The sequence below is a fragment of the Amblyraja radiata genome, unplaced genomic scaffold, assembly GCF_010909765.2.
Source record: "Amblyraja radiata isolate CabotCenter1 unplaced genomic scaffold, sAmbRad1.1.pri scaffold_424_ctg1, whole genome shotgun sequence".
In the NCBI taxonomy this organism is placed as follows: domain Eukaryota; kingdom Metazoa; phylum Chordata; class Chondrichthyes; order Rajiformes; family Rajidae; genus Amblyraja; species Amblyraja radiata.
The window spans coordinates 91,571-163,659 of NW_022630530.1; positions in this window are offsets into that span (position 1 = coordinate 91,571).

The following is a 72,089-nucleotide window of genomic DNA, read 5'->3' on the forward strand; positions in this document are numbered from 1 at the left end:
CAGTGGTATGAACATTGACTTATCTAACTTGAAGTAGCCCAAGTATTCTCTCTCTCTCCATCCCTCCCCCACCCAAGCCGCACCAGCTTCTCATTTTCAACCAACAAACCACTAACAGTGGCCTGTTTCCTGTTTACATATCTTTCATTCATTGTTCTTTATCTCTCCACATCATCGTCTATTTAGAGTCATAGAGTGATACAACGTGCAAACAAGTCTTTTGGCCCAACTTGCCCACACCGGCCAACATGTCCCAGCTGCACTGGTCCCTCCTGCCTGCGTTTGGTCCAGATCCCTCCAAACCTGTCCTATCCATGTACCTCCAGAGATACTGCTTGTCCCGCTGAGTTACTCCAGATTTTAGTGTCCACTTTTGTATCATCTGTAGTTGAGATTAAATGCAGAGACCCACTACCTGATTGGTGGAAGAGTGTGGGCAGTAGATCACATTGGTGTCTTGGTTTCCTGAAGCCTTCTCCATTGTCACATCTTCCCTCCTGGAGCAACAGAAGATCACAGCAAGTTTACAGCACATCTGCACATCAACAGAGTCCAAGTCAAAGTTGCAATTGTATTAGAAGTTGGTCATAAGATTATGAGGTGATTAATGATAGGAGCAGAATTAGGCCATTCGGCCCATCAAGTCTATTCCACCATTCAATCATGGCCGATCTAGCTCTCCCTCCTAACCCCATTCTCCTGCCTTCTCCCCATAACCCCTGACACCTGTACTAATCAACAATCTATCTATCTCTGCCTTAAAAATATCCACCGGCTTGTGTTCTCCACAGCCGTCTGTGGCAAAGAATTCCGCAGATTCACCACCCTCTGACTAAAGACATTCCTCTCATCTGCTTCCAAAAAGAACGATCTTTAATTCTGAGACTGTGCCCGCTTGTCATAGACTCTCCCACTAGTGGAAACATCCTCTCCACATCAACTATATCCAGGCCTTTCACTATTCTTTAAATGTCAACGAGGTACCCCCTCATCCTTCTAAACTCCAGCGAGTACAGGCCCAGTGCTGTCGAACGCACATTATATGTTAACCCACTCATTCCCGGGATCATTCTCGTAAATCACATCTGGACCCTCTCCACAGCCAGCACATCCTTCCTCAGATATGTGTCCAAAAGGACTCACAATAATCCAAAGGTCATTTGTTGCCGGCTGTTTTGTTCAGGCTCTCTCAACCTTTCAGTTTGAAGAAGGTCCCGACGCGAAATATCATTTATTCCTTAATCTCCAGAGATGCTGCCTGACACGCTGAGTTACTCCAGCACTTTGTACCTGTCCACGTTCTCCACAGAGATGCTGCCTGACCCGTTGAGTTACTCCAACACTTTATACCTGTCCACGTTCTCCATAGAGATGCTGCCTGGCCCGCTGAGTTACTCCAACACTTTATACCTGTCCACGTTCTCCACAAAGATGCTGCCAGCCTGACCCGCTGAGTTACTCCAGCACTTTGTACCTGTCCACGTTCTCCACAGAGATGCTGCCTGACCCGCTGAGTTACTCCAGCACTTTGTACCTGTCCACGTTCTCCACAGAGATGCTGCCTGACCCGCTGAGTTACTCCAGCACTTTGTACCTGTCCATGTTCTCCACAGAGCTGCTGGCTGACCCGTTAGCATGACAGAAGCAGTTATAAAAAGCAGATAATAAAGGGATAGATTTGGAAATAAAAATGTGGATTTATTTACACTTACCGCTGTATATACTTGTAGATGAGGATTCCAGCTAGCTCAGCGATCAGTATTATCCCTGCTGTAAGCAAAACTGCGATCCAAATATTGAAACTCTTTCCTGTAAGAACAACCAGATGTGTTTTCAGTTTTTACAGTTTAGTTTATTGTCCCGTGTACCAAGGTACAGTGAAAAGCTTTTGTTGCGTGCTATCCAGTCAGCGGAAAGACAATACATGATTACAATCGAGCCGTCCACAGTGTACAGATACATGATAAAGGGAATTACATTTAGATCAAGGTAAAGCCAGCAGAGTGCAATCAAGGATAGCCCGAGGGTCACCAATGAGGAAGATAGTGGTTCAGGACTGCTCTCTGGTTGTGGTAGGATGGTTCAGTTACCTGATAGCAGCCGGGAAGAAACTGTCCCTGCATCTGGAGGTGTGTGTGTGTGCGTTCGTTTTCACACTCCTGTACCTCTTGCCCGATGGGAGAGGGGAGAAGAGGGAGTGACCGGGGGTGTGACTTGTCCTTGATTTTGCTGCTGGCCTTGCCGAGGCAGCGTGAGGTGTAGATGGAGTCGATGGAAGGGTGATTGGTCTGTGTGATGGTCTGGGCTGCGTCCGCTACTTTCTGCAATTTTGTGCGGATAGCATTTGACAAATGCTTTTCACTGTACCTCGGTATACGTGACAATAATCTAAACCGTAGCATGGTCTTATAGAGGTGTATACAATCATGATAGGAATAGATCGGGTAGATGCACAGAGTCTCTTGCCCAGAGTAGGGGAATCGGACACCAGAGGATATAGGTTTAAGGTGAGCGGGAAAATATTTAATAGGAATCTGAGTGGTGACTTTTTCACAGGTGGGTGTATGGAACGAGCTGCCAGAGGAGGTAGTTGAGGCTGGGACTATTCCAACATATACGAAACAGTTAGACAGGTACATGGATAGGTCAGGTTTGGAGGGATTTGGACCAAGTGCAGGCAGATGGGACACGTGTAGATGGGGCACGTTGGCTGGTGTGGGCAAGTTGGGCCGAAGGGCCTGTTTCCACACTGAATGATTCTGACACTATGACTATGACTATGTCAGACACAAAATGCTGGAGTAACTCAGCAGGGACAGGCAGCACCTCTGGAGAGATGGAATGGGTGATGTTTCAGGACGAGACCCTTCTTCAGACCAACCCAGAAACGTCACCCATTCCTTCTCTCCAGAGATGCTGCCTGTCCCTGCTGAGTTACTCCAGCATTTTGTGTCTACCTTCGATTTAAACCGAGGCATCTGCAGTTCTTTCCTACACATTACGGCCATGACTATGGCTCGATGACTTCCCTCCCCCAGAGATGTCCTCACCTTCCATCGACAGATACACCTTGAACAAGGCTTCTCCGTGTCGGTTACGGACTGAGCACAAGGCCATCACGTCCTCCCCTCCATCACCCCCTCTCAGGGTGAGGGAACCATTCACCATATGCTCGCTTGCCACCTGCCAGGTGTGGAGACGTCCGCGGGGTTGGTTTCCGCTGATGTTGGCGAGGGGGAGGAGCCAGGTGAGCTCTCCTGGTGGGTTGCACCTGGCCGCACACACACAGGTGACACTCACAGGTGTGCGAATGCATCCCGAATCCCAGGAAATCTCCGGCGCATCTGGAGAGGGAGGAAGAAGACAAGAGAGAGTTATGAATCTGTGGAATTCTCTGCCACAGAAGGCAGTGGAGGCCAATTATCTGGATTTTTTTCAAGACCGGGATAGATTTAGAACTTAGGGCTAAAGGAATCAAGGGATATGTGGAATGAGCAGGAACGGGGGTACTGATTTTTGTAGATCAGCCATGATCTACTACATGGATATGTGGAATGAGGAGGAATGGCGGTGCTGGCTTGAGGCCGAATGGCCAACTTTTTCTATGTTTCTAGGAGATCAAACTCAAAATGCTGGAGTAAAATCAGCGGGACAGGCAGCATCTCTGGAGAGAAGGAACTGTCCTATCTGCCTCCATCACCGCCCTTGGCAGCGTGTTGTAGATACTATCCATGGTCTGTTCAACAGTTTACCAGGGAGAACAAATACCATCAGTCTGAAGAAGGGTCTCAACCCGAAACGTCATCCATTCCCTCTCTCCAGAGATACTGCCTGTCCCGCTGAGTTACTCCAGCATTTAGTGTCTATCTTCAGTAAACGGGACGGACCCAAGAACGCTGAGGCCCTGTACATGAAGGGACAGAGTTTTCTGAGAAGGCTCCACTCCTTCAACATTCAGCAAGATTCTGCAGATGTTCTACCAATCGGTGGTGGCCAGTGCCATCTTCTTTGCTGCCGTGTGCCGGGGCAACAGGGCGAAGGATGCGGATGTCAACGGGATCAACAAACTCATCAGGAAGGCCGTCTCTGTCCTGGGGGGCTGTTGGATTCACGGGAGGTTGGTCTTGGAGGGGAGGATGCTCCTTAAACTGTGGAGCATCCTGGACAATACAGCTCACCCCCTCCGTGACACATTGATCAACCTGAGGAGCACCTTCAGCAACAGACTGGTTCCACCAAGATGCAGCACAGAACGCCACAGGAGATCCTTCTTCCCTGTGGCTATCAAACTGTCCAACTCCTCCCCCTTCTGTCGTGGGGTAGACTGAGACAGACTCCCCTCCCCACCCCCCTCCCACGTAAGCTTTGCACATCTCCCAATCCTTTCCACTCGTCGCTTTCATTTCATGTTTCATGTGTGTTGGCAAATCAATTTCTCTCCTGGGATCAATAAAGTTATATCATGTCGTATTGTATTGTAAAACTTGCCCCGCACATCTCTTTTACAATTTTCGCCTCTCACATTAAAGCTCTGCCATCTCAACCTTGACATTGGCACCATGGGAAAAGGATTCTGACTGTCTACATTCTCTATGCATCACACAGATTTATATATTTCTATCAGGCCTTCCCACAGCCTTTGAGCTGGGTGGTTCATTGCCACAGACGGCAGTAGAGGCCAAGTCAGTGGATATATTTAAGACAGAGATAGATAGATTGTTGATTAGTGCGGGTGTCAGGGGTTATGGGGATAAGGCAGGAGAATGGGGTTAGGAGGGAGAGATAGATCAGCCATGGTTGAATGGCAAAATAGACTCGATGGGCCGAATGGCCTAATTCTGCTCCTTTCACTTATGATCTTGTCAACTCGATAGAAAACAATACAATTCTTTCCACCATCTTTAGTTTTATTTAGTTTAGAGATAAAGCAAAGAAATATGCCATTCGGCCCACCATGACCGCACCAGCCAGCGATCCCCGCACACTTACACTATCCTACACACACTAGGGACAATTTACACTGATACCAAGCCAATTAACCTAGAAACCTGTACAACTTGAGTGTGGGAGGAAACCGGAGCACCCGGCGAAAACCCACGTAGATCATGAGGTGCAGACCTGTACATGGTACTAACACCATCATCAAGTATGCAGATGATACAACGATGATTGGCCTCTTCAGCAACAACGATGAGTCAGCCTATAGGGAGGAGGTCCAGCTCCTAGCAGAACTGTGCGCTGACAACAACGTGGCCCGTAACTCCAAGAAGGCCAAGGAGCTCATTGTGGACTACAGGAAGTCTAGGGGTGGCACGCACACCCCCATCCATATTAACGGGCCGGAGGTGGAACGTGTTTCCAGCTTCAGCTTTCTGGGGGTCAACATCTCCGATGACCTCTCTTGGACCCACAATACCTCAACTCTGGTCAATAAGGCTCACCAGCGTATCTTCTTCCTGAGGAGACTAAAGAAGGTCCATCTGTCTCCTCAGATTCTGGTGATCTTCTACCGCTGCACAATCGAGAGCATCCTTAGCAAATGTATCACAGTATGGTATGGCAACTGCTCTGTCTCCGACTGGAAATCACTGCGGAGGGTGGTGAAAACTGCCCAACTCATCACCGGTTACTCCCTCCCCTCCATTGAGTCTGTCCAAAGCAAGCGATGTCTGCGGAGGGCGCTCAGCATCGCCAAGGACTGCTCTCACCCCAGACACAGTCTGTTTATCATCCTACCATCCGGGAGGCGCTACAGGTCTCTCCGTTGCCGGACCAGCAGGTCCAGGAACAGCTTCTTCCCTGCGGCTGTTACATTACTCAACTCTGTACCTCGGTGATTGCCCGGCTCTCTGGTGCTGTGAGGCAGCAACTCTACCGTTGGACCACTGTGTGCCATCCTTAAAACTCCTTACTGCTAATTCTCTGTAATCCATTCTGCACCCCCACCACATCCTTCCTGTAATGTGGTGACCAGAACTGCACACAATGCTTCAAATAATTTTATCTAAGCTTCCTCATCGTAGAAGAGGAGAGGAAATAAAGGAAAGGTGTTGTCAAGCAGGAAAGAGTACAGAGAAGATGTATGAGGATGTGGCCAGGACGCGAGGCCCTGAGCTATGGGGAGAAGTTGAGCAGGCTGGGACTCGATTCTGCATAGAGCGCAGGAGGATGAGGGGTGATCTTATAGAGGTGGATAATATCATGAGAGGAATAGATCGGGTAGACGCACAGAGTCTCTTGCCCAGAGTAGGGGAATCGAGGACCAGAGGACATAGGCTTAATGTGAAGGGGAAAATATTTAATAGGAATCTAGATGGTGACGTTTTCAAACAGCGGGTAGTTGGTATATGGAAAGAGCTGCCAGAGGTGTTAGTTGAGGCAGGGACTATCCCAGTGTTTAAGAAACAGACAGGTACCTGGATAGGACAGGTTTGGAGGGATATGGGCCGAACGTGGGCCGGTGGGACTAATATAGCTGAGACGTGTAGGCTGTTGATAGTAAGTTAAGCCGAAGGGCCTGTTTCCACACTGGATCACTCTCTGTGACTATGACTTTAAGGCTCTATAACTGTATGAGAAGGCAGGAGAATGGGGATAGGAGGAAGAGATGGATCAGCAATGATTGAATGGTGGAATAGACTTGGCCATTCTGCCATCTAATTCTGCTCCTATCACTTATGCCCTTATGATGTTTCGAGGGACATGTCAGTGTGTATCTACTTACATTCTACAGTGAGGGTCACATCCCTCTCTGCTGTCCCGTGTTCATTCTCCGCCACACACTGATAGACCCCAGCATCCTGCCGTGTCAGCTGTGGGAACTCCATCCACAGCTCGTTGCTGGAACGTGTTGTGTTCAGCGTGACACCGAGATGTCTCCACGTCAGGTTAGATGTTGGGAAACTCTGGACGGAGCAGAGGATCGCTGCAGAGTTTCCTTCCTTTACAATGACCCGGGAACTGTTCACGTTGTCGTGGGAAGTTATTGAGAGATTCCGCGGAGCATCTAAAGACAAACAAAGGTTTAAACATGTTCACACGGCAGAATTCCACATGTCAAACAGGACAATACGGAGAGAAACTATGCAGTGTGGATTTGACCAGTCTGCAGAAGGGTCTCGACCCAAAACGTCACCCATTCCTTCTCTCTAGAGATGCTGCCTGACCATCTGAGTATCTCCAATTCTTTGTGTTTAACCTTGGTTTAAACCAGCACCTGCAGTTCCTTCCTACACATTTTGTCTGCTCCACTGCGTAATCTCCTCAAGATATGTCTACTTTGAAGAGGTTCTCCTCCTCTTTCCGACGAGAGTTTGAGCCATAGGGTGATAGTGTGGAAACAGGCCTGTCGGCCTAATTTACCCACACCGGCCAACATGTGCCAGATACACTAGTGCCACCTGCCCGCGTATGGCCCATATCCCTCCAAACATAGACAATAGGTGCAGGAGTAGGCCATTCGGCCTTTCGAGCCTGCACCGCCATTCAATATGATCATGGCTGATCATCCAACTCAGTATCCCGTACCTGCCTTCTCTCCATACCCTCTGATCCCCTTAGCCACAAGGGCCACATCTAACTCCCTCTTAAATATAGCCAATGAACTGGCCTCGACTACCCTCTGTGGCAGGGAGTTCCAGAGATTCACCACTTTCTGTGTGAAACAAGTTCTTCTCATCTCGGTTTTAAAGGATTTCCCCCTTATCCTTAAGCTGTGACCCCTTGTCCTGGACTTCCCCAACATCGGGAGCAATCTTCCTGCATCTAGCCTGTCCAACCCCTTAAGAATTTTGTAAGTTTCTATAAGATCCCCTCTCAATCTCCTAAATTCTAGAGAGTATAAACCAAGTCTATCCAGTCTTTCTTCATAAGGCAGTCCTGACATCCCAGGAATCAGTCTGGTGAACCTTCTCTGCACTCCCTCTATGGCAATAATGTCCTTCCTCAGATTTGGAGACCAAAACTGTACGCAATACTCCAGGTGTGGTCTCACCAAGACCCTGTACAACTGCAGTAGAACCTCCCTGCTCCTATACTCAAATCCTTTTGCTATGAAAGCTAACATACCATTCGCTTTCTTCACTGCCTGCTGCACCTGCATGCCCACTTTCAATGACTGGTGTACCATGACACCCAGGTCTCGCTGCATCTCCCCTTTTCCTAGTCGGCCACCATTTAGATAATAGTCTGCTTTCCTGTTTTTGCCACCAAAATGGATAACCTCACATTTATCCACATTATACTGCATCTGCCAAACATTTGCCCACCCACCCAGCCTATCCAAGTCACCTTGCAGTCTCCTAGCATCCTCCTCACAGCTAACACTGCCCCCCAGCTTAGTGTCATCCGCAAACTTGGAGATATTGCCTTCAATTCCCTCATCCAGATCATTAATATATAGTGTAAATAGCTGGGGTCCCAGCACTGAGCCTTGCGGTACCCCACTAGTCACTGCCTGCCATTGTGAAAAGGACCCGTTTACTCCTACTCTTTGCTTCCTGTTTGCCAGCCAGTTCTCTATCCACATCAATACTGAACCCCCAATGCCGTGTGCTTTAAGTTTGTAAACTAATCTCTTATGTGGGACCTTGTCGAAAGCCTTCTGGAAGTCCAGTTACACCACATCCACTGGTTCTCCCCTATCCACGCTACTAGTTACATCCTCGAAAAATTCTATAAGATTCGTCAGACATGATTTACCTTTTGTAAATCCATGCTGACTTTGTCCAATGATGTTGGATAATCAATTTCCCTCCTGGGATCAATAAAGTTATATCATGTCGTATTGTATTGTAAAACTTGCCCCGCACATCTCCTTTTCAATTTTCCCCTCTCACCTTAAAGCTCTGCCCTCTCAACCTTGACATTAGCACCATGGGAAAAAGATTCTGAGTGTCTACCTTCTCTATGCATCTCATAATTTAATATATTTCTCTCAGGTCTCCCCTCAGCCTTTGAACTGCGAGGCTATGGAATTCATTGCCACAGACGGCGGTGGATGACAAGTCAGTGGTTATTTTTAAGACAGAGATAGATAGATTATTGATTAGTACGGGTGTCAGGGGTTATGGGAAGACAGGAGAATGGGGTTGGGAGGGAGAGATAGATCAGCCATGATTGAATGGCAGAGTAGACATGATGGGCCGAATGGCCTAATTCTGCTCCTTTCACTTATGAACTTATCAACTCGGTAGAAAACAATACAAATCTTTCCACCATCTTTAGTTTAGTTTAGTATAGAGATAAAGCAAAGAAATATGCCCTTCGGCCCACCATGTCCGCACCAACCAGCGATCCCCGCACACTCACACGATCCCACACACACTAATAATAATAATAATGGATGGGATTTATATAGCGCCTTTCTAATACTCAAGGCGCTTACTAGGGACAATTTACAATTTACCAAGTCAATTAACCTACAAACCTGTACGACTTGAGTGTGGGAGGAACCCGGAGCACCCGGAGAAAACCCACGTAGATCATGAGGTGCACACATGTACATGGTACTAACACCATCATCAAGTATGCAGATGATACAACGATGATTGGCCTCATCAGCACCAACGATGAGTCAGCCAATAGGGAGGAGGTCCAGCTCCTAGCAGCATTGTGCGCTGACAACAACCTGGCCCGTAACGCCAAGAAGACCAAGGAGCTCATTGTGGACTTCAGAAAGTCTAGGGGTGGCACGCACACCCCCATCCATATTAACGGGACGGAGGTGGAACGTGTTTCCAGCTTCAGGTTTCTGGGGGTCAACATCTCCGATTACCTCTCTTGGACCCACAATACCTCAACTCTGGTCAAGAAGGCTCACCATCGTCTCTTCTTCCTGGGGAGACTGAAGATGCTCCATCTGTCTCCACAGATTCTGGTGAACTTCTACCGCTGCACCATCGAGAGCATCCTTACCAACTGTATCACAGTATGGTATGGCAACTGCTCTGTCTCCGACCAGAAAGCACTGCGGAGGGTGGTGAAAATTGACCAACGCATCACCGGTTCCTCACTCCCCTCCATTGAGTATGTCCAAAGCAAGCGATGTCTGCGAAGGGCGCTCAGCTTCGCCAAGGACTGCTCTCACTCCAGACACAGTCTGCTTATCCTCCTACCATCCGGGAGGCGCTACAGGTCTCTCCGTTGCCGGACCAGCAGGTCCAGGAACAGCTTCTTCCCTGCTGCTGTTTCATTACTCAACTCTGTTCCTCGGTGATTGCCAGTGCCCCCCCCCCCCCCACCCCCCCCCCTCCCCGGATACTCCTTCCACCAGAAAAAATTGCACTACTATGATGTATGTACATATATATATTTATTGCTCAGATTCTATGTCGCTCTTCCAGGGAGATGTTAACTAACTGCATTTCGGTGTCTCTGTACTGTACACTGAACAATGACAATAAAGTTTGAATCTGAATCTGAATCTGAATCTGAGGTGAACTTACAAACTGCCGACAGACAAGTACCCGTAGTCAGGATCGAACCCGGCTCTCTGGTGCTGTGAGGCAGCAACTCTACCGTTGGACCACTGTGTGCCCTCCTTAAAACTCCTTATTGCTAATACTCAGTAATCCAGGCAGCATTCTGCACCCTCACCACATCCTTCCTGCAATGAGGTCACCAGAACTGCACACAATGCTTCAAATAATGTTATCTAATCTTCCTCGTCTTAGAACAGGAGAGAGGAAATAAAGGAAAGGTGTTGTCAAGCAGGAAAGGGTACAGAGAAGATTTATGAGGATGTGGCCAGGACGCGAGGCCCTGAGCTATAGGGAGAGGTTGAGCAGGCTGGGACTCTATTCTGCATAGAGCGCAGGGGGATGAGGGGTGAACTTATAGAGGTGTATAATATCATGAGAGGAATAGATCGAGTAGACGCACAGAGTCTCTTGCCCAGAGTAGGGGAATCGAGGACCAGAGGACATTGGCTTAATGTGAAGGGGAAACGATTTAATAGGAATCTAGGTGGTGACGTTTTCATACAGCGGGATAGTTGGTATAGGGAACGAGCTGTCAGAGGAGGTAGTTGAGGCAGGGACTATCCCAGTGTTTAAGACACAGACAGGTACGTATATAGGACAGGTTTGGAGGGATATGGGCCAAACGTGGGCCGGTGGGATAATATAGCTGAGACTAATATAGTAAGTTGAGCCGAAGTCCTGTTTCCACACTGGATCGCTCTCTGTGACTATGACTTTGAGGCTCTATAACTCTATGAGAAGGCAGGAGAATGGGGTTAGGAGGGAGAGATGGATCGGCAATTATTGAATGGTGGAGTAGACTTGGTCAATCGGCCATCTAATTCTGCTCCTATCACTTATGACCTTATGATGTTTCGAGGGACATGTCAGTGTGTATCTACTCACATTCTACAGTGAGGGTGACATCCCTCTCTGCTGTCCCGTGTTCATTCTCCGCCACACACTGATAGACCCCAGTATTCTGCCGTGTCAGCTGAGGGAACTCCATCCACAGCTCGTTGCTGGAACGTGTTGTGTTCAGCGTGACACCGATATGTCTCCACGTCAGGTTAGATGTTGGGAAACTCTGGACGGAGCAGAGGATCGCTGCAGAGTGTCCTTCCTTTACAATGACCCGGGAACTGTTCACGTTGTCGTGGGAAGTTATTGAGAGATTCCGCGGAGCATCTAAAGACAAACAAAGGTTTAAACATGTTCACACGGCAGAATTCCACATGTCAAACAGGACAATACGGAGAGAAACTATGCAGTGTGGATTTGACCAGTCTGCAGAAGGGTCTCGACCCAAAACGTCACCCATTCCTTCTCTCTAGAGATGCTGCCTGACCATCTGAGTATCTCCAATTCTTTGTGTTTAACCTTGGTTTAAACCAGCACCTGCAGTTCCTTCCGACACATTTCGTCTGCTCCTCTGCAAAATCTCCTCAAGATATGTCTACTTTGAAGAGGTTCTCCTCCTCTTTCCGACGAGAGTTGGAGTCATCGGGTGACAGTGTAGAAACAGGCCTTTCGGCCTAATTTGCCCACACCGGCCAACATGTCCCAGATACACCAGTGCCATCTGCCGTATATGGCCCATATCCCTCCAAACATAGACAATAGGTGCAGGAGTAAAGGCTATTCAGCCTCTCTAGCCTGCACCGCCATTCAATATGACCATGGCTGATCATCCAACTCAGTATCCTGTACCTGCCTTCACTCCATACCCCCTGATCCATTTAGCCACAAGGGCGACGTCTAACTCACTCTTAAATATAGCCAATTAACTGGCCTCAACTATCTTCTGTGGCAGAGAATTCCACAGATTCACCACTCTTTGTGTGAAAAATGTTTTTTTCATCTCGGTTCTAAAAGATTTCCCTCTTATCCTTAAACTGTGTGACCCCTTGTTCTGGACTTCCTCAACATCGGGAATAATCTTCCTGCATCTAGCCTGGCCAACCCCTTAAGAATTTTGTAGGTTGTTATAAGATCCCCTATATAGATGGGACACGTTGGCCGGTTGACTCCATCTACACCTCACGCTGACTCGGCAAGGCTAGCAGCATAATCAAGGACGAGTCGCTCCACTTCCTCTTCTCCACTCTCCCATCGGGCAAGAGGTACAGAAGTGTGAAAACGCATAACTCCAGATTTAGAGACAGTTTCTTTCCGGCTGTTATCAGGCAACTGAACCATCCTACCACATCCAGAGCGCAGTCCTGAATTACTATTGTGCTATCTTTAAAAAAATGTTATTAGAAGTTAATACAATACAAAACAATACAGTGGAACCTAATTTTAGGTGCCAACTATGTCATAACGTAATACATTCTATGTACAACCTCTAGTTTTATGTTTGAAAAAAGGAAGTAAGAAAGACAGGAAAAAAACAATAGAGAGAAGGAAAAGAGGAATAATAGATAGTAGAAAATAGAAAAACGCGAAGTGTGTATATAAGAAAAGAAAGAGTAGAAAGTAGAAATAGGAGACCCATAAAAAAGAAATTTTCAAATCTTTATTCGGAGATGTAAATCTATCCACGACCTGACCTGAAATCAGTAATCTTTACGGTACCGCTGCATCACATGATTCCAAAAAGTCGATGAAAGGGGACCAACTCCTTAAGAATTGGTCATATTTATCTATTAGTCGGAGTGTCATTTCTTCAAGGTGTGCTATGTCCATCATATTCCTAATCCATATTTTAACAGTTGGTATAGCTGTAATTTTTCCAAAATTTCAGTATGAATTTCTTTCCAATTATTAACCCATAATGAAAAAAACGTTTTGGTCTTTATTTAAATTGATATCTTCTACTATTATTCCAAATATAGTTCATTCCGTATTAGGTTCTATTCTTGTCTTGAAAAGCTTTGTAAATTTATCGAATATATCGCTCCAAAATGTATTCAACTTTGTACATCCTACAAATGAATGTGTTATATTAGCATTTTGAAACAAACATTTCTCGCATCTGGGAGAGACGTTTGGGTAGAATTTATTCAACCTCGTTTTTGAATAATATAGTCTATTTAATAATTTAAATTGAATTAAATTATGTCTTGCATTAATGGAACAATTATGTGTGTTCATCAGATACTTTTCCCTTCTATCTTTCGGCATCTTTATCATTAGTTCCTGTTCCCAATCTTATCTTAGTGACTCTGTTGAGGGTAATTCTCTATTTAATATATTATTATAAAAGTATGATACAAGTTTTTTTGAATCAGCCTTAATATTCATTGCTTCTTCTAAAGGGTCTAAAATATAGTTTGAAATCTATGTGTATATTTCTTCATAAAGTCACATACCTGTATATATTTAAAATATTGATTATCATTCAGTTTTTATTTTGATTTTAATTGTTGAAATGATAACAATTTGCTCAATTCATACATATCTCCTACTTTCCTAATCTCCAGTCTATCCCATTGTTTATATGTGTTGTCGATAAGAGATGGTTTGAATGCAGGGTTGTTCAATAGTGGGGTTAGTACTGATAGATTATTTAATTTCAAGGATAATTTTATTTGTTTCCAAATTCTTATTGTATTGTGAATAATTGGGTTCTTCTTAGGCCAGCAGCATAATCAAGGACGAGTCGCTCCCCTTCCTCTTCTCTCCTCTCCCATCGGGCAAGAGGTACAGCAGTGTGAAAACGCACACCTCCAGTTTCAGGGACAGTTTCTTTCCGGCTGATATCAGAACTGAATCATCCTACCACAACCAGAGCGCAGTCCTGAATTACTATTGTGCTATCATTGGTAGGACTGTACTGGCTTTTTCTTGCACTAAACGTTATTCCCTTATCTTGTATGTGTACACAGTGGATGGTACAACTGTATTCGCGTAGACACAAAAAGCTGGAGTAACTCAGCGGGACAGGCAGCATCTCTGGAGATAAGGAATCGGTGACGTTTCGGGTCGAGACCCTTCTTCAGACTATAGGGAGAGATTGAGTACGCTAGGTTTAAGATGAGAGGGGAGAAGATTTAACGGGTCCTGAGGGGTAACTGTTTTTCATGCAGAGGATGGTGCGTGTATGGAACGAGCTGCCTGAGGAGGTAGATGAGGCTGGGACCTTTGCAACGTTTAAAAAACAGTTGGACATGTAACATGGATTGGACTTGTTTGGAGGGATATGGGTTGAAGTAGGGCAGGTAGGACTAGTGTAGATGGGGTTCATTGGCCGGTGTGGGCAAGTTGGGCCAAAGGTTTCCACGCTGTAAGACTCTATGACTCCAAAGATGTTGCCTGACCCACTGAGTTGCTCCAGCATTTTGTGTTTTAAGCAACATGAGGAGTGACGATACATAGAGGGAGGCATTGAGGGTTTCTGGGTCGAGAGACCAATATGATCCAACAATGTCAGGCAGAGGTCAGACAGGCTACATACAGGTGGGGAACACAAAATACTGTAGATGTGGGCGGCACGGTGGCGCAGTGGGTAGAGCTGCTGCCTCACAGTGCCAGAGACACGTGATCGTTCCTGACCACCGGTGCCTGTCTGTACGGAGTTTGCACGTTCTCCCCGTGACTTGCGTGGGTTTTCTCCGAGATCTTGAGGATGTGTGTGTGTATGTGCATGTGAGAGAGAATGTGTGTGTGTTTGAGTGAGTGTGTGTGTGTGGGTGAGGGTGAGTTTGTGAGAGAGGGTGAGTGTGTGTATATGTGTTTGAGAGAATGTGTTTGAGTGATGGCGTTCATGTGTGGGACGGAGATAATGTGAGTGCGTGTGTGAGGGAGAGGGAGACTGTGTGTAGGTGTGCGTGAGTGAGTGTGTGTTGTGTGTGTGAGTGAGTGTTGTGTGTGAGAGTGGGTGTTGTGTGTGAGTGTGTGTGTTGTGTGTGAGTGAGTGTGTGTTGTGCGTGAGTGAGTGTGCGTTGTGTGTGAGAGTGTGTGTTGTGTTTGACAGAGTGTGTGTGTGTGAGAGTGTGTGTTGTGTTTGAGAGTGTGTGTTGTGTGTGAGAGAGTGTGTGTTGTGTGTGAGTGAGTGTGTGTTGTGTTTGAGAGACTGTGTGTAGGTGTGAGTGAGCCCGTGTGCGCGGTGAATGTCAGCATTTTTCATGGGCCCATAATCCATCTGCCTTTTTAGACGTGACAGTTTGTAACAACTCACATTCTACAGTGACGGTCACACCCCTCTCTACTGTCCCGTGTTCATTCTCCGCCACACACCGATAGACCCCAGCGTCCTGCCGTGTCAGCTGAGGGGATTCCATCCACAGCTCATTGCTCGAACGTGTTGTGTTCAGCGTGAAACCGAGATGTCTCCACGTCAGGTTAGATGTTGGGAAACTGTGGACGGAGCAGAGGATCGCTGCAGAGTTTCCTTCCTTTATACTGACCCAGGAATTGTTCACGTTGTCGGGGGAAGTGATTGAGAGGTTCTGGGGGGCGTCTGCAAACAGATACAACTCAGCAATCCGTTTTGTGACACTTTCGGTGAACCTTGGATTGTAAAATACTTTAGTCTTCAGGCTTTAGAGATACAGTGTGGAAAACTGGCTCTTCAGCCCACCCCGTCTGTGCCGACCATCGATCACCCGTTCACACGCTAATTCTAAGGTTAGTTTAGAGATTCAGTGCGAAAATAGGCCCTTCAGCCCGCGCCGACCCTCGATCACCCGTTCACACGCTAGTTCTATGTTTAGGGAAATGAGAGATATAGGCAATGGTGTACAGAGATATAGAACAATGACTGAAAAATACGCAAAACATTAACGATGATAAAGGAAACAGGCCGTTGTTAGCTGTTTGTAGGGTGAGAACGAGAAGCTGGTGTGACTTGGGTGGGGGAGGGATGGAGAGAGAGGGAATGCCAGGGCTACCTGAAGTTACCACTGGGCTGTAAGCTGCCCAAGTGAAATATGAGATGCTGTTCCTCCAATTTGCGTTTAGCCTCACTCTAACAGTGGAGGAGTCCTAGGACATAAAGGTCAGTGTGGGAATGGGAAGGTGAATTAGAGTCTGAAGAAGGGTTTCAACACAAAACATTGCCTATTTACTTCGCCCCATAGATGCTGCTGCACCCGCTGAGTTTCGCCAGCTTTTTTGTTTACCAGGTGAATTAAAGTGTTTAGCAACTGGAGATCAGGTAGGTCCTACATCTCTCTACATCACCTGCTATATCTCTCGTTTCCCTTTCCCATGGCTTTCACTCTGAATAAGGCTCTCGACCCGAAACATCACCAATTCCTTCTCTCCAGAGATGCTGCCTGTCCCGCTGAGTTACTCCAGCTTTTGGTGTTGATTTGATTTGTACGGGTGTCAGAGGTTATGGCAGAAGGCAGAAGAAAGGGGTTAGGAGGGAGATAGATCAGCCATGGTTGAATGGCGGAGTAGACATGATGGGCCAGATGGCCAAATTCTGCTCCTATCGCCTATGACCTTATGTACCAGCACTGCTAATGGATTATTCCTGTTCCTGCACAATAAACGATGTCCGTACTTACATTGCACATTCAGTGTGAGGATCTGCTCGGATATCTGACTCTACAGGTGAGGTTTTGTCCGTGATGTTTGAGCGCTGGTGTCAGGGACAGAACAGAAGTATATGTCCAAGTGTCTCCCCACTGATTTACGCTGTGTGGGGCTGACGGTGGTTTATCAGCGGGGGTGACCCAGGTTAGGGTGGGTGTCGTTCCATTACATGTGGTGTTGAAGGAGCAGGTCACGTTCACAGGCTGACCTGCCACCATTTCAGCAGAGAATATCGTGGGTTTATCTGTGAAATCTAATACATACAGAAACAGGTACTGTTAGTTAAATATCACTGGATACATCGGTTCACATGGTAATCCCAGTCCCACACGAGGAAGAATGTTTTTACAAGGTACATAAGTGTGAAAACACACGCCTACAGATTATGAAGGACCAGTCTCACCCCCTTAACGCCCTCTTCTCCCCTCTCCTATCGGGGAAAAGGTACAGAAGTGTGAAAACACACACCTCCAGATTACCAAGTACAGATCTCACCCCCGGTCACTCCCTCTTCTCCCCTCTCCTATCGGGGAAAGGTATGGAAGTGTGAAACCGCACACCTCCAGATTCAGGGACAGTCTCTTCCCGGCTGTTATCAGGCAACTGAACCATGCTACCATAACCAGAGAGCGGTCCGGATTAATGAGGGGTTCGCCTCATTAGTGACCCTCGGACTATCCTTGATCGGACTTTGCAGGTTTACATTGCACTAAACGTTATTCCCTTATCATGTAGCTATACACTGTGGGCAGCTCAATTGTAAACATGTATTGTCTTTCCGCTGACTGGCTAGCACGCAGCAAAAGCTTTTCACTGTACGGTACACGTGACAATAAACTCAACTAAACACGGATGATCCCTGAAAAAGGAGGTACAATGGTCAGGGGAGGTTGGAAAGGTCGGGGATCAGGAATCTTGTGATGACCTGTGATTGGGAAGATGGGGACAGAGTTCTCCACTAAGGGCAGTAAGGATAAGGCAGTCATTGTTTAGTTTAGTTCAGGCTGCGTGAAGTGTAGATGGAGTCGATATTAGGAGCATATATAGGCAATGAAAACCTGGTAATAACAGTGTAAAGACTGGAGGTGTCACGATGACCCAGAAATGAACCAGGAGGATCCTGATGCTATGGTGCGTGCGTGTGTGTGTGTGTGTGTGTGTGTGTGTGTGTGTGTGTGTGTGTGTGTGTGTGTGTGTGTGTGTGTGTGTGTGTGTGTGTGTGTGTGTGTGTGTGTGTGTGTGTGTGTGTGTGTGTGTTGTGTGTGTGTGTGTGTTGTGTGTGTGTGTGTGTGTGTGTGTGTGTGTGTGTGTGTGTGTGTGTGTGTGTGTGTGTGTGTGTGTGTGTTTGTGTGTAACGTGTGCAGTCCATGTTTCTCCCCACTCACTGCTGAACATCTATTGTTTTATTCTAGTTTATTGTCAGCTGTACCAAGGTACAGTGAAAAGCTTTTGTTGCCTGCTATGTGCTACGTCTCCTCCATTGTTAGAGTGAGTCTAAATGCAAATTGGAGGAATAGCATCTCATATTTCGCTTGGGAAGTGGAATCAATTTTGATTTCTCTAACTTGTGGAAGCCCCGGCATTCCCTCTCTCTCCATCCCTCCCCATGCAAGTCGCACCAGCTTCTCGTTCTCACCCAACAAACAGCTAACAATGGCCTGTTTCCTTTATCATCAGTACTTTTTTGCACATCTTTCATTCATTGTTCTTTATCTCTCCACATCATAGTCAATATCTCTCGTTTCCCTTATCGCTAACTAGTCTGAAGAAGGGTCTCGACTAGAAACGTCATCCATTATCTCTCCAGCGATGCTGCTTGTCCCGCTGAGTTACTCCAGCTGTTTGTGTCTATCAGTGAACAGATTACAATTGAGCCATTTGCAGTGTATAGTTCCACGATAAGGGAATGACATTTAGTAAAGGTAAAGCCAGCAAAGATAAGATGCAATAGAACTTTATTTATCCTGGAGGACAAGGCATTGAAAGTGCCATGTGCAATTAATGAAATTAACGTGACCAGTTATTACACAGTATGTAATATTGCACAAACATTAAATAAAACATTGAGTGGAAATTTGGAAAATATAAATGTCCAGGATATGGGACGTGCAAAGATTGGAGGGGGGGGGGGGGTAAATCAATCTACCCCACGAAAGACGAGGCAGTAGTTGTACAGTCCGATCACGGACTGTCCAAGGGTCATCAAAGAGGTCGCCAGTAGTTCAGCACTGTTCTCTGGTTGTGGTAGGATGGTTCAGTTGCCTGATAACATCTGGGAAGAAACTGTGGAGTGAATGAATGAATTATACTGAGCACTTACCAGTAACATGGAGCTGTGTTACAGGGTGGTAGTTGAAACGATCTCTCCCTCTAAAATTAACACTAAAAAAATAAGGACCTGCATCTTGCAGCGTGACGTTGTCTATAACCAGGGAACAGTCGTTGTCTCCCAGATCTCCTGACAGCCGGGTCCGATGGCGAAACTTTGTTGATTCTTTCCTGTAATTCTTAGAGTGTAAAGCTACATTTATGTGGTTGTTTGTCTCACTGTTATACCAGATTCCAGCCCGTGATTTATTGTTCAGATTCAACGGGTATCTGTAGTGACACGGAATCTGTGCACACAAACCATTCGGCGCTGTCACATCTAGTGGAGTGAATGAACTCCACTCTCCCGACATCACGGCTGAGGAGAGAAGGAACAATCTTTAGCAGTGAACACCCTGTCAGTTCACTGGATTCACTTTCCACACCTTTTATCCTGCGCTGTGGGCCTGGTGTGCACAGAGCGGAGAAGAGCAGCATGGTGGTGTAGTTGTGGAGCCGCACTCCTCACCCCCCACTCCCACAGTGTGTCACTCCCCATAACCATCCACTCCCACAGTGTGTCACTCCCTCCTCACCACACCTCCCACAGTGCGTCACTCCCTCCCAGTGTCACTCCCTCCTCATTGCCCCCCAGAGTGTGTCACTACCTCCTCACCCCCCTCCCGCAATGTGTCACTCTCTCCTCACTCCCCACCCAGTGCGTCACTCCCTGCCACAATGCGTTACTTCCTCCCAGTGTGTCACTCCCTCCCACAGTGTATCACTCCCTCCCACAGTGCGTCACTCCCTCCCACAGTGCGTCACTCTTCCCACAGTGCGTCACTCCCTCCCACAGTGTGTCATTCCCTCCTCACCGCCCCTCCAACAGTGCATCACTCCCAGTGTGTCACACCCTCCCACAGTGCGTCACTCCCTCCCAAAGTGCGTCACTCCCTCCCAGTGTGTCACTCCCTCCCACAGTGTGTCACTCCCTCCTCACCGCCCCTACCACAGTGCGTCACTCCCAATGTGTCACTCCCTCCCACAGTGCGTCACTCCCTCCCACAGTGCGTCACTCCCAGTGTGTCACTCCCTCCCACAGTGCGTCACTCCTTCCCACAGTGTGTCACTCCCAGTCACTCCCACAATGTGTCACTCCCTCCCACAGTGTGTCATTCCCTCCCACAGTGTGTCACTCCCTCCTCATTGCCCCTCCCACAGTGTGTCACTCCTTGTGACCAGCAGAGTGTCCCTTATTACCAGAGTCCGGAGCCACTCCACCTAGGGTCCATAGGGGGAGGTGACTCTGCTGTCAGCGACTGAAGGACTGGTGATGGGATCTAGGGAGTGGGCAAGGCTGAAGATGGCCTGGTTGGGTTGCTCGTAGGCCTGGCCAAGCTGGCCCTCCGCGAGTCACGGTGCCAGGCAGAAGAGGGCTTTGCCTGAGCCGGTTGGTTGCAACATTACCGGGGTTATGTCTGTGCCCGGGTGGTGTTAGAGGGGGACATGGTTATATACTGGTTTATTTGTAGCATAGTTGTTTGGAAATGTAGTGTCTGAATAATTTGGTGATATTGTAATACGGTGGAGAGTGAGTCACCACAGTTTGGGGGTTTTTTGTTTTTTGTATCGTGATCGTAATCAAATAAATTAGTTTTGATTTTTAAAATAAACAGTGGGTCGCTCCCTCCTTTGCTACACTATATTCCATCCGCCACATCCCTGCCCACTCTCCCAACCTGTCCTAGTCCTTCTGCAGAGTCCTGCTCTCTCTACACTCCCTGCCCCTCCACCTATTTCCATATCATCTGCAAACTTGGCCACAATGCCTTCAATCCCCTCGTCCCAATCATTAATGTACAACGTGAAGAGTAGTGGTGTACAGGAAGGAACTGAGGAGTTTAAGAAGAAACTGCAGGTGCTGGAAAATCGAAGGTAGACAAAAAGGCTGGAGAAACTCAGCGGGTGCAGCAGCAACTATGGAGCGAAGGAAATAGGCAACGTTTATGGACGAACCCCTTCTTCAGACTGATGGGGGTGGGGGGGCGGGGAGAAGAAAGGAAAAAGGAGGAGGTGCCCGAAGGCTGGGGGGTGGGAGGAGACAGCAGGACGGCTGAGGAAGGGGAGGAGACAGCAAGGACTAACAAAATTGGGAGAATTCAATGTTCATGCCCCCAGGATGCAGACTCCCCAAGCGGAATATGAGGTGCTGTTCCTCCAATTTCCGGTGTTGCTCGCTCTGGCCATGGAGACCCAGGACAGAGAGGCCGGATACGTAGTGGGACCTGTGAGGAGCTGAGCCACCGGGAGGTCAGGTTGGTTAATGCGGACTGAGCGGAAGTGTTGGGCGAAACAATCGCCAAGCCTCCGCTTGGTCTCACCGATATAGATCTGCTGACAAGGAACTGAGGATATTGGTTTAACATAGAAACATAGAAAATAGGTGCAGGAGTAGGCCATTCGACCCTTCGAGCCTGCACCGCCATTCAATATGATCATGGCTGATTATCCAACAGTATCCTGTACCTGCCCTCTCTCCATACCCCCTGATCCCTTTAGCCACAAGGGCCACATCTAACTACCTCTTAAATATAGCCAATGAAATTGCCTCAACTACCTTCTGTGGCAGCGAATTCCAGAGATTCGCCACTCTCTGTGTGAAAAATGTTTTCCTCATCTCGGTGCTAAAAGATTTCCCCCTTATCCTTAAACTGTGACCCCTTGTTCTAGACTTCCCCAACATCGGGAACAATCTTCCTGCATCTAGCCTGTCCGACCCCTTAAGAATTTTGTAAGTTTCTATACGATCACCACTCAATCTTCTAAATTCTAGCGAGTACAAGCCGAGTCTATCCAGTCTTTCTTCATATGAAAATCCTGACATCCCAGGAATCAGTCTGGTGAACCTTCTCTGTACTCCCTCTATTGCAAGAATGTCTTGCCTTAAACTGAAGATTGGCACAGAAATTTGGAGTAACTCAGTGGGACAGGCAGCATCTCTGGAGAGAAGGAATGGGTGACGTTTTGGGTCGAGACCCTTCTTCAGACTGAAAGTCACGGGAGAGGGAAACGAGAGATATAGACGATGATGTAGAGAGACGCAGAACAATGAATGAAAGGTATGCAAAAAAAGTAATGATGATAAAGAAATCAAGATATTATTAGCTGTTTGTTGGGTGAGAACGAGAAGCTGGTGCGACATGTGTGGGGGGGGGGGTATGGAGAGAGAGGGAATGCAGGATTTACTTTAAGTGAGATAAATAAATATTCATACCACTGGGGTGTAAGCTCCCCAGCAAAATATGAGATGCTGTTCCTCTTATTTGCATTTAGCCTTACTCTGACAGTGGAGGAGGCCCAGGACAGAACGTTTAGTGTGGGAATGGGAGGGGGAATTAAAGTGTTTGGAAATCGGGAGATTAGGTAGGTCCAGGCGGACTGAGCAAATGTGTTCAGCAAAATGATCGTAGTGGCCCTAGCACCGACCCCTGCGGAACGCTGTTAGTCACTGGCAGCCAACCAGTTAAAGCCCCCTCGCCCAAAAAAACTTCCGAGTTGCTGCTGATGGTACCTTGGAGAAGGGAGAGGAGGTAGAACGATCGCCCAATCATTATCCGATCTCAGATATCCCGTCAGTCACCGATCTCCCGGTCTGGAAGAGAAAGTGATTGCAGTAAAACTCCAGTGACCATTATACATGAAGCGACATGGATTCTGCACACTGCTCCCTCTCACCTTGGCAGCCAGAAGGGGGGCTACGTGAGGATGCTGTTCATAGACTTCACTTCAGCCTTCAACACCATAGTCCCCACCAGACTGGCCGAGAAGCTACTGGAATTGGGACCCAACACCCCCCTGTGTGCCTGGGCCCTGGACTTTCTCACCGCCAGGCCCCAGGTGGTCAAGATGGAGAGACATACCTCCAACACCCTCACCCTGAACACAGGATCCCACCAGGGTTGCGTCCTTAGCCCCCTACTGTAATCCCTGTACACACATGACTGTGTGGGCAGGTTCAGCTCCAACTCCATTTGCTGATGACACGGTGGTGGTGGGCCTGATCTCCGATAACGATGAAAAGGCCTACCGAGAGGAGGTGGCTGATCTGGCACTCTGGTGTCAGGACAACAGCCTCCTCTTGAATGTCACAAAAACAAAGGAGCTGAATGTGGACTTTAGAAGGGCACAACATCCGAGGACGTACCTCAGGCAGCTCATGAAATTCAGAGGCACTCTGAGGATCCTTCAATGCTTCTACTCTGGGGCTGTAGCAGACATCCTGTCCGGCAACATCACAAACTGGTTTGGGAACTGCTCTGCCGAGGACAGGAAGGCCCTGCAGAGAGTAGTGCGTTCGGCCGAACACACTATGGGAACTACACTCACCCCGCTGCAGGACCTATACACCAGGAGGTGCAGATCCAGAGCCAGCAACATTATGGGGGACCCCTACCACCCCAGCAAAGGAATGTTCCAGCTGCTACGGTCAGGCAAACGCCTCCGCTGTCTCGCTGTGAGAACGGAGAGGATGAGACGGAGTTTCTTCCCACAGGCCGTCAGGACTGTAAACTCCTATCTCACCAGGGACTAACTTTACTGTTGTGTTGTGTCTTTTTATTTGTTTTCTAAAATGTAGATACTGGTTCTGTTCTGTTATTTTTACACAATCCGCAGGCATTGCCACTTTCATTTCACTGCATATCTTGTATGCGTATGTGACAAATAAGGTTGACTTGACTTGACTTGACTTGATGGATGTAATGCTGAGACTCTATAAGGCGCTGGTCAGGCTGCATTTGGAATATTGTGAGCAATTTTCAGCCCCGTATCTGATGAAGGATGTGCCGGCTCTGCAGAGGGTCCAGAGGAGGTTTACGTGAATGGTCCCAGGAATGAGTGGGTTTACATAGGATGAGCGTTTGACGCCACTGGGCCTGTACTCGCTGGAGTTTAGAAGAATGAGATGGGGCCTCAATGAAACTTACCGAATAGTGAAAGGCCTGGATAGAGTGCATGTGGAGAGGATATTTCCACTAGTGGGAGAGTCTAGGGCCAGAGGGCACAGCCTCAGAATTAAATTAGGAAGGAGATGATGAGGCATTTCTTTAGCCAGAGGGTGGTGAATTTGTGGGATTCATTGCCACAGACGGCTGTGGAGGCCAAGTCAATGTGTTTTCAAGGCGTGGATTGACAGATTCTTGATTAATACAGGGGTCGGTGGTTATGGGGAGAAGGCAGGAGTATGGGGTCGAGAGGGAAAGATAGATCAGCCATGATTGAATGGCAGAGTGGACTTGTGGGCCGATTGGCCTAAATCTGTTACTGTACCTTACAAACGCATGAAATGCTGCCTGACTCGCTGAGTTCCATCAGCAGGTGTGATGTCGCTACAGATTCCAGCATCTGCATCTTTGTGTCTCAGTGGGAGAAAGTATAATTTGCAAATTTTCTGGTGATATGAAAATGTGTGATGTTGTGGTTGGCAAGGAAGGTGGTATAATGTTGCAGCAGGATAAAGGACATGGGGTATCAATTTGCAGGTAGACTGGGATATTAATGTTGGTACTGGATACCAACAGAAGGAATGTGTAGAGTGTCTTTGAGATGGCTTCTAAGAGCAGCTTGTAATCGAGCATACTGGGCAATTTGGTTTGGCATTGGTATATGGGGGGCATAGTGGCACAGCGGTAGAGTTGCTGCCTCACAGCGCCAGACCCCGGGTTCGATCCTGACTGTAGGTGCTGTCTTTACAGAGTTTGTATGTTCTCCCCATGCTCCGGTTTCCTCCTACGCTCCAATGATCTTACAGGTTTGTAGGTTAATTGGCTTGTATAAATTAGCAAATTGTCCCTTGTGTGTGTAGGATGGTATTAGTGTGCGGGGATCGCTGGTCAGCGCGGACTCGGTGGGCTGAAGGGCCTGTTTCCACTCTATATCTCTAAAAATAAAACTATTGTATAACAAACCAGATTTAATCAGGGTGATTATGGTAAAAGAACCGTTCAGAGGTAGTGTCCATAAAATGAGAAAATGCTGAGGCTTTATAACATGCTGGTCAGACCGCACATGGAGTATTGGGAGCAGTTTAGGGCCCTATATATGAGGAGGTATGTACTGGCGTTGGAGAGGATCCAGAGAAGGTTTATGATCATGATGGCTTCAACATACGATGAGCATTTGTCGGCATTGGGCCTGTACTCGCTGGAGTTTAGAAGGATGAAGGGGCACCTCATTGAAACTTACCGAACAGTGAAAGGCTTGGATAGAGTGGATGTAGAGAGAATGTTTCCACTAGTGGGAGAGTCCAGGACTAGAGGTCACAGCCTCATAATTAAAAGACATTCCGTTACGAAGGAAATGAGGAGGAATTTCCTTAATCAGAGGTTGGCGAATCTGTGGGATTCGTTGCCACAGACGGCTGTGGAGGACACAAGTCAGTGGATATGTTTAAGGCAGAGATAGATAGATTCTTGATTAGTGCGGTGGTCGGGTTATGAGGAGAAGGCAGGAGAATGGGGTTAGGATGGAGAGATAGATCAGCCATGATTGAATGATGGAGTAGACTTGATGGGCTGAATGGCCTAATTGTGCTCCTATACGTATGACCTTAGGACTATAAATATCACCAACAACATACCCTGCATCAACTACATTGAAGCTGTGGTCAATAAGGCACACTGATGTCTCATCTTGCTCAAAAGATGAAGGAAGTTCGTCATTTCTCCACTGACTCACACCAACATCTGCACATGAATTGTGAAAGAATACTGTTAGGTTGCTTCACACCATGGTTTGCAACAGCTCTGCTCAAGACCACAAGAAATTGCTGAGAGCTTAGTTTAGTTTAGAGATTTAGCATGGAAACAGGCCCTTCGGCCCACCGAGTCCACGCCGTCATCGATCACCCGTCCACACACTAGTACTGTGTTTTGTTTAGATATACAGCGTGGAAACAGGCCGTTCGTCGGCGCCGACCATCGATCACCCGTCCACACACTAGTTCTGTGTTTAGTTTAGATATACAGCACAGAAACAGGTCCTTAGGCCCACCGAATCCATGCTGACCATCGATCACTCATTCACACACTAGTTCTGAGTTTAGTTTAGCGATACAGCACAGACACAGATCCTTCGGCCCACCGAGACCATGCTGACCAGTGATCCCCGCACACTAGCACTATCCGAAACACACTCGGAACAATTAATAATCTTGGTCAAGAGTCCAGATTGAAGAATGTATTATTGTCACATGTCCCAGATAGTACCATTATATTCTTTAGCAGGGCAACATAGAAAACATAGAAAATAAGTGCAGGAGTAGGCCATTTGGCCCTTCGACCCTGCACCGCCATTCAATATGATCATGGCTGATCATCCAACTCAGTATCCTGTACCTGACATCTCTCCGTATCCCCTGATCCCTTTACCACAAGGGCCACATCTAACTCCCTCTTAAATATAGCCAATGAACTGGCCTCAACTACCTTATGTGGCAGAGAATTCCACAGATTCACCACTCTCTGTGTGTAAAAAATGATTTTCTCATCTCGGTCCTAAAATGTTTCCCCTTTATCCTTAAACTGTGACCCCTTGTTCTGGACTTCCCCAACATCGGTAATCAATCTTCCTGCATCTAGCCTGCCCAACCCCTTAAGAATGTTGTAAGTTTCTGTAAGATACCCCCACAATCTTCTAAATTCTAGCGAGTACAACCCGAGTCTATCCAGTCTTTCTTCATATGAAAGTCCTGCCATCCCAGGAATCAGTCTGGTGAACCTTCTCTGTACTCCCTCTATCGCAAGAATGTGTTTCCTCAGATTAGGAGACCAAAACTGTACGCAATACTCCGCAATACTCCAGGTACGCAATACTCCTTTTGCTATGAATTCTAACAGAGTATCTCCCCATTCCACCCCCTGAAGGGCCTGTTAGAAAGCATTTTATCAGCTTGGTTTTGGAACAGCTCCAACAACACAACCTTTCTTCGGCCCATCTATTGGTATAGTTGGAAATTGCCATGTGTACCAGAATTCAGTGTTTGCCTGCAAACCAGGCAAGTCGTACTATATAAGGTCATGATGATAGGAGGAGAATTAGGAGATCGGCCCACCAAGGCTACTCCGCTATTCAATAATGGCCAATCTATCTCGCCCTCCTAACCCCATTCTCCTGCCTTCTCCCCATAACCTCTGACACCCGTACTAATCAAGATTCTATCTATCTCTGTCTTAAATATATCCACTGACTTGGCCTCCACATCATCTATGGCAAAGAATTCCACAGATTCATCACCTTCTGACTAAAGATATTCCTCCACATCTCCTTCCTAAAAGAACATCCCTTAATTCTGAGGCTGTGACCTCTGGTCCGATACTCTCCCACAAGGGGAAATATGTAGAAGAGAAATGGTGGACATTTAAAGGGGACATTTTAAGAGTACAGCATCTTTATGTTCCTGTTCGGTTGAAAGGAAACAGTAAAAATTGGAAAGAGCCCTGGTTTTCAAGGGAAATTGGACATCTTGTTCGGAAAAAGAGGGAGATCTACAATAATTATAGGCAGCATGAAGTAAATGAGGTGCTTGTGGAGTATAAGGAATGTAAAAAGAATCTTAAGAAAGAAATTAGAAAGGCTAAAAGAAGATATGGGGTTGCTTTGACAAGTAAGGTGAAAGTAAATCCAAAGGGTTTCTACAGCTATATTAATAGCAAAAGGATAACGAGGGATAAAATTGGTCCATTGGAGAAACAGAGTGGGCAGCTATCTGCAGAGCCAAAAGAGATGGGGGAGATATTGAACAATTTCTTTTCTTCGGTATTCACCAAGGAGAAGGATATTGAATTATGTGAGGTAAGGGAAGCGAGTAGAGTAGTTATGGATACTATGAGTTTCAAAGTAAAAGAAGTACTGACACTTTTGAAAAATATAAAAGTGGATAAGTCTCCAGGTCCTGACAGGATATTCCCTAGGACATTGAGGGAAGTTAGTGTAGAAATAGCCGGGGCTATGACAGAAATATTTCAAATGTCATTAGAAACGGGAATAGTCCCCGAGGATTGGCGTACTGCGCATGTTGTTCATTATTTAAAAAGGGTTCTAAGAGTAAACCTAGCAATTATAGACCAGTTAGTTTGAATTCAGTGGTGGGCAAATTAATGGAAAAGATACTTAGAGATAATATATATAAGCATCTGGATAAACAGGGTCTGATTAGGAACAGTCAACATGGATTTGTGCCTGGAAGGTCATGTTTGACTAATCTTCTTGAATTTTTTGAAGAGGTTACTAGGGAAATTGACGAGGGTAAAGCAGTGGATGTTGTCTATATGGACTTTAGTAAGGCCTTTGACAAGGTTCCTCATGGAAGGTTGGTTAGAAGGTTAAACTGTTGGGTATAAATGCAGGAATAGCAAGATGGATTCAGCAGTGGCTGAATGGGAGAAGCCAGAGGGTAATGTGGATGGCTGTTTGTCAGGTTGGAGGCAGGTGACTAGTGGGGTGCCTCAGGGATCTGTGTTGGGTTCTTTGTTGTTTGTCATGTACATCAATGATCTGGATGAAGGGGTGGTAAATTGGATTAGTAAGTATGCAGATGATACCAAGATAGGGGGTGTTGTGGATAATGAAGAGGATTTCCAAAGTCTACGGAGTGATTTAGGCCATTTGGAAAAATGGGCTGAAAGATGGCAGATGGAGTTTAATGCTGATAAATGTGAGGTGTTACACCTTGGCAGGACAAATCAAAATAGGACGTACATGATAAATGGTAGGGAATTGAAGAATACAGTTGAACAGAGGGATCTGGGAATAACCGTGCATAGTTCCTTGAAGGTGGAATCTCATATAGATAGGGTGGTAAAGAAAGCTTTTGGTATGCTAGCCTTTATAAATCAGAGCATTGAGTATAGAAGCTGGGATGTAATGTTAAAATTGTACAAGGCATTGGTGAGACCAAATCTGGAGTATGGTGTACAATTTTGGTCGCCCAATTATAGGAAGGATGTCAACAAAATAGAGAGAGTACAGAGGAGATTTACTAGAATGTTGCCTGGGTTTCAACAACTAAGTTACAGAGATAGGTTGAATAAGTTAGGTCTTTATTCGCTGGAGCGCAGAAGGTTAAGGGGGGACTTGATAGAGGTCTTTAAAATGATGAGAGGGATAGACAGAGTTGATGTGATCAAGCTTTTCCCTTTGAGAATAGGGAAAATTCAAACAAGAGGACATGACTTCAGAATTAAGGGACAGGAGTTTAGGGGTAACATGAGGGGGAACTTCTTTACTCAGAGAGTGGTAGGGGTGTGGAATGAGCTTCCAGTGGAAGTGGCGGCTGCAGGTTCGTAGGTATCATTTAAAAATAAATTGGATAGGCATATGGATGAGAAGGGAATGGAGGGTTATGGTATGAGTGCAGGCAGGTGGGACTAAGGGAAACAAGTTGTTCGGCACGGACTTGTAGGGCCGAGATGGCCTGTTTCCGTGCTGTTATTGTTATATGGTTATATGGTTAAGTGGAAACATCCTGTCCACATCCATTCTATCCAAACCATTCAATATTATGTACGTTTCAAAGAGGTTCCCCCCTCATTATTCGAAACCCCAGCGAGTACAGGTCCAGTGCCGTCAAACGCTCACCATATGTTAATCATCTAATTCCTGGGATCATTCATGTAAACCTCCTCTCGACCCTATCCAGAGCTAGATACGGTGCTCAAAATTCTCACAATATTGAGTACAATACAGACTGAGGTGCAGGAGAGAGGGAGATACAGAGACACCTTCCTGACCTTTCTGTACTGGGCCTCCTCCACTGTCAGAGTGAGGCCCAACACAAATTGGAGGAACAGCACCTCATATTTCACTTGGGCAGTTTACACTCCAGCGTTATGAATAACATAACATAAGCAAGTAACCCTTGCTTTCCTTCTCTCTCAATCCCTCCCCTTTCCTATTATAGGACCAGTCTGTCTGTCCTCCTGATTAAATCTCATCTCTGTTTGTTTCGTTGTCACCCTCTCCCCGCTAACAATGATCTATCTACATGTTCCTAGAACTTCATAACCATTGTCTCGTTTTCACACCTTTCACTTCCTTATCTCCGTGTCTCTCTCTCGCCTCACTCTCAATCTGAAGAAGGGTCTCGACCCGAAACGTCACCCATTCCTTCTCACCGATTTTCAAATTCGGGGACAGTTTCTTCCCAGCTGTTATCAGGTAACTGAATCATCCTACCACAACCAGAGAGCAGTGCTGAACTACTAACCACCTCTTTGATGACCCTAAGGTTATCCTTGATCAGTCTTTGCTGGTTTTAGCTTACACTAAACATTATTCCCTTATCATGTGCCTGTACACTGTAAATGGAACAATGGTAATCATGTATAGGAAGGAACTTCAGATGCTAGTTTAAACCATAGATAGACACAAAATGCGGGTGTAACTCAGCGGGCCAAGCAGCATCTCTGAATAGAAGGAATGGGTGACATTTCGGGTCGGGACCCTTCTGGTATCCACAGATGCTGCCTGTCCCGTTGAGTTACTCCAGCATTTTGTGTCTATCTTCGATTATAATCATGTGTTGTCTTTGCGCTGACTGGTTAGCACGCAACAAAAGCTTTTCGCTGTATCTCGGTACACACGACAATAAACATAGATAACATAGAATAATAGAAACTAGGTGCAGGAGTATCCCATTCGGCCCTTACAGCCAGCACCACCATTCATTATGATCATGGTTGATCATCCACAATCAGTATCCCGTTCCTGCCTTCCCCCCATATCCCTTGATCCCGTTAGCCCTAAGAGCTAAATCTCCAGAGGTTTCCGTTCTGGTTTCCTAAGTGGGACAGGGGCATAACACTCTCTTGAAAACATCCAGTGAATTGGCCTCCACTGCCTTCTGTGGTAGAGAATTCCACAGATTCACAACTCTCCGTTTGAAAACGTTTTTCCTCGTCTCCGTCCTAAATGGCCTACCGCTAACACTTAAACTGTGACCCCTGGTTCGGGACTCCCCAACATCGGGGACATTTTTCTTGCATCTCTCCTGCCTAATCCCTTAAGAATTTTAGATGTTTCAGTAAGATCCCCTCTCATCGTTCTAAATTCCAGTAAATACAAACCCAGTCAACCTATTCTTTCAGCATATGTCTGTCCTGTCATCCCGGGAATTAACCTGGTGAAAATGTGTAGCAAAGAACAGCAAATGCTGGTTTAAGTCGAAGGTAGACACAAAATTCTGGAATAACTCAGTGGGACAAGCAGCATCTCTGGAGAGAAGGCATGGGTGACGTTTCGGACTTGCAACATGGGTTTTGGCCCGAAACGTTGCCTATTTCCTTCGCTCCATAGATGCTGCTGCACCCGCTGAGTTTCTCTAACATGTTTTTGTACTTTCGGATTCGCGACCCTCCATCAGACCTGGTGAACTTCTGCAGCACTCCCTCAATAGCAAGAAAACTAAATTAAACTCTCCAGATATGCTGCCTGTCCCGCTGAGTTACTCCAGTATTTTGTGTCTATCTTCGGTGTAAGCCAGCATCTGCAGTTACCTTAATACACAAAGTATTTCAGTGATCAGACACTGTACAAAATTACAACTCAGCTAAACAGGTCGTTGTTTGTGGGAACAAGCGACTGACAAGGAATTACGTACCTGGGTTGTGTCCACTGTTCGTTTCTGGACTATCGACTGGCACACTCTTGTTCTCAGTGGCCGTCACTGTGTGGAGAACACGAATGTGTAGAGGGGAAAATTTACATCAGGAAAGTGAAGTAAAATAAGGAAGTATTCCTTTATCAGCAAATAGTTAACCCCTTTCATCCCTGATGGGTCATGACTTTGATTTAGTGGAGGCAGTGGTGTAATGTAGGAAGAGTCCCTCTCTATCTCTGCAAACCTACTCTGGCTCTGACCCTATTCCTGGTCTCTGTAACCCCCTCCCCACCGGCCGCTACTCCCCTCCCTGTCAAATTGGAGGTATGTAATCTAGTGGGTGTGACAGTCTCCTGTTCCACATCGCCATGGTTAGGGTGCTCATTTGCACAAGACTGCACTGATTCAAGAATTGTGTAGGAAACAACTGCAGATACTGGTTTAAATCGAAGATAGATACAAAATGCTGGAGTAACTCAGCGGGGCAGGCAGCATCTCCGGAGAGAAGGATTGGGTGACGTTTCAGTTCTGAAGCAGGGTCTCGACCCGAAACATCACCCATTCCTTCTCTCCAGAGATGCTGCCTGACCAGCTGAGTTACTGATTCAAGAATGTTTGGATTTGTGCAAGGCAAGTTTGCCCAACTAACTCCGCAAAGTTTTATAATGGATTAGCAGAGAGTGAAAACCTAGAACAGAGAATAGCACAGCACGGGAACAGGCCCTTCGGCCCACAATGTCTGTGCCGAACATGATGCCAAATTAATCTCCTGTGTCTGCACATAATCTGGAACTCTGCATTCCCTGCATGTCCATGTGCCTATCTAAAGGCCACCAAAACACCACTATCATCGCTGCCTCCACCATCACCCCTAGGCACCATCACCCTCTGGGTAAAAAACCATCCCCACACATTTTAGATCTCATTAAGTTTAGAGATACAGCGCGGAAACATGCCCTTCTGCCCACAGAATCCGCGCCGACCATCGATCACCCGCTCACACACTGGTTATATGTATAGTTTAGAGATACAGCGCGGAAACAGGCCCTTCGGCCCACCGAGTCCGCACCGACCTGCGATCCCCGCACACTAACACCATCCGACACACTAGGGACAATTTTACATTTAAACCAAGCCTATTATCCTACAAACATGTACGTCTTTGGAGTGTGGGAGGAAACCGAAGATCATGGAGAAAACCCACTCAAAGAATGTGCAGACAGCACTTGTAGTCGGGATCGAACCTGTGTATCTGGAGCTGTGAGGCAACAACTCTACCACTGCCCCACTGTGCCACCGACTTCAGCTTTCCCCCTCTGATCTTAATTTACCCCCGTAGGTTATTCCTAGTGTATGAGTAAGAGTCATGGAAACAGTGAAGTGTCAGGGACTTGAGAGGCCCAACGACATCTTGCTTCATGAGGAAGTGGAACAGGAAATTTTGTGCAAAAAATAAAAATGTCCTTTTTACAGAATTATGTGAAAATATATCCAACAGTTCCCCGAAGCTGTGGGTGCAGAACAGTCCCTTTATTAATCTAGAAAGCAAAGTGCTGGAGGAACTCATCGGATCTGCAGATGGAGTGGACTGGTATCACCAGTTCCTTGTTTCTACAAATGACAGTTCCGTTCAGTCCCTTCTTCAGACTGGGGGAATAGAGAGTAGAAAACGGGAAAGGCAAGGTACATATTCATAGAGTGATACAGCATGGAAACAGGCCCTTCGGCCCAACCTGCCCACACTGGCCAACATGTCCCAGCTACACTAATTCCACATGCCCACGTTTGGTCCATATCCCTCCAAACGTGTCCTATCCATGTACCTAGACTCAAAATACTGAAGTAACTCAGCGGGACAGACAGCATCTCTGGAGAAAAGGAATGGGCGACGTTTCGGGTCGAGACCCTTCTTCAGACCTATCCATGTACCTGTATGTTTCATAAACGTTGGGACTGTCAATGACTCAACCACCGCCCCTGGCAGCTTGTTCCATATGCCCACCACCCTCTGTATGACTAAGTTACCCCTCAGATCACTACTAAATCTTTCCCCCTCTCACCATAAACCTATATCCTCTGGTCCTCAATTCACCTACTCTGGGCAAGAGACTCTGCGTGTCTACCCGATCTATTCCTCTCATGATTTTGTACACCTCTATAAGATCACCCTAATCTTCCTGCACTCCTAGGAATTCTCATCCTCCCCCTATAGCTCTTACCACAGAATCCTGGCAACATCCTCATAAATCTTCTCCGTACGCTTTCCTGCTAAAAACATCTATCCTATCACACGGTGCCCAGCACTGAACACACATATTCTAAATGCGGTCTCACCAACGTCTTATACAACTGCAAGATGACTTCCCAACGTCTACACTATGTGAACTGTGTGATCAGGTGTGAACGGGTCAAAGCCTGCCAAGTAATAGGTGGATACAGGTGAGGGGGTGACCGGCAGATGAGTAGACTTGGAGGCAGTGTCTAGAACCAGAGGCACAGCCTCAGAATTGGACGTTCTTTTGGGAAGGCGATAAGGAAGAGTTTCTTTAGTCAGTGGGAGGTAAATCTGTGGAATTATATACCACAGAACGCTGTGGAGGCCAAGTCAATAGATATTTTTAAGGTATGAGAATGATAGATTCTTGATTAGTACAGGTGTCAGGGGTTATGGGGCGAAGGCAGGAACATGGGTTGAGGGAGGAAGATAGATCAGCCCTGATTGAATTGCGTTGATGGGCCAAATGGTCTAATTCTGCTCCTATCGTAAGGTCATAAGGAATAGTAGTAGAATGTTCTTTAACTCTGAGGATATGACCTAGACTCTCCATTTGTGGAAACATCCTCTCCACATCCACTCTATCCAAGTCTTTCACTAATCTGTATGTTTCAATGAGGTCCTCCCCTCATTCTTCCAAAATCCAGCGAGTGCAGGCCCAGTGCTAACAAACGCTTATCATTGGTTAACGTACTGATTCCTGGGATGGTTCTTGTAAGCCTCCTCTGGACTATCTTAAAGCCATCCTTCCTCAGAGACGGTGCCCTATTCCAAAAGCAGCCTTACCAGCGTCTTATAGAGCCTCAACATTATCTCCCTGTTTGTGTATATAAGCCCTATTGACATATATGCTCGCATTGAGTTTGCTCTCTATATTACCATTATCACTATAACTTATAAAGTGGCAGAAACTCGAGCGGCCCAACGACCTCTTGATATATGAGGAAGTAGACAGAAGCTGTGACAGGAAATTTAGTGCTAAAAATGTAAATGTTCTTTCGCAGAATTAAGGGAAATGTATCGCAGAGTTCCCCAAAGCTGAGGGTGCATAACACTCATAACAGATGCTGGCTGAAACCAAAGATAGACACAAAAAGCTGGAGTCACACAATGGGTCAGATTAATTTAGGTTAGAGATACAGTGCAGATACAGCGCGGAAACAGGCCCTTCAGCCCACCGAGTCCGCGATGACCATTGATCACCTGTTCACAATAGGTATGTATTTAGTTTAGAGATACAGCGCGGAAACAGGCCCTTCAGCCCACCGTGTCCGCGCTGACCAGCAACGTTTCTCTGCATTAGTGCGGCAGCGTGGTAGCGTAGCGATTGAACTACTGCCTTAGAGTGCGAGAGTACCAGGTTCGATCTTGGCTACGGGTGCTGTCTGTACGGAGTTTGCACGTTCTCCCGGAGAAATGGCAGACGGAGTTTAATCCGAGCAAGAGTGCAATGTTGTAATTTGAGAGGTTGAAGGCACAAGGAGAGGGGGTAGTTCCATGGCAAGTCCAATAACAGCATTGTTTGTTTTTAGCACGTAAACCGGCCCTTCGGCCCACCTAATCCTGACTGACCATAGATCACCCGTTTACACACTAGTTCTACGTTTAGTTTAGAGATACAGTGTGGAAAGAAGCCCTGTGGCCCACCGAGTCCACGCCGACTAGCGATCCCCGCACTATCCCACACACACTGGGGACATTTTACATTTATACCAAGCTAATTAACCTACAAACCCGTACGTTTTGTAGTTTGGGAGGAAACTGAAGATCTTGTGGAAAACACATGCAGGTCACTGGGTGAACGTACAAACTCTGCACAGACAAACACCCCTAGTCGCGATCGAACCAGGGTGACTGGAAGGCGGTAGCTCTACTGCTGCGCCAACGACTATGGGTGCTGTCTGGGGCCTGTTTCCACACTGTATCTCGAACCAAACATAGAACGAGTGTGTGAACGGGTGGTTGCTGGTCGGCACAGACGCTATGGGCTGAAGGGCCTGTTTCCACGCTGTGTCTCTGAACTAAACTACAACTAAACTACCCGGGACACATCCCACTTTGTCTTTTTCTCTGTCTTCATTCTGGTCTTCTCCCAGTCTGTCCATCGGGTTAGAATGCCTGGGTTTCTGACAGGGGTACTGAGGAGAGACATCTATGCTGTGGGAGGGATAGTGAGGAGGGAGCGCTGCGGGAGGAGGGAGCCGCTGCAGGGGGAGCGGTGAGGAGAGCAAGCTGCCGGAGGAGCGGTGAGAAGAGAGTGCTCTGTTGTGGAAGGGATGATGATGAAAGAAGCACTGTTCTGTGAGAGGAACTGTTCACCCCTTACCCTCAGACACCCCCTGTCTTTCAGTCTCCCTCACTTCCCCACAAATCCTCTTCCCTCACAACTCAGACCCTCTTCCCCTCGGTTCCTCACAACAGTCCCTCCTCTCACGGTCCCAACTCAGATCGTTGCCTATCCATGCCCTCCATAGATGCTGCCTGACCCGCTGAGTTACTCCAGAATTTTGTTTTTTATTTGTAATCCATCACGGTGGCGCAGTGGTAGAGTTGCTGCCTTACAGTGAATGCAGCGCCGGAGACCCAGGTTCGATCCCGGCTACGGGTGCCATCTGTACAGAGTTTGTACAATCTCCCCGTGACCTGGATGATCAGCCATGATCATATTGAATGGCGATGCAGGCTCGAAGGGCCGAATGGCCTACTCCTGCACCTAATTTATATGTTTCTATGTTTCTATGACCTGCGTGGATTTTCTCCGAGACCTTCCGTTTCCTCCCACACTCCAAAGACATGCAGGTTTGTAGGTTAATTGGCTTGGTAAATGTGAAAATTGTCCCTAGTGAGTGCAGGATACTGTTAATGTGCAGAGATCGCTGGTCGGCGCAGACTCGGTGGGCCGAAGGGTGTTTCCGCGCTGTATCTCGAAACTAATAAAAAATCATCTCCAGTTCCTTGAGTCTCGCCTCAATTTCCTGACGCTGCCCTCACCCTCCCTCCCGCCCACACTCACCGGGGTCCCACACACACATGCACTCGTTGCCACCTCGGGAACCTCACGGCGGCCGGAGGAACAGGGACCACGTTGCAAATGCATCGGATATAGACTGGGGAAATAACTCACAAGAGCCATGCATTGATGCAGCGTTGCAGAGGGTGAAGCCGGCCGGCCTCAGTCTCATTCTCAAAATATACCAGTGGAACGAAATGGAAGGTGGTCGGATCTAACCAAGGACTTGCTCCCAGAAAGCACGTATCTATTTAGATTGCATATGGGGGGGGGGGGACACTCATGTCAGCATGCATCATTAGAAATTGGCAAAAAAGAAAGAAATATATAGGCAAGTAATATTTTCTACAAACCAATGGCAAGCGCTGCTTCATAATTCCACTTCACGTTCTTATAACGGAGCATCTCCCAGTCACTTATTTCTTCAAACTCTTCCTTGGAAAAATATCTTTGAAATGTCTTTGAAATGGTCAGCATCCTGGAAAAACAAACATTGTACCTGATACTTTGGTGCATGGTCTGAGAAGGAGCAGCAGCATATTCCCCGTTCACAGGCCGCTGAGATTAAATTAATCCGGCATCTTCTGCCTGTTCTCCATGTCAAAGTTCCCTGGAGTCTCACCTCTGAGCCCTGCGTCCCAGACATGGTCTCTCTCATCTCCTTCAGCAGCTCCTCGGTCTCCCTTCCTGAGCTCAGACAACCACGTATCCTCTCCTCACCTACACCTCGACTAAACTCCTCGCCTCAATTAAACCCCTCGACTCAATCAAACCTCACACTTCACTACTAAACTCCGGGGGCGCTGTTCTGGCAGCAGCCATGTCAGCAGTGTGTCAGTTTTTTCAACTTTTTTTTATTTTTTAGTATGTTTTCATGTGTGTGATTAATGTTTTTTTGTGTGTCTTGTGTGGGGGGTGGTGTGTGTGTGGGGGGGGGGGGTGGGGAAAACCGCTTCGGTCGCCTCCTCCATGGAGAGGCGAGTTTTTCCAGGTTGCCTCCCACGTGGCCTAACATCAAGGATCGACGCGGCCTTTCCCGGAGAAGAGCCCGGGGCTTCAGCGGCGGGCGCAGCGTGGACACTCGGCCTGGAGCGGGTGAGCCCTCGCTGGGACTCGCTGGAGGGGAGCGCTCCGTTTCGCTGGCCCGGGGCAGCCGGCAGCCTGAAGTCGCAGCCTGAAGTCGCGGTCTGCAGAGCTCAAGCTGGTGCGGCGTCTACAGCCCGGGATCCCTCGTGGGGGACCCGGGGGAAGAAGAAGCCATCACAGCCGGCCCGCGGCCAACTTCTACCGCGGGGCCGGCATGGACTTACCATCAGCCCGGGAGGGGAGCTTCGACCGCCGGCCCTGCAGTCTACGGTGCTTCTGGCTGCGGCGGGGACTTTAAATCTTGACCGCCGGCCTGCGGCCTACAACAATCTAAAGCCGCGGTCTCCGGTGAGGAAGAGCCGATCCTGGACTGACTCTGAACTCTGGTCCTGTCCACGGGGGGGGAAATGGAGGAGGAGTGGCCAAATTGTTGTGCCTTCCACCACAGTGATGAATGCTGTGGTGGATGTGTGTGTTACATTTTGTGTGTGCTTTATTATTGTATCGCTGCTGACAACCCAATCCTTGCCGGGTCACTGCTCGTGCGGTCGACCGGTCGGCGCAGAGAGTAGCTTTGAATGTTTATCTCTTCGTTGATTGTGGCCCTTTCTTTTTTTTTAAAAAGCTACTGTAATGCGCCCTTTTAAATTGCCCCTCGGGGATGAATAAAGTGATTGATTGATTGATTGATTGATTGATTGATTGATTGATTGATTGATTGATTGATTGATTGATTGATTGATTGATTGATTGATTGATTGATTGATTGATTGATTGATAAACCTCGCCTCGACTAAACTTTACCTCAATTAAACCTCACACCTAAATCCTTACTTCGACTAAACTTTACCTCACCTCAACTAAACCCCTCAATAACCTCGACCAAAGTTCACCTCAGTTAAACGTCACGTCACTAAACATTGCTTCGATTAAACCCCTCGGTTCATCTAAACCTCACCTCAACTAAACACCAACTGAACCCCAACTAAACCTCACATCAACTAAACCTCAACTAAACCCCAACTAAACATAAATTAACCCCCAACTAATCCCCAACTAAACCTCACCCCAACTAAACCCCAACTAAACCCCAACTAAATCTCACCCCAACTAAACCCCAACTATAATCTATTTATAGCCCGTCCCCCCGGGCCGTTGACGGCTCCTCAAGTGACGTGAGCGGCGGCTGCAACCAGAGCGCGGGTCACGTGGACAACTCCATCCCACGTCGGGAAAAGGCGACAAAAGCCGTTGGTCGCGAGTCTCCCGCCATCCTCGCCGGGGGGGAGGGGCTGCGTTCGCTGCGGGGCGGGGGCCACGGGTTCGATGACAACGACAACGTGCGTGCAACAACCCGTGGCGTCACGTGAGGAGCCGCCAACGGCCGGGGGGGGGGGGGGCTATACGTAGTTTTTAGTTGGGGTTTAGTTGAGGTTTATTTGGGGTTTAGTTGGGGTTTAGTTGGGGTGAGGTTGGGGTGAGGTTTAGTTGAGGTGAGGTTTAGTTCGGGTGATGTTTAGTTGAGGTGAGGTTTAGTTGGGGTTTAGTTGGGGTTTAGTTGAGGGTTAGTTGGGGTGAGGTTTAGTTGGGGTTTATTTGAGGTTTAGTTGAGGTGAGGTTTAGTTGGGGTTTAGGTGGGGTGAGGGTTAGTTGGGGTTTAGTTGAGGTGAGGTTTAGTAGGGGTGAGGTTTAGTTGGGGTTTATTTGAGGTTTAGTTGGGGTGAGGTTTAGTTGGGGTTTATTTGAGGTTTAGTTGAGGTGAGGTTTAGTTGGGGTTTAGTTGGGGTGAGGGTTAGTTGGGGTTTAGTTGGGGTGAGGTTTAGTTGGGGTTTAGTTGAGGTGAGGTTTAGTAGGGGTGAGGTTTAGTTGGGGTTTAGTTGGGGTGAGGTTTATTTGGGGTGAGGGTTAGTTGGGGTTAGTTGGGGTTTAGTTGGGGTGAGGTTTAGTTGGGGTGAGGGTTAGTTGGGGTTTAGTTGGGGTGAGGTTTAGTTGGTGTTTAGTTGAGGTGAGGTTTAGTAGGGGTGAGGTTTAGTTGGGGTTTAGTTGGGGTGAGGTTTAGTTGGGGTTTAGTTGGGGTGAGGTTTAGTTGGGGTTTAGTTGGGGTTTAGTTGAAGTGAGCTTTATTTGAGGTTTAGTTGAGGTGAGGTTTAGTTGTGGTGAGGTTTAGTTAGGGTGGGGTTTAGTTGAGGTGAGGTTCGAGGCGAGGGGTTTTAGTTGAAGGAGGTTTAGGTGTGAGGAGTAGTTTTGTAGTGAGGGGTGACGTTTAGTTGGGGTGAAGTTTAGTCAACGTGAGGTTTAGATGAAGCGAGGGGTTTAATCGAAGCAAGGTTTAGTGAGGTATGTATTTAGCTGAGTTGAGCTTTAGCTGAGGTGAAGTTTGGTCGAGGTGATTGAGGGGTTTAGTTGAAGTGAGGTAAAGTTTAGTCGAGGTGAGGATTTAGTTGAGGTGTGAGGTTTAGTTGAGGTGAAGTTTAGTCGAGTTGAGGTTTAGTAGTGAGGTTTAAGAAAGAACTGGAGATGCTGGAAAAATCAAAGGTAGACAGAAATGCTGGAGAAACTCAGCGGGTGAGGCAGCATCTATGGAGAGAAGGAATAGGTGAAGCTTCGGGTCGAGACCCTTCTTCAGACTGAAGACGTCACCTGTTCCTTCGCTCCATAGATGCTGCCTCACCCGCTGAGTTTCTCCAGCATTTTTATCTACCTTTAATAGTGAGGTTTGGTTGAGGCGAGGGGTTTAGTCGAGATGTAGGTGAGGAGAAGTGAGCGGAGGTGAGGTGAGGAGAAGTGGGTGTCTGAGCTCAGGAAGGGAGATCGAGGAGCTGCTGAAGGAGACAAGACCATGTCTGGGACGCAGGGCCCAGAGGTGAGACTCCAGGGAACTTTGTCATGGAGAACGGGCAGAAGATGCCGGATAAATGTCCTCTCCGGGGCCTGGGAACGGGGAAGATGCTGCTGCTCCTTCTCAGACCATCACAACCCCAGGGATTGGTGTCAGTGAGGAGTGCATGAGTTCCCTGGGCTCTGGAGTGGATCACTGACCTTAATATTGATCTGGGACTGAGGCCATTGAGACCCCCATTCTTCCAGTTGTCTGTCTCCATCTGGCAACTTCCCCAGCTGTGAGGAAAGAATATTAACCTGAAACATTCACTCAGTTTCTACTTCCACAGATGCTGCCTGGCTTGCTGATTACCACCGAGAATTTATTCTTTTTTACAATAATGGTTTTGCAGCAGCTACTGGGTGCTGCTCCTGACTTTAGTGTGGGGGAAGCCCATGATAGTCACTGTCTTCATTGTCCGAAATGTAGACGCTGATGTCTGTTGGCTGGAAGCTGACGCTGTAGACACTGGTTGGCTGGAAGCTGCAATCTCGAATCTTGATAGGCAAGATTTGGGTCAGGACCTTTCAGGCAGATCACTCCTGACATGCACCCTAAATGCAGTTTCCTCTCATGGTTTAATACTTCTTTGAATCAATAATATTTTAATCTTGCTGGAATGCAATTAACAACATTTCTTTCAACCCTAGAAAAAAAATCTCTATATTCTGAGTGAAGAAATACCTCATTTCTATTCTGAAGAAGTTACCTGTTAATTTTAAGTTGTGACTCAATATCCTGGAATTGTCCTATATTAAATATATAAATGATATTTTAAAATCAGTTTTGGAATTAATATCTGATGATTATAGATTATGCACCAAAGTGTATCAGGTACAATATTTGTTTTTCCAGGATGCTGCCCATTTCAAAGACATTGCTGACTATTTTGCTGACCTCTCCTCCCCTCCCATCTCCTCTCCTTCCCTATCATCCCCTCCTCTCCTCTCCTCCCCTATCATCCCTTCCCTAGCATGTCCACCCCTCTCCTCTCCTCTCCTCTCCTCTCCTCCCCCCTCCATTCCTCCTCCTCCTCCTCCTCTCCTCCTCTCCTCCTCTCCTCTCCTCCTCCCTCTCCTCCCCTTTCCTATCATCCCCCCCTCTCCTCCCCCTCTCCTCTCCTCTCCTCCTCCCCTCCATCCTCCTCCTCCTCCTCCTCCTCCTCCTCCTCCTCCTCCTCCTCCTCCTCCTCCTCCTCCTCCTCCTCCTCCTCCTCCTCCTCCTCCTCCTCCTCCTCCTCCTCCTCCTCCTCCTCCTCCTCCTCCTCCTCCTCCTCCTCCTCCTCCTCCTCTTCCGCCTCCTCCTCCTTCTCCTCCTCCTCCTCCTCCTCTCCACCACCTCTCCTCCTCTCCTCCTCACCACCCCTTTCCTATCACCCCCCCCTCTCCTCCCCCTCTCCTCTCCTCTGCTCTCCAGGTACCAGACTAAAGCAGCCACTGAGTTGTGGAGCCGATACGGAGATCGCTCGCCGCTGGAACAACATCATTGCGCGGTCGCTTTTCAGATCCTGGCCGAGGAGGAGTGCGATATATTCGCCGGAGCGGCCGAGGGAGAGGCTGAGATCCACAAGGTGATGGGGAGAGAGGCAGAGAGAGGGGAGGAGTGGAGAGGAGAGGAGAGGGAGGGGAGGAAAGGAAAGGAGAGGAGTGGAGAAGGGAGAAGGGAGAAGGGATCACCTACAAAATCCTGGTCCTCACCTACAAAGCCCTCCAGCATCCCCCCCCTCATATCTCACTGACCTCCTCTCCCCCTACCAACCCTCACGGTCCCTCAGATCCACATCGGCCGGTCTCCTCTCCATCCACAAGTCCAACCTCCGCAGTTTTGGGGACAGAGCCTTCTCCAGGGCAGCTCCCAGGCTCTGGAACTCCCTCCCCCAACTTATCCGCAACTCCGTGTCCCTCACCATCTTCCAGTCCCGCCTCAAGACCCATCTCTTCACCTCTGTCTATCCTTAGCCCCACGTCCCCCTCCCTTTTCATCTGTGCAGGAATTGCCTCATATTGTGTTTTGAATTGAATTCTGTCTTTAATTTATAATTTGTGTACTAGTCATGTCTCTACTATTTATTTCATTCCCCTTACATGTTTTTCCTCTACTTGCTAAATTTTTGTAAGTTGTCCTTGAGACTCTTGAAAGGCGCCCATAAATAAAATGTATTATTATTATTATTATTATTAAGGGAGGAGAGGAGAGGGGATGAGGGGGAGGGGGTAATGTGGGGAGGAGAGGGGGTGAGGGGGAGGGTGTAATGGGGGGAGGAGAGGGAGCAGGTGAGGTGAGGGATAGAAGAGGGGAGGGGGAGAGGTGGAAGGGAGGGGTGAGAGAGGAGGAAGATAGGCTTAAGGGAGAGGAGAGGGGGTAGGAGAGAGAAGGGAGAAAAGGAGTGGAGGGAGTTGGAGAGTCTAGGACCAGAGGTCACAGCCTCAGAATTAAAGGACGTTCCCTCAGGAAGGAGATGAGGAGGAATTTCTTTAGCCAGAGGGGAGTGAATCAGTGGGATTCGTTGCCACAGACGGCGGTGGAGGCCGATTCACTGGATGTTTTCAAGAGAGAGTTAGATTTAGAGAAGAGACAACAGGTGCAAGATTGGGCCATTAGCCCTTCGAGTCCTTAGCTCTCGTCCCCTCTCCTCCCCTCCTCTCCCCTCTCCCCCCCTCTCCTCCCCGCTCCTCCCCTCCTATCCCCTCCCCTCCCTTCTACTCCCCTCTACACCCCTCTCCCCCCCTCTCCTCCCCTCCTATCCCCTCCCCTCCCTTCTCCTCCCCTCTACTCCCCTCTCCTCCCCTCTCCTCCCCTCTCCTCCCCTCTCCTCCCCTCTCCTCCCCTCTCCTCCCCTCTCCTCCCCTCTCCTCCCCTATCCTCCCCTCAGCTTGAGCACGTTCTAATTAAATGCTGTGACATTTCGAACGAGATACGGCCTCTGCAGGTTTCTGATCCGTGGGTCGACTGTCTCCTGCAAGAGTATTTCATACAGGTAGGAAGAGAGGGAGTGAGTGAGAGGGAGGGATAGAGGGGGAGAGAGGGAGGGAGGGAGGGAGAGAGAGAGAGATAGTGGATGAGAGAGGGAGGGAGAAAGGTAGAGATGGAGGGAGGGAGGCAGGAAGGGAGGGAGGGAGAGGTAGTGAGGGATGGAGAGAGGGAGAGAGAGAGAGAGGATGAGGGAGGGGAAAGAGGGAGTGAGAGAGGGAGGGGAAGGGAGTGAGAGAGGGAGGGAGCGAGAGAGAGAGGGGAGGGAGGTTGGATTGTGCTACACGAGATGAATACCAGCTACGGGGTGAGGAGAGGAACTGATTGGAGCCGTTACCCGAGACCCCTGTGATCCAAATCTCCATCTGAGCCACCACCCCCCCCACCCCCCAGGGCAAGACAACACACGGTGGCGCAGTGGGTAGAGCTGCTACCTCACGGCGCAAGAGACCCGGGTTCCATCCCGACCACGGGTGCTGTCTGTCCGGAGTTTACACGTTCTCTCCCCGTGACCTGCGTGGGGTTTCTCCGGGTGTTCCTGTTTCTCCCACACTCCAAAGACGTACGTGCGGATTGTAGTTTAATTGGCTTCGGTAAAGTTGTAAATTGTCCCCCAGTGTGTGTTGTGTGTGTAGGATAGTGTTAGTGTGCGGGGATCGCTGGTCGGTGTGGCCGAAGGGCTTGTTCAGCGCTGTATCCTCTAAAGTAAACTAAATTGAACAAGCACATTCGCACTCGCGCACACACACACACACACACACACACACACACACACACACACACACACACACACCACACACACACACACACACACACACACACACCACACACACACACACACACACACATACACACACACACACACACACGCACACACACACACACACGCACGCGCGCGCACACACACCCACACACTTCTAAACCACACACACACACACACACACACACACACACACACACACACACACACACACACACACGCACACACACACACCACACCCACACACACACACTTACGCACACGCACACACACGCACACACACGCACACACATATAGTATCCCCTACCACCTTCCGTGGTGAATCTGGGATTCGTTGCCATAGACGGCGGTGGAGGCCACAAGTCAGTGGGTATTTTTAAGGCAGAGATAGATAGATTCTGATTAGTGCGGGTGCCAGGGGTAATGGAGAAAAGGCAGGAGAATGGGGTTAGGAGAGATAGATCAGACGTGATTGAATGGCGGAATAGACATGTGGGCCGAATGGCCGTATTCTGCTCCTATCACTTATCACCTATCTCCAAAGTGGCTGTTTCCATTTCTATAGGAATCTCTAGGAGATCTAGTTACTGTTGTGGTTTAGAAAGAGTGTCTCTGATCTCGAGTGTTCTTGTGAGCAAGATGTGTTGTTTATTTGTCTTTCTGTAAAAATTGGGTCCCAGCCTGCCCCAACCTCTCCCTGTTCCCGATGTTGGGGGAATCCAGAACCAGGGGCACAGTTTAAGAATAAGGAGTAAGCCATTTGGAACGGAGACGAGGAAACACTTTTTCTCACAGAGAGTGGTGAGTCTGTGGAATTCTCTGCCTCAGAGGGCAGTGGAGGCAGATTCTCTGGATGCTTTCAAGAGAGAGCTAGATAGTGCTCTTAAAAATAGCGGAGTCAAGGGATATGGGCAGAAGGCCGGAACGGGGTACTGATTGTGGATGATCAGCCATGATCACATTGAATGGCGGTGCTGGCTCGAAGGGCCAAATGGCCTACTCCTTCATCTATTGTCTATTGTCTAACACGGTGTCCAGAACTGAACACAATACTCTAAATGCGGCCTCACCAACGTCTTGTACAACTGCAACGTGACTTCCCAACTTCTGTACCCAATACTTTGTGCCTTCTCAGATATACCAAATGGAGATACTGTCTTAGATACATAGAAAATAGGTGCAGGAGTAGACCATTCGGCCCTTGAATCCAGCACCAGGAATTAACCTGGTGAACCTACGCTGCACTCCCATAACAGCAAGAATGTCCTTCCTCAAATTTGGAGACCGAAGCCGCACACCATACAACCTCCTTGCTCCTGTACTCAAATCCTCCCGCTATGAAAGCCAACATGCCATTTGCTTTCTTCACTGCCTGCTGTACCTACATGCTTATTTTCAGTGACTGGTGTACAAGGACACCCAGGTCTCGTTGCACCTCCCCTTGTCCTAATCTGACACCATTCAGATAATAATCTGCCTTCTTGTTCTTGCCACCAAAGTGGATAACCTCACATTTACTGAATCTGCCATACATTAAACTGTGACATTAAACTGTATCTGCCATACATCTGCCCACTCACCCAACCTGTCCAAATCACCCTGCATCCTCATAGCATTCCTCCTCGCAGCTCACACTGCCACCCAGCTTTGTGTCATCCGCAAACTTGGAGATGTTACATTTAATTCCCTCGTCTAAATCGTTAATATAGTCATAGAGTGATACAGCATGGAAACAGGCCCTTCGGACCAACTTGCCCACAATGGCCAACATGTCCCAGCTGCACTAGTCCCACCTGCCTGCGTTTGGCCCATATCCCTCCAAACCTGTCCTATCCATGTGCCTGTCCAACTATTTCTTAGTCACAGCCTCAACTACCTCCTCTGGCAGCTCATTCCATACACCGACCACCCTCTGCGTGGAAAAGTTACCCCTCAGGTTCCTATTAAATCGTTTCCCCTTCACCTTGAACCTGTGTCCTCTGGTCCTCGATTCCCCAACTCTGGGCAAGAGACTTATTGCGTCTACCAGATCTATTCCTCTCATGATTTTATACATGATTTTATATATTGTAAATAATAATAGTGGTCCCAGCACCGAGCCTTGCGGCACCCCACTAGTCACTGCCTGTCATTCTGAAAAGGACTCTTTAATTACTACGGAGTGGGAAAGAACTGCAGATTCTGGTTTAAATCGAAGGTGGACACAAAGTGCTGGAGTAACTCAACGGGTGAGGCAGAATCCCTGGAGAACGTGGACAGGTACAAAGTGCTGGAGTAAATCAGCCGGTCAGGCAGCATCTCTGTAGAGAACGCGGACAGGTACAAAGTGCTGGAGCAACTCAGCAGGTCAGGCAGCATCTCTGTGGAAAACGTGGACAGGTACAAGGTGCTGGAGTAACTCAGCGGGTCAGGCAGCATCTCTGGAGAAAAGGAATGGTCGACGCTTCGGGTCGAGACCCTTCTTCAGACTGATGTCGGGGGAGGGGGGAGCGGGACAGAGATAGAATGTAGTCGGAGACAGTAAGACTAGTGGGAGAACTGGGAAGGGGGAGGGGATGGAGAGAGGGAAAACAAGGGCTATCTGAAGTTAGAGAAGTCAATACCGCTGGGGTGTAAACTGCCCAAGCAAAATATGAGGGGCTGTTCCTCCAATTTGCGCTGGGCCTCACTCTGCCAATGGAGGAGGCCCAGGACAGAAAGGTGGGATTGGGAATGGGAGGGGGGGTTGAAGTGTTTGGCAACCGGGAGATCAGGAAGGTTTAGGCGGACTGAGCGGAGGTGTTCAGCGAAACGATCTCCGAGCCTGCGTTGGTCTCATCGATCAGCTGTGAGGAGCTTTATTCCAGTGATTCGTGACCCATGTCAAAGAACTACATGAAATGTTCACATATTGTGTAAAAATATTATATAAATCACCCCTGAAACTCGTCATGAACAAAACTTTTATTAAATTGGAGAAAATCCAGAAAATGTTGGGGTATTTTAGTCCAATTAAAGCACGTTTAACATTGAGTTGTATGCCAATCACGCGCTTTGTTTCAGGCTAGCTAGGCAGGGAGCACACGACATGGCTGAGAGGAATTGACTGATGCCTGTTTTACTTGAGATTCCGATGAAGGTTCTTTCTAGTTCTGCGGAATACATGTCGTGGAAACTTGCAGCAGGGTAAATTAATTTAGTGAGAAAAGCAGTAAGAGGTCTGAAGAATGTGCTGCTAAGTGGATAGAAGTGGAAGAAAGCCTTGAAAGCAAAGTCGCTGCTGAGGTGCTGCCACACAAAGAAGACAGCCAGGAATCATAACTGAAAGGTAAGATCTAAAGTCTGAATTTATGAAAAATCTATCTGTATGGACTTTAACTAATTTAATTGCACCCTTGTATAATGTGAAAAAATGAGATTTGGAGGCTGTACATTCACTCATTCACTCATTCACTCATTCATTCATTCATTCATTCATTCATTCATTCATTCATTCATTCATTCATTCATTCATTCATTCATTCATTCATTAATCCATTCAACCATTCATCCATTCGCTCATTCACTCACTCATTTACTCACTCATTCACTCACTCATACATTCGTACATAGTGCCGTCCGCAGCAGCCAATTTTAATCGCACTATATAGGCTTCCATTGGAGTGAGAAATGGTCGGAAATGGTTGATGTTTCTGTCTAAATGAATTGGTGATATATGAACTTTAACTATTTTATTGTTATTCTCATTTACATTAAGAAGAGGTTAAAATTTTATGAATTGAAGTCCATGCAGATTTAATGACTATGAGATTTTTTTGTAGCCTCTGCCTGACCCTCCACTTGAACTAACTTATCAATGATAGTAAATCACAGTGTAAGTCTCATTCACATTAAATAGAGGTTGACATTTTATGAATTGAAGTCCATGCAGACCTAAGTAATATGAGATTTTTTTTCTGCAGCTTCTGCCCCTCTACTCTTCAGAGCCTGTCCACACAAAAGTGTTGTGTGTGGAAATGCCCTGTGCTTTAATCAACACTAATTTGATAATTTGCAGACTTGCCATCCCATCTACCTGGACATGCATACATGTTTAATTTCCTCATTGATATGTCGATATTGTCTTACATAATATAAAACATGAAAAGATGTAAAATACTCCCTGGCAGTCAGTGGGGTTGAGTAAAGGAAGGAACCCTCAAGAACTGCCCTAACCCATTAATTATGCTGGTTCAGGAGCAAAGTGTCATTAAAAAAACACACAATTATATTCATCATATTATTTTTATATAATATAATTATACTTAATTATATATGACTACAGTCATATTTACAAGATATATATATATTGGCATAATAATATATAGTTTAAATGGACTGCAACACGGAAATAGGCTGCCATGGTGTAATGTGGGCATTGACCACTAGATGGCGCTTACTTCCCCGATCTCATTTTCTAATTAGTTTAATTAATTAATGTGCAACTTTCGGCAATGACGGGTTATGACTTACTTCTCAATTATACTTCAACTAAATCTGTGGAGAATGTAATGTAGTTCTGTGACTTGGGTCACAAAAACTGATTTCTAGACACATTTTTGATGCTCGGCCCACAGCCTAAGTTTATTGCCACTTGTACCGAGATACAATGAAAAGCTTTTGTTGCGTGCTAATCAGTCAGCGGAAAGACAATACATGTTTACAACCAAGCCATTTACAATGTATAGATTACATGATAAGGTAATAATGTTTAGTTATTTTTTATTTATTTATTTTTATTTTTTATTAGAAGTAGACATATTATAAAATGTAGTTACATATTATAGTAAAAAAAACTTTTCATATACATCAGTCATACATTATTAAAATTTTCCATTATCAATTGCTTCTGCTTCTATTGTTTTTATTTTTTATAGAAAGAGGGAAAAAGAGAGGGTGGAAAGTTACAAATAAAAAAGAAATAAAAAAAAACAAGGGAGGTGGAATGGGTTACCTGTAATACGTCAATGGAGATAGGTTCGTAGGTTATAAAGTATAGCTTTTCATCTGTTCCTGAGTTCAAGTTTCAGTTGGGTCCTCGTGCTGTGCCAATCTATCCCTTCAGATAGTTAATGAATGGAGCCCAAATTTTATGGAAAATATCTTGTTTGTCCATTAAAACAAGTCTAATTCTTTCTAAGTATAGGGTCTCCGACATTTCCGTAATCCACATTTTAATTGTGGGGGTTGTAGGGCCTTTCCAAAATGTTAATATTAATTTTTTCCCGGTTATTATACTGTAGTTGAGGAAATTTCTTAGGTTTGTTGTGAGTGTTAAGCTTTGTTCTGATATTATAAGTATTATTAATTTTGTATCTGGGTCCAGTTTTGTATTAATAACTTCTGAAGGTATTTCAAAAATATCAGTCCAGAAATGTTTAAGTTTTATACAGTTTGCAAAAGTATGTGTTAAATTAGCCTCTAGATGCAGACATTTATCACAAATAGGAGAGATTTGTGGGAAGATTCTATTTAGTTTTATTTTAGAGTAATGTAAGACCTTGAATTGTATTAAAGTATGTCTGGCATTTAATGAACATTGATGTATTTGTTGTAAACTTTCGTCCCACATATATTTCGTGATAGGGTGACCTATTTCATTTTCCCATTTGTATCTATATGGTTCGGTCGGTGGTACCTCGTTGTTTAGTAGGGTGTTATAAATATAAGCTATTAGTGTTTCAGTATTAGGATGCTTGTTCAGACATTCATCAAGCATTTCTGATTCCCTATTCCTGTAGACTTGTGTATTAGATTTAACATAATCTCTAATTTGTAGATATCTGAAGAAATTATTTGAGTGCAGTCCATAATTCTGTTGTAAATCTTGAAATGAAAGAAAAGTACCTTTCCCATAAAGATGTCCTATATTTTTGATTCCATAATTTTTCCATTGTGTGAAACCTTTGTCCATAAAGGATGATTTGAATAAAGGATTATTTACAATGGGAAGGCAGAGTGGTATATTATTCAATTTTAAATCTTTTTTATTTGTTTCCAAATTCGTATTCCACTATGTATTATGGGGTTTTCTTTATAGGTTTGTTTGTGCAGTTTTGTGGGGGCAAATATGATCGGTCCAATTTCAAAAGGTAGACAGTCTTCCTTTTCCATCATTAGCCAATCTGGTTGTTGATCCATTTCTACCAGCCAGAAATTCATGTTTTTAATATGGACTGCCCAAAAATAAAATATGAAATTTGGCAAAGCCAAACCTCCATTTATCTTTGATTTACATAAATGTTTTTTACTTATTCTATGATTCTTATAATCCCAGACAAAACTTGTAACAATGGAATCGACTTTTTTGAAAAAGGTTTTTGGGATATATATCGGAATTAATTGAAGTAGGTACAGCAGTTGCGGTAAACGTGGGTCATTTTTATAGCATTAATTCTCCCAAGCATAGAAATGGGGAGTTTTTTCCAGTATTGAATATTCTTATGAAGTTTATTCAGTAAGGTAAATTTAGTTTAAATAAAGAGGTATATGTCTTAGTTACATAGATTCCTAAGTATTTAAATTTATCTTTAACTATTTTAAAAGGGGATTGTTGTATTGTATGTAAATTGAATTTTGTTATTGGCATGATTTCGCTTTTATTCCAATTAATTCTATATCCCGAAAACTGACCAAATTGTGTTATTAGATTTAATAGGTTTGGAATACTAGTTTCTAATTTTGTAATATATATTAGTATATCATCTGCATATAAGGAGATTTTATTCCTTGTGTCTCTAGTATTATATCCAAATATTCCTGGATGGTTTCTAACGATTTCTGCTAGGGGTTCGATTGCAAGAGCAAATAATAGTGGGGATAGTGAGCATCCTTGTCTACAGCCTCTAGAGAGATTAAATTTAGTTGATAACATTTTGTTTGTTAATATTCTAGCTGTTGGATTAGAATATAACAATTTAACCCATGTACAGTACTTCTCTCCTAGTTGAAATGTTTCCATCACCGAAAATAAATATGGCCATTCTACCTGGTCAAATGCTTTTTTAGCATCTAACGAGATAATTGCTAGCTCTGCGTTGGGGATTCTATTGGAGTATATAATATTAAATAATCTTCTCAGATTATAAAATGAATACCGTTTGGGGATAAACCCTGTTTGGTCGGGATGTATTAATTTTCTGATCACTAAGCTCAATCTATTAGATAGAATTTTAGTTAATATTTTCTGATCAGTATTTAAGAGGGCTATAGCTCTGTATGAACCTGGGTCTTCAAGATCCTTGTCCGTTGTTGGTATAAGTATGATTGTAGATTCATTTAGAGTTTCTGGGAGTTTCTGTTGAGTATAAGCGTATTTGTACATTGTCTGTAGGCGTGGGGAAAGCAAATCATAAAATGTTTTATAAAATTCAGAATTTAGACCATCGGGTCCTGCAGACTTTCCGTTTTTTAATGATTTTATTGATTCTTCAATGTCTTTTATCGTAATTTCAGCCACTAGCAATTCTCTCTCTTTCTGATCTAGACCCGCAAACTTACAATTCTGTAAACATATTTCCATTCCCGTTGATTGTTCTGTTATTTTAGATGAATACAATTTTTGGTAGTATTGTAGTAATCTATCATTAATATCTTTAGGCAGTGTTAATGTTTCTCCCTTGTCTGTTCTAATTTTGTATATTGTGTTTTCCCCATCCAATTTGCGAAGTTGACGCGCTAATACTTTTTGTGGTTTGTCACCAAATTCAAAATGTAATTGTTTTGTATGTTGATAAAGTTTTATAACTTGGTCTGAATAAATCTTGTTTAATTTATATTTTTTAATACTGCAATTTTATTGTGTTTTATCGTGGATGGTGCTGCTGCATTTTCTGTGTCTAATTGCTTTATTTCCATTTCCAGTTTCTGTTGTTTGGCCCTATTCTCTTTATTAAAAAATGATTGGGAAGAAATTAATGCTCCTCGTACAAATGCTTTAAATGTTTCCCAAAGAAGGTAAGCAGAGATTTCAGGGCTATCGTTAGCCTCAAAAAACATTTTAATCTGTTTTACTAGGTATTCATTACATGACTTATCTTTTAAGATTACGGGGATTAAATCTCCATTGTGACTGTGTCTCTGCCATTCCGTTTACTTTGATCATAAATGTTAATGGAGCGTGGTCTTTGATTATGATGTTATGATATTGTGAGTTATAGGTGAATGGGATACGTTTTGAATCTACTAAAAAATAGTCTATCCTTGAGTAAGTTGTATGTACTGGTGAGTAAAATGAATATTCTCGGCCCGATGGATTTTCAATTCTCCAAACGTCCTTAATATTAGTAGTATTAATGTATGAATTTAAAAATTCACTTGATCGAGATTTTAGTTTTCTTTGAGTTAATGATCTATCCAAACAAGCATCCAAAGTGCAATTTAAATCTCCACCGATTATTAAGTTTTGTTGTGTACCTTCCGGGATATTGTTAAGAATTCTCTTTAAAAAAAGAGGGCTATCAAAATTTGGTCCATACACATTGAGGAGAGTCACCTTTTTTAAGTATAACTCCCCTATTATTACAATATATCTGCCTTCAATGTCTTCTATCGTTGATATATGTTTAAAGGGTATACCTTTACGAATTAATATTGCAACACCTCTAGATTTATGTGAGAATGATGAGTGGTACGCTTTAGCAATCCATTTTGCTTTCAATCTGTGTTGTGCTTCCTTTTTAAGATGTCTCCTGGAGAAATATTATATCTGTTTTCAATGATTTTAAATGAGCTAACACTTTGCCTCTCTTGATAGGTTCATTAATTCCCTTAACATTCCAACTACAGAATTTAATTCCCTCACCCCCAATTTTTATTTTCATGTCTTGCATCTTGTGATTAGGTGGTAGAGCAGATGATTCAGCACACTCAACCCTACCTTATCCTTGAACATCAGGTAGATGCATTTTAGGTTACGTCTGTTTTCCATCCGAACATATCTCCTTAAATAAAATATGCAATTCCATTCCAAATACAAAATATAATATGATATAAGATAAAAAAAAAAGGTGATAGCAAATAGGGTTAGTAAAGTGTGGAAAGTAAAAAAGAAAAGCAACTACAACTACAATTAGTGCAGTTAGTGATAGCCACCCTAATGTGGCTAAGCATCTATGGACTTCCGTAGCTTTTGGTTTATAAAAATACTAGCTCCGTACTTTCCTTGAAAGGAAAGTTTCCAATTCGATGCATACAATTTGTGGGGGAAAAGAAATATTGATTATATTCCATTAATGGTATAATTAGTAGTCTCAAATTGAAATGTTAGTTTTGTATAATATAAACATTTATCAAAGAATAATCAAAAACGAAAACATCAGAGAGCCACCAAACATTTCTCATTATAAAATACCTGAATCACACTTTACTTATATTTCATACTTTTAGTTAATTCTTAAATAATCTAAATAATCTTATTATCTTATTATCATTAGTTAGTGTTAGTTAATATTCTTGATTATTAATAGTTGTTAGAGGTTAGTACTAGAATGTTAGTATTATATATCCGTTGCAGGAAATATACCAATTCTTATTGCGAATTTTAGGCAACCCTTAAATATAATAGTTTAAAGTTTAGAGTTCCATATCTTCTCTGTGAGATAGCAGTATCCAGGTAGGTGTTAAGTGTTGAATATTTTTCAATCTTCGATCTTGTCCTCGATGTTCTTGGCAAATTCAAATGCTTCCGTGTGCTTGATGAAGAAGTATTCCTTCTTCTCGTAACTGACTCTTAGTGTTGCGGGGTATAACAGTCCATATCTCAGATTCTTTATGTTCTTCAGTATTCTTCTTGTTTCTGTGAACAACGTTCTTTTCTTAGCAACTTCCACAGGGTAATCTCTGAATACGCTAATCTAGTCTCCTTCATATACAAGATTTCTGCGTTTGCCAATTTCCTCATCATGTCATCCAATACATGGTCATATTGGACCTTTACTATCATTATTCTTGGTCGGTCGCCCACCTTTGGGGGACGTATCGGCACTCTTGTGCGCTCGGGCAAGTAATGGCGCCTGGTCCAGGTTCAAAATTGTTTTCAATACTTCTGCAGCAAATTCACGGGGGTCACGAGTCCCCTCTCTGCCTTCCTGGATTCCCACGATTCTTAAGTTCTGACGCCTCGGTCATCCCTCCAAGTCTGTACATTTTTCAGTTATTTGATGCAATAACTTTGATAGGCGTTGGTTCTCAGTGATGAGTTGTTTTGTAGTTGCGGTGCTTGTCTCAGCAAGTTGCTCAAGTTATTTTACAATCTTGTGGTGTTGGTTTAATGTCAGGAGAATAGGTTCAAGTTTAGAATCAAATCTGGATTCCATCTTATTCAATTTTTCATTTACTTCTTCAACATTTTGAGCCATATTTTTTTCCATATCTAATTTCCAGTCTTCAAGGACTTCGTGTAAAATCTCTGTAACATCGTCTTTAATTTGTTCTTTCATTTCTTTTTTAAAAGATGTCAGCTCCTCTTTAAACTCTTTAAAGTTCTGTCTAAGATCTTTAAGTTCCTCCTTAAGAAACGTTTTTTAATTCTTCCATCTCAGTCTTTTCTTCTTCTTTGAGATGTCTTCTCGGGATGCTGTTAACCCTGAGGCCGAGGCTTCAGTTGGGCCTACCTCTTTAGTCCTGCCGTTTTTTGCCTTGTGGGGGGGAGTATGTTGAGTCGACATTTTGCCGGTGTCGCGCGCCTGATGACGTCACGGGATTATTACAAAACAATCGGTGCCGTATTCTGCAGGTAGGATCTGTCTTTTCACCCCGTTTTTCGGTTTTTTCACGGAGCTAGTTGGCGCGAGTCTCTCCTACTACATAACGCCACCGGAAGTAATAATGTTTAGTTATAAGGTGGTAAGGATCATAAGGGGTATGAGCGGAATTAGGCCATTTGGCCCATCACGTCTCCTCTGCCATTCAATCGTGGCTGATCTATCTCTCGCTCCTATCCCCATTCTCCTGCCTTCTCCCCATAACCCCTGACACCCGCACTAATCAACAATCTATCTATCTCTGCCTTAAAAAATATCCATTGACGTGGCCTCCACCGCCATCTGAGGCACGGCATTCCACAGCTTCACCAACCTCTGGCTAAAGAAATTCCTCCTCATCTCCTTCCTAAAGGAATGTCCATTAATTCTGAGGCTGTGCCCTCTGGTCCTAGACTCTCCCACTAGTGGAAACATCCTCTCCACATCCACTATATCCAGGCCTTTCACTATTCAGAAAGTTTCAATGAGGGGACCCCTTCATTCTTCTAAACTCCTGCGAATACAGGCCCAGTGCCGACAACCGCTCTTCATACATTAAGCCACTCATTCCTGGGATCGTTCTTACACTTAAGTGCAAGGGAAAGACCGATCAAGAATATTCCGAGGGTCACCAATGAGATAGATAGTAGTTCAGGACCGCTCTCTGGTTGTGCTATGATGGTTCAGTTGCCCAATAACAGCTGGGAAGAAACTGCCCCTGAATCTGGAGGTGTGTGCTTTCGTTTTCACACTTCTGTACCACTTTCCCGATTGGAGAGTGGGAGAAGAGGGAGTGACCGCGGTTGATACTGGCCCTCTATTATGCTGCTGGCCTTGCCGAGGCAGCGTGAGGTGTAGATGGAGGCGATGGATGGAAGGCAGTCTTGTGGAGAGTTTGGGTTTACGGATGACCCAAAGCTGGGTGGCAGTGTGAGCTGCGATGCGGATGCAGGGTGACTTGGACGGGTTGGGTGCGAGGGCAGATGCATGGCAGATGCAGTTTAATGTGGATAAAGGTGAGGTTGACCGCTTTCGTGTCAAGAACAGGAAGGCAGATTACTCTCTGAATGGTGTCAGTTTAGGAAAAGGGGAAGTACAACGAGACCTTGGTGTCCTTGTACATCAGTCGCTGATCAGGAACACACTATGATAATAGCACATATCCTCCCCATGCATGAACTGTATATTGTAAGACGTTGTGTTTTATGTTATGTTTGACGGGAATCAGCCTACCTTGTAACATCCTGTACTGAACCTGAATTCCACCAGCTTGACTGTGTGGTCATTAAATAATCTAATCTAATCTAATCTATAATTACTGTACTATATTCGTTATTCATTGAACATTTCTTCTCTTCCCCCGTTATGTATTATGTTGACATATTTACATATTCTGTTGTGCTGCCACAAATAAGAATTTCATTGTCCCATTCAGGTCAATATACAATAGCTAATAGGTGCAGGAGGAGGCCTTTCGGCCCTTCGAGCCAGCATCGCCATTCAATGTGAGCATGTCTGATCATCCACAACAGTACCCCATTCCTGCCCTCTCCCAATATCTCCTCACTCCGCTATTTTTAAGAGCCCTATCTAGCTCTCTCTTGAAAGCATCCAGAGAACCGACCCCCACCGCCCTTTGAGGCAGAGAATTCCACAGACTCACAACTCTCTGTGTGATAAAGTGTTTCCTCGTCTCCGTTCTAAATGACCGACCCCTTATTCTTAAACTTTGTGTGTGGCCCCTGGTGCTGGATTCCACCAACATCGGGAACATGTTTCCTGCCTCTAGCGTGTCCAAACCCTTAACAATCTTATATGTTTCAATAAGATCTTCTCTCATCCTTCTAAATTCCAGAGTGTACAAGTCCAGCCGCTCCATTCGGTCAGCAAATGACAGTCCCGCCATCCCGGGAATTAACCTTGTAAACCTTCGCTGGGCTCCCTCAATAACAAGACATATGGCAATAAAACACTCTTGAACCTTGACTAGTAAGCATGCAGGTACAGCAGGCAGTGAAGAATGCTAGTAGCATGTGGGACTTCATAGTGAGAAGATTTGAGTATAGGAGCAAAGGGGTCCTTCTGCAGTTGTGCAGGGCCCTGGTGAGACCACACCTGGATTATTGTGTGCAGTTTTGGCCTGTTGGTCTTCATAACAAGAGGAGTTGAGTATAGGAGTAAAGAGGTCCTTCTGCAGATGTACAGGGCCCTGGTGAGACCACACCTGGAGTATTGTGTGCAGTTTTGGTCTCCAAATTTGAGGAAGGACATTCTTGCTATTGAGGGAGTGCAGCATAGGTTCACCAGGTTAATTCCTGTGATGGCGGGACTGACATATGATGAAAGATTGGATCGACTGGGCTTATATTCACTGGAATTCAGAAGGTTGAAAGGGGATCTTATAGAAACATGTAAAATTATTAAGGGATTGGACAGGCTAGATGCAGGAAACATGTTCCCGATGTTGGGGGCAGTCCAGAACCAGGGGCCACACACAGTTTGAGAATAAGGGGTCAGCCATATAGGACTGAGATGAGGAAAAACTGTTTCCACCCAGAGAGTTGTGAGTGTGGAATTCTCTGCCACAGAGGGCGGTGGAGGCAGAATCACTGGATGTTTTCAAGAGAGAGTTAGATTTGGATACTAGGGCTAACTGAATTAAGGGATATCGGGAGAAGGTAGGTACTGATTGTGGATGATCAGCCGTGATCATATTGAATGGTGGTGCTGGCTCAAAGGGCCGAATGGCCAACTCCTGGACCTTTTTTCTATGTTTCTAAGCAGTGTCCCCAAACCAAGCTGTGATGCAGTCTGTCAATATGTTTCTATGGTGCTTCTGTGGAAGTTTGTAAAAGTCACTAAAGACGTGCTAAACCTCTACGGGATGTAGTGGTATTGGTGTGGCTTCTTGGGTGTAGATTCATTGTGATCGGGTCATGATAGATCGGTGATGATATCAGAGTCCGTTTTGGGAACAGTTCCATCCAAGACAGAGAGTTGTGGCCAGTTGCGGCCCAGACCATCGCACACACACAAACCAACCTCCCTTCCGTCCATCGCCTCCATCTACACCTCACGCTGCCTCGGCAAGGCCAGCAGCATCATCAAGGACCAGTCTCACCCCCGGTAACTCCCTCTCCTCCCATCTCCCATCGGACAAGAGGTACAGAAGTGTGAAAACGAACGCACACACACGTCCAGATTCAGGAACAGTTTCTTCCCGGTTGTTATCAGGCAACTGCACCATCTTCTCACCAACTAGAGAGCGGTCCTGAACTACACATCTACCTCAGTGGAGACCCTAGGACTATCTTTGATCGGACTTTACCTTGCACTAAATGTTATTCCCTTTATCCTGTATCTGTACACTGTGGACGGCTCGATTGTAATCATGTATAGTCATTCCGCTGACTGGTTAGCACGCAACAAAAGCTTTTCACACTACCTCCCTACACCGGACAATAAACTCCGCTGAACTGAACTACCCTAGATTACAAAGTCTGCAGAAGAGTCCCTATCTGAAACAGGCCCAGCGATAATGTTGCCGTACAGCGTTTCCAGCGCCAGAGACCCAGGTTTGATCTCGACCACAGGTGCTGTCTGTATGGAGTTTGTACGTTCTCCCCGTGACCTGCGTGGTTTTTCTCCGAGAACTTCGGTTTCCTTCCACACTCCAAAGACTTAGTTATGTAGTTAAATTGCCTTGGAGTAAGTGTAAATTGTCCCGAGTGTGGGTGTAGGATAGTGTCAGTGTGCGGGGGATCGCTGGTCGGCACGGACTCGGTGGGGCCGAAGGGCCTGTTTCCGCGCTGTATCTAAACTAAACGAGTGTGTGAACGGGCGATCGCTGGTCGGCACGGACTCGGTGGGGCCGAAGGGCCTGTTTCCATGCTGTATCTCTAAACTAAACACAGAACTAGTGTATGAATGGGCAATCGCTGGTCGGCACGGACTCGGTGAGCCGAAGGGCCAGTTTACGCGCTGTAGCTCTAAACTAAACGGAACTTAAATCATGCTGAGTGTCGCTAGTCAACTAGAGTGGTTAGGAGGAGGGAGGGAGGGAGGGAGAGAATGAGAGAGGGAGGGAGGGAGAGAAGGAGGAAGAGAGGGAGGGTGAGGAAGAGAGAGGTAGGATGGGAGGGAGGGAGGGAGGGGGGAGAGGGAGAGAAGGAAGGCGAGAGGGAGGGTGAGGAAGAGAGAGGTAGGATGGGAGGAAGGGAGGAAGGGAGGAAGGGAGGGAGGGAGGGAGGGAGGGAGGGAGGGAGGGGGGGAGGGAGGAAGGGAGGGAGGGAGGGAGGGAGGGAGGGAGGGAGGGAGAGAAGGAGAAGAGAGGGAGGGAGGGTGAGGAAGAGAGAGGTGGGATGGGAGGGAGGGAGAGAAGGAGGGAGAGAGGGAATGAGAGGGAGGGAGGGAGAGAATGGGGTTCGGAGGGAGTGATAGATCAGCCATTATTGAACGGCGGAGTAGACTTGATGGGCCGAATGGCATAATTCTGCTGCTGTCACTGATAAACATACTGGTAAAAGATGGATTGTTTCGTCAATCTGTTCTATTTTCCCCCTCTGACTCCCCTCGCAAGCAGGAACCAGCGACAGACCACAGACTTGTGAGAAGACTTCAAACATGTACAGGTGGAGTTGAAGTGAAAGTGCCTGAACGTTGCAAGCCTCTTGGCACGAATATTAAATCTAGTTTAGTTTGTTGTCACGTGCACCGAGTTACAGTGACAACTATTTTCAGCTGCGTGCGAACCAGCCAGCGGAAAGACTGTACATGATTACAATCTAGCCCGCCCGCCCGCAGAGTTTGGTTCAGTTCAGAGATACAGCGCGGAGTCAGGCCCTTCGGCCCAACGAGTCCGTGCCGACTGGTGATCGCCCGTTCACACACTACTTTAGTTTAGGGATACAGAACGGAAACAGGCCCTTCAGCCCACCGAGTCCGTGCCGACCAGCGATCGCCCGTTCACACAATAGTTTAGTTCAGAGATACAGCGCGGAAACAGGCCCTTCGATCCACTGAGCCCGTGGTGACGAGCGATCGCCCGTTCACACACTAGTTATGTTTAGAAATGCAGCACGGAAACAGGCCCTTCGGCCCACCGAGTCTGCGCCGACCAGCCATCCCTGCACACTAACACTAACCTACACACACACATACACTACGGGACAATTTACAATCTTTACCAGAAGCCAATTAATCTACAAACCCGCACGTACGTCTTTGGAGTGTGGGAGGAAAACGGAGCGCCCGGAGAAAACCCACGCAGGTCACGGGGAGAGAGAATGAGAAAACTCCATACAAACAACACTCGTGGTCCGGATGGAACCCGGGTCTCTGGCGCCGTGAGGCAGCAGCTCTACCCGCTGCACCACCGTGACGGCCCACTGCACATTGAGCAGACGGGGAGAAACTGTCCCTCAATCTGGAGGTGTGTGCGCGTTCGTTTTCACACTTCTCTGCCTCTTGCCCAATGGGAGAGGAGAGTGACCGGGGTTGAGACTGGTCCTTGATTATGCTGCTGGCCTTGCCGAGGCATCTAACCTGACCCGCTGAGTTACTCCAGCACTTTATACATGTCCACGTTCTCCACAGAGATGCTGCCTGACCCGCTGAGTTACTCCAGCAGTTTGTACCTGTCCACATTTCTCCACAGAGATGCTGCCTGACATGCTGAGTTACTCCAGCACTTTATGTCTCTTTTTTTGATGAACCAGCATCTGCAGTTACTTGTTTCCATTTCTGTGGAAACTTCCTTGAGCAGGGCTGGGTCTCTATTCCTTGGAGCGCAGGAGGATGAGGGGTGATCTTATAGAGGTGTACAAGATCATGAGAGGAATCGATCGGGTAGACGCACAGAGTCTCTTGCCCAGAGTAGGAGAATCGAGGACCAGAGGACACGGGTTCAAGGTGAAGGGGGAAAGGATTAATAGGAATCTGAGGGGTAACTTTTCCACACAGGTGGCTGTATGGAACGAGCTGCCGGAGGAGGTAGTTGAGGCTGGGACTATCCCACCGTTTAAGAAACAGTGGACAGGTACATGGATAGGACAGGTTTGGAGGGATATGGGCCAAATGCGGGCAGGTGGGACTAGTGTAGCTGGGGCATGTTGGACTAGTGTAGATGGGGCATGTTGGTCGGGCAGGTGGGATTAGTGTAGATGGGGCATGTTGGTCGGGGTGTGACTAGTGTAGATGGGGCATGTGGTCGGGGTGGACTAGTGTAGCTGGGGCTTGTTGGTCGGGGTTGGGACTAGTGTAGATGGCGCATGTTGGTCGGTGTTGGACTAGTGTAGATGGGGCATGTTCGTCGGGGTGGGACTAGTGTAGATGGGACATGTTGGTAGAGGTGGGACTAGTGTAGATGGGGCAAGTTGGTCGGGGTGGCACTAGTGTAGATGGGACATGTTGGTAGGGGTGGAACTGGTGTAGATGGGGCAAGTTGGTCGGGGTGGTCAGGTTGGGCTGAAGGGTGTATAAAACCATAAGAGGAATGGATCGGGTAAACACACATGGATACGTCTGAAAAAGTGTTTTGACACGAAACATCGCCTATTCTTTTTTCTCTAGAGATACTGTCTGTCTTGCTGAGTTACTCTAGCATTTTGTGTCTACGTACATGGATTGAACAGGTCTGGACAGATATGGACCAAATTCGGGCAGGTGGGACTAGTGTAGCTGGGACATGTTGGCCGGTGTGGGCAAGTTGGGCCGAAGGGCCTGTTCCCAACCTGTATCACTCCATGACTATGACCTTGCTTTTCAAGTTTTCTACCCTCTATTCCCCCAGTCTGAAGAAGGGACTCAATCTGAAATGTTGTTTGTGGAAACGAGAAGCTGGAGCCACTAGTCCACTCCCTCCGCAGATCCGCTGAGTTGCTCCAGCACTTTGCTTTCTTGATTTATAACGGGACTGTTCTGCACCCTCAGCTTTGGGAAAATGTTCGATACATTCTCTCTTCATTCTGTAAAAAGAACATTTTTATTTTTCGCACTAAATGTCCTGTTACTATAGCTGTCCACTTCCTCGTGAAGCAAGAGGTCATTGGACCACTCTAGTCTCTGGAACTTCACTGTTTCCATGACTCTTACTCATACACTAGGATTAACCTACGGGGGTAAATTAAGGTCAGATGGGGAAAGCTGAAAGGTACAGCACGGTGGCGCAGCGGTAGAGTTGCTGCCTCACAGCGTCAGAGACCCGGGTTGGATCCCGACTACATGCGTTGTATGTACAGAGCTTGCACGTTCTCCCCGTGAACCCGCGTGGGATTTCTCCGAGAGCTTCTGTTTCCTCCCACACTCCAAAGACGTACGGGAATGTAGTGTAATAGGCTTGCTGTAAATCTAAAATTGTCCCTAGTGTGCGGGATCGCAGGTCGGCATGGACTCGTTGGGCTGAAGGCCCTGTTTCTGCATTGTATCTCTAAACTATACATAGAACCGGTGTGTGAATGGGCGATCGATGGTCGGCACGGACTCGCTGGGCTGAAGGGCCTGTTTCCGCGCTGTATCTCTAAACTTAATGAGATCTAAAATGTGTGGGGATCGTGTTTTACCCAGAGAGTGATGGTTAAGGCAGTGATGATGGTGGTGTTTTGGTGGCCTTTAGATAGGCACATGGACATGCAGGGAATGCAGAGTTCCAGTTTATGTTAAGGCAAAGGAGATTAATTTGCCATCATGTTCGGCACAGACATTGTGGGCCGAAGGGCCTGTTCCTCTACCGTGCTGTTCTCTGTTCTAGGTTTCCACTCTCGGCTAATCCATTATAAACCTTTATAACCATATAACCATATAAAAATTACAGCACGGAAACAGGCCATCTCGGCCCTACAAGTCCGTGCCGAACAACTTTGTTTTCCCTTAGTCCCACCTGCCTGCACTCATACCATAACCCTCCATTCCCTTCTCATCCATATGCCTATCCAATTTATTTTTAAATGATATCAACGAACCTGCCTCCACCACTTCCACTGGAAGCTCATTCCACACCGCTACCACTCTCTGAGTAAAGGAGTTCCCCCTCATTTTACACCTAAACTTATGTCCATTAATTCTGAGGTCATGTCCGCTTGTTTGAATCTTCCCTATTCTCAAAGGAAAAAGCTTGTCCACATCAACCCTCTCATCATTTTAAAGACCTCTTGTAACGGCTATAGCTTGGACCCAATAGCAGCACAGAATCAGGCAGGTATAGTTGGTAATGAACTTTATTACGATACTGTAACACCGAGTAGTGATACAGGAATGGGTACACTTAAAGCACACGGCATTGGGGGTTCAGTATTGATGTGGATAGAGAACTGGCTGGCAAACAGGAAGCAAAGAGTAGGAGTAAACGGGTCCTTTTCACAATGGCAGGCAGTGACTAGTGGGGTACCGCAAGGTTCAGTGCTGGGACCCCAGCTATTTACAATATATATTAATGATCTGGATGAGGGAATTGAAGGCAATATCTCCAAGTTTGCGGATGACACTAAGCTGGGGGGCAGTGTTAGCTGTGAGGAGGATGCTAGGAGACTGCAAGGTGACTTGGATAGGCTGGGTGAGTGGGCAAATGTTTGGCAGATGCAGTATAATGTGGATAAATGTGAGGTTATCCATTTTGGTGGCAAAAACAGGAAAGCAGACTATTATCTAAATGGTGGCCGACTAGGAAAAGGGGAGATGCAGCGAGACCTGGGTGTCACGGTACACCAGTCATTGAAAGTGGGCATGCAGGTGCAGCAGGCAGTGAAGAAAGCGAATGGTATGTTAGCTTTCATAGCAAAAGGATTTGAGTATAGGAGCAGGGAGGTTCTACTGCAGTTGTACAGGGTCTTGGTGAGACCACACCTGGAGTATTGCGTACAGTTTTGGTCTCCAAATCTGAGGAAGGACATTATTGCCATAGAGGGAGTGCAGAGAAGGTTCACCAGACTGATTCCTGGGATGTCAGGACTGTCTTATGAAGAAAGACTGGATAGACTTGGTTTATACTCTCTAGAATTTAGGAGATTGAGAGGGGATCTTATAGAAACTTACAAAATTCTTAAGGGGTGTCAGGTCTCGCGTTTGATCTAGTTTCTGTTTCTTATTGGTTTTTAGTATTAGAGTTTGCATTCTTGTTTTATTTTGGTGTCTCACATCTCCTCTTGTTTCAGGTCCCATTTCCTGTCAGGTCGTTTACTCTCATGTGATTGTTGGCCACGCCCTGATGTGTTTCACCTGTGTCTCGTTATCCCCTGCTAGTCTGTATTTAAGCCGTTTGTGTTTTAGTTCCCATTGCCAGTTCGTGGTGTATGCTACTTGGTATCACCTCGTTCCAGCTCTCGAAATCTTGTGACCTTGTGATCTCGACCTTTGCCTGTATTTTCGACCACTGGTTCTTGCCTGCTCCTATATGGTACTGTTGCCTCTGTTTTGCCTACCTGTGTACTGACTTGGACCGATTAAACGCCGAAGACCGATCTGCCCTGTGTCTGAGACTGCATTTGTGTCCTCCTCCTCGTTCAGTTCTGACATTACGAACTGGCCAACAATGGACTCAGCGGGCTCTGATCCTTTTCGTGCAGCGCTCCAGAAGCAAGAGGAGCGCATCTCGCATTACGAGGGTCAACTCTCCTCGATCGTCGCCGGGTTCCGGGATCTCGGCGAGCGTCAGCAGGGGTTCCAGGCAGACATCGGTTCACAGGTGAACACTTTAAGTTCTCGGTTTGAAGACCTGGTTACTCGGCTGTATTCTTTGTTTCCTGCTGCGGCTCCCGTGCCTGCCGAGTCTGTTTCCTTGTCTGTGTCTCCAGGAGCTCCGATGGCCGCGGCTGCTGCAGCATCTCCATTCGTCCACCTGGCAAGACCGGAACACTTTTCGGGGGAATCGGAGAAATGTAGACCTTTTTTGATTCAGTGTGGACTGCATTTCGAACTTCAAGCGGCTTCCTTTTCATCAGAACGCTCAAGGGTAGCCTTATCATCACGCACCTGTCGGGTAGGGCGGAGGCTTGGGCCACGGCGGAGTGGTCTCGGAATTCTCCTGTTTGCCAGACATCGGTCCTGTTCATGGAAGCTCTGTCCCGCACGTTTGATCACTCCAATCCTGGCCGAGAGGCTTCACAGAACCTGGTCTCCATGAAACAAGGTAATCGCTCTGTTATGGATTTTGCTATTGACTTTCGAACTGTTGCTGCTAAGGGTGGATGGAATGAGGCTGCTTTGTTGGATTATTTTCGCAATGGATTGTCTGAAGCTATCAAAGATCAATTGGCTCCTCTAACCCTGCCTTCCGACGTCGAGTCTATGATTTCCCTGGCTATCCAAATTGACGCTAGGCTCAGAGAAAGAGATCGAGAGAGGAGATCGGCTGCAGTTCGGTCCTCCTCCCAGCAGTGGCGGCAGCGTCACCCTTCACCTTACAGTCGGGACTTCTTCCCTCTCGGCCGGTCCAGTCAGCCTACAGCGCCACCTGCATCTTCGGAGGAGCCCATGCAGGTGGGACGAGCCAAACTCAGTCCGGAGGAACGGCAGCGCCGCCTAAGGGAGGGGAGGTGTTTTTACTGTGGTGAACTGGGACATTTGTTGAACAGCTGTTCAGTAAAAGACAAAGCTCACCAATGAAAGAGAGGACATTGGTGAGTTGTACCACTCCTATGAGCCGTTCCTCTCGTCCATTGTCGACGGTACAATTGTTGGTGCATTCCCAGTGGCACTCCCTGCAGGCTTTGGTTGATTCTGGGGCAGATGAGAACTTCATGGACATTCGCTTGGCTGATGAATTGAAGCTGGAACGTGAACAGCTTCAAGATCCTATGGAGGCTAGTGCACTGGATGGGCGCCTACTGTACAGGGTAATTCACCGAACTCAACCTGTTCAACTCATCGTGGCAGGTAATCACCTTGAGACCATCAGTTTTCATCTCCTCGACTGTCCTCTTCATCCTCTGGTTTTGGGGCTCCCTTGGCTGTCTTACCATAATCCTCACATGAACTGGGGTACTGGGGAAGTAATTTCTTGACGGAATAACTGTAAACTCATCTATTTGCATGATTCTTCTCCTGAGTCTATGAAGGATCCGTCAAGGAGCAGTTTGCTGGGATCTTCCAGGACCACCCTCCGGCAGCCTCCCCGTTCAAGGGAGGAGGATTTTCCAGATCTCACCAAGGTTCCCTCATATTATCTAGACCTAAAGGAGGTGTTCAACAAGGCCAAGGCCACATCTCTTCCGCCGCATAGACCGTACGACTGCTGCATCGACCTTCTGCCAGGTACAGCGCCTCCTAAGGGCCATCTCTACTCCTTGTCTTCACCTGAGCGGCTCGCCATGGAAAAGTACATTGACGATGCCCTTGCTGCTGGGATCATCAGCCCTTCTTCTTCACCTGCAGGAGCTGGATTCTTCTTTGTGGATAAGAAGGATGGAACACTTCGGCCCTGCATTGACTACAGAGGACTCAATGACATTACTGTTAAGAACAGATATCCTCTTCCTCTTATCTCCTCTGCATTTGAACTGTTAAAAGACGCTGCAGTATTCACTAAGTTAGATCTTAGAAATGCGTATCATCTGGTGAGGATAAGGTACGGGGATGAATGGAAAACTGCGTTTAACACACCCAGTGGTCATTATGAATATCTGGTCATGCCGTTTGGTCTTACTAATGCTCCAGCAGTTTTTCAAGGCATGGTTAATGAGGTATTACGGGACATGCTGAACCGATTTGTGTTTGTGTACCTTGATGACATTTTGATTTTTTCTCCAGACGAGACTTCCCATGTGCAGCATGTACACCAGGTGCTAGAACGTTTGCTCCTGAATGATCTGTTTGTGAAAGCTGAGAAATGTGAATTTCATGTTAACACTGTTCAATTCCTTGGTTATGTTGTATCACCTGCTGGTATACAGATGGACCCGAGCAAGGTCAGTGCTGTGGCCACATGGCCTACACCCTCCAGTCGTAAGCGACTTCAGGGGTTCCTTGGGTTTGCTCATTTTTATAGGAAGTTTATCCGGAACTTTAGTGTCACTGCTGCACCACTCCATGCTCTTACCTCACCCCACGTGCCTTTCTCTTGGTCCTCTCAAGCAGAAACTGCATTTATGAGACTCAAGAGGAGCTACTCCTCAGCCCCCATCCTGGTTCACCCTGACCCGTCACTCCAGTTCGTGGTTGAGGTGGACGCCTCGGGTGTGGGCATCGGGGCCGTACTCTCACAGAAATCCCCCACAGATGGTCGATTACATCCCTGCGCTTTCCTCTCAAAGAAGCTTTCTCCTGCTGAGAGAAATTACGATGTGGGTAACCGTGAACTGTTAGCGGTTAAAACAGCCTTGGAGGAATGGAGACATTGGTTGGAGGGTACCAAGCAGCCGTTTCTAGTTTGGACAGACCACAAAAACCTGGAATACATCAAGTCAGCCAAACGCCTCAACTCGCGCCAAGCAAGGTGGGCTCTCTTCTTTAATCGATTTGATTTTGTACTGTCTTACCGCCCTGGTGCCAAGAATGGCAAACCTGATGCTCTCTCCAGACAGTTTGATCCTGACCCATCCCCTAAGGTTTCAACTCCCATTCTGCCTGCTTCCTGTTTAGTTGGGGCGGTTACTTGGGAGATTGAGAAGAGAGTTTCCGAGGCAACTGCTGGTGTTCAGTCTCCGCTAGGGTGTCCTTCTAATCGTCTGTTTGTTCCCGAGTCTCTTCGTTCACAGGTGATTCACTGGGCTCATACGTCTCGGATCTCCTGTCATCCCGGTGTCCGCCGAACCCTGTTTGTGGCCAAACAGCGGTTTTGGTGGCCTTCCATGGAGAGGGGGATTAAGGAGTACGTCGCCGCCTGCAGTATTTGTGCTCAGAACAAGACCTCCCGTCGGGCCGCCTTTGGCCTCCTGAATCCGCTGCCTGTCCCCTCACGCCCCTGGTCAGACATCTCCATGGACTTTGTCACGGGCTTGCCCTCTTCTGAAGGTAACACCTCAGTCATGACTGTAGTGGACAGATTTTCTAAGATGGTCCATTTCATTGCGTTGCACAAGCTTCCCTCCGCCAAGAAGACGGCAGAGGTCATGCTGTCTCATGTTTTTCGCATTCATGGATTTCCCAGAGACATTGTGTCTGACCGGGGGCCTCAGTTCGTGTCCAGGTTTTGGAAGGAGTTTTGTTCTCTGTTGGACGCCACGGTCAGCCTTACATCTGGTTATCACCCGGAATCCAATGGACAGACTGAACGCCTTAACCAGGAATTGGAGACAGGACTGCGGTGCTTGGTGGCACAGAACCCTTCAACTTGGAGCAAACACCTTATTTGGGTGGAGTATGCACACAACACACTTCCTTGCTCATCCTCTGGTCTCTCTCCATTCCAGTGTGCCTATGGTTATCAACCGCCATTGTTCCCTGCTGTGGAGAAGGAGTCCAGTGTGCCCTCCGCTCAGGCTCTCGTCCGTCGCTGTCGCAAGGTTTGGAATGGGGCTCGTCAGATGCTGTTGCGCAGTTCTGCGCGTTACAAGAGGATGGCTGACCGTGGAAGAACGCCGGCTCCAGTATACTCGCCTGGTCAAAGGATGTGGCTCTCCACTCGAGACTTACCGCTGTGGGTGGAATCCCGGAAGCTGGCTTCTCGTTTTGTTGGTCCTTTCCCCATATCGAAGGTCATCAATCCTGTGGCGGTTCGTCTCTAACTCCCCCGTGCCATGAGGGTCCACCCTACTTTCCATGTCTCCCGCCTGAAGCCATTTAAGGAGAGTCCTCTGGTCCCTGCCTCCAAACCCCCTCCGCCCCCCCGGTTCCTTGACGGGGATCCAGTGTTTACGGTCAGCCGGTTGCTGGGGATGCGCCGGCGTGGTCGTGGTTGTCAGTATCTTGTGGATTGGGAGGGGTATGGACCTGAGGAGCGGTCTTGGGTGCCAGCTCGCAACATATGCGACCCGGAACTTATCAGGGACTATCGGCGCCAACATCCTGAAGATCCTGGGCCGTCAGGAGCCGGCCGTGGAGGGGAGGGGGGGGGGGGGGGGGGGGGGGGGGGGGTACTGTCAGGTCTCGCGTTTGATCTAGTTTCTGTTTCTTATTGGTTTTTAGTATTAGAGTTTGCATTCTTGTTTTATTTTGGTGTCTCGCATCTCCTCTTGTTTCAGGTCCCATTTCCTGTCAGGTCGTTTACTCTCATGTGATTGTTGGCCACGCCCTGATGTGTTTCACCTGTGTCTCGTTATCCCCTGCTAGTCTGTATTTAAGCCTTTTGTGTTTTAGTTCCCATTGCCAGTTCGTGGTGTATGTTACTTGGTATCACCTCGTTCCAGCTCTCGAAATCTTGTGACCTTGTGATCTCGACCTTTGCCTGTATTTTCGACCACTGGTTCTTGCCTGCTCCTATATGGTACTGTTGCCTCTGTTTTGCTTACCTGTGTACTGACTTGGACCGATTAAACGCCGAAGACTGATCTGCCCTGTGTCTGAGCCTGCATTTGTGTCCTCCTCCTCGTTCAGTTCTGACATTTTGGTCATCTGAAAAAAAGTGTTTCAAGATCCAGGCCTGAAAACCAACATCAAAACTCATGGTCTACCAGGTAGCAATCATTCCTGACAAAGGCCTCCAATGAAGCACCAGACAATTGTTGAACCGAATCTCCCAAAAGGCTATTTATGTCTCAGACAAGCTGCTCCAGGGGCTTCTGCCAGCTGCCACATCCACAACACACGTCAGTCTTTAAGTGTGATCTGATCATAACTGAGGCAAACACAAGTGGTGTTCTGTGTCTTGTCATCACTCTCACACCTGCACGTCCCTTACACAGACATTCCCACATTCTCCGAGTGCTCCGGTTTCCTCCCACATTCCAAAGATGTCCATGTTTGTCGGTGAATTGGCTTCAGTTGTAATTTTTCCCTAATGTGTAGGGTAGTCCTAGTGCACAGAGATTGCTGGTTGGTGCCGACTGTGTTTGTGAAGGGTCTTTTGCATGCTGTATCTCTGCACGACATTAAACTGAAATAGCATCCAAACAACACAATTATTAGTAGGTATCTCTATGAAATGGAAAGTATATTTGACTAATTCATTGGAATTCTTTAGGAATTGTCTAGCAGAGTAGATGACATAAAACCAGTGGATGTGGTGTGTTTAGATTTTCAGAAGGATTTTGATAAGTAGGTAGATATCTTTAGAGCGCACGGAAATAATACTCGAGCGTGGATTTACTGTTGATTAACTGATGGAAAGGAAAGAGTGAGAATGAATTGGCCCGTCTCAGCTTGGCAGACTGCGACTGTTGCAGTATCATAATCACTCACAATCTGTATCAATCATTTGGCCGAGAATCAAAGGCACCATTTCTAAATTTGCTGAAGACATGAATGAGAATAGCGATGAAAATGTAAAGGGGCTGCAAGGGGATATAGGCTAGCAACAATCGACAGGTGTAGAACAATGTGGATAAATGGCAGGGCATCCATTTCGATGGGAAAAGCAAAAATGCTGTAAGTTATTTTAAATGTTGAGTGACAGGGAAACGTGGATGTTTAAACGATCCTGTTTGGTCTTATACAAAATTTAATGCAAGCAGCATGTAATTTGGAAGACTAAACGTGTTGCATTAGTGCAAGAGAATTAATACACAAGTGTGTTATAGGGGGTTTTGATGAGACTATATCCAGTATATTGTGCACAAGTTTGGTCTCTTTATTGGAGGAAGGATCGCTCCGACCGCAGGCTGCAGACTTACCATCATGAGCTTGCAGTCCCGGCAGATGCTAGTCGGGAGCTCCGACACACGCAGAGGATCGACCAGCCCCGACACAGGGTTCGATTGCCCGGCGTGGCGGAGCCGGCATCCCCCCAATGCAGGAGCAGGATCACCCCACGCGGAGGGCCCAAAATGCCGCCGGCTACAGAAGTGAAGATCGTCCCGTCAATGGAGGGCTCAAGGCCCCCGATCGCGGGAGAGCTAAAGGAAGAGATTGAACTTTTTTTTGCCTTCCACACTGAGGAATGTGGAGTCTCTGTGGTGGATGTTTATGATAAAATGTGTTTTGTGTGTTCTGTTCCTTTTTATTTGTATGACTGACTTAACACTCCTCGTATGTTGCAAAACACACTTGGCTAATAAATTATTATTGTCTGGGGGCATGAACATTGAATTCTCCCAATTTTGTTGGTCCTTGCTGTCTCCTCCCCTTCCTCAGCCCTCCTGTTGTCTCCTCCCATCCCCCAGCCTTCGGGCTCCTCCTCCTTTTCCCTTTCTTCTCCCCGCCCCCCCACCCCCGATCAGTCTGAAGAAGGGTTTTGGCCCGAAACGTTGCCTATTTCCTTCGCTCCATAGATGCTGCTGCACCCGCTGAGTTTCTCCAGCTTTTTTGTGTACCTTCCATTTTCCAGCATCTGCAGTTCCTTCTTAAACAAATTATTATTGTGATTGTTATAGAGTTTAGTGAAGATTTATCAGGTTGGTTTCTGACATGACAGA